This window comes from Phyllobates terribilis, unplaced genomic scaffold, assembly GCF_046119375.1.
Source record: "Phyllobates terribilis strain yellow unplaced genomic scaffold, ASM4611937v1 Scaffold_5__5_contigs__length_657084704, whole genome shotgun sequence".
Classification (NCBI taxonomy): Eukaryota; Metazoa; Chordata; class Amphibia; order Anura; family Dendrobatidae; genus Phyllobates; species Phyllobates terribilis.
The window spans coordinates 651,389,172-651,461,260 of NW_027362765.1; the positions used below are offsets into that span (position 1 = coordinate 651,389,172).

Sequence of the window (72,089 nt, forward strand, 5' to 3'; positions counted from 1 at the left end):
ATTGACTTTCATTGAAACACAGCAAATCCGCAGGTATAGATATCATACCTGCGGGTTTGCTGCGATTCATGCAAGTCAATGGGCGCGAATTCGCAGCGGAAACGCCCAAACAATGGTAATACTGCGGTTTTTGCCGCAATGATAATCCGGAGCGGAAATGTCCACATCATTTGCTCAGCACATCCGGATTATCATTACTATGCATGGCAGACGTATTAACAAGCGGTTTTAATGCGTTTCCACGGCGGAAAACCCATTAAAACTGCATCATGTGCACATAGCAGAATAATAGAGCAACATGAAAACACTGGCATGGATTTCAGCAATGTAGAGTCAGTTTAGTTTTTAACTAAAAAATTGGCTTGAATAGGTGTGAGTATGGTCTGCTTAGTGGGCTTTATGACTAGACCAGTCTGCTGTGCAGGTCTTTTTGCAGATATGATATGTTGCACTGTCAGCAGACTGCTGCGTCACCTATGGCTCCAGCCTCAGGGGACTGGGGAGTGAAAGTGAAAGTATAGAGATAGACTCCAGCATGTGGTCTGTATGCTGCCCTGCCAGCAGATTGTTATACCAACTATGACCCCAGCCTCTGAGCGGTGAATGCAAAATATGAGTCCTGTAGCAGACCTCAGCGTGCGGTCTGGTTTACTGCGCTGTCAGCAGACTGCTATAGCAACCGCGCAACGGTTTTGAGCAACGGAGGTGATAGTGAAAGCACTAGTGCAAGTACAATGGCAGGCGCCAGCAAGCGGTCTATAGCGCTGATGGGGGAGCGCGGGGCTCATTTTACAGAGCTCACACCGCGTCTTCCTCCCTGTGTACCTCCGTGAGTCCAGTGCGCCATCCAGCTAGCCGCTCCTGGTGGATTCTAAAGTGCTGTGTCTCCAACTGCTGAAGCAAGCAGCAGAAAATGGCGGCCGTCCGCTGCTGGCTCTGTCTCCTGCCTGGGTTCTCCTGCATCTGATCCGACCGGAGCCGCACCTCCTCAGGAGCAGGAGGTCCCCAGGAGCCCAGCGATCCACAATATCACCGAGGGGAGTCCTTTTAGGATGATATAAATGCCGGATTTGGGTCATGATTATGGGAGCTCTGCCTAGACACGTCCTCTCAGCTCCACTACATCGCTACGCCCCCCATGTATACCCAAACCAAATTGTTGTATGAATCCAGATTTATAAGAAGTGACTGGGCTTATAATGGTTTCATTTCATTTAGTTCAAAATGCACATCCCAGTAGGAGGGATAAACTAGAGATCTGATGGACTCACTAGCTTCCAGCAGGACCGTATTTTATTAAGGCTAGAACTGACTGGCCCCTCCTTAATGTTTGAAAGAATCACAACAGACCCACGATATTTTCTGGAATTCATCCTTCAAGTTCTGTGGTATTGGGCCACACACAGAAGGGTATGACGTTTTGAGGTAGAAAGCAACATATCAAAAATTGTTGAGGCAGCTGGCTTACCAGGCAAAGCCACATGGCCTCATAGTCAATGCATACCTGTCACGCCACAGAAGGGAGATTTGCGGTGTGCGACACAAAGGGAGGGGTAAGGGAGCTGGTAAAGGGGAGCCCTGACAATCGGGAGAGGGAGAAGATGGTGACTCCTCAACACTCACCTTATGCCGACACCTGTGCTCCCTATCGCCCTAGATGGGTCCTCCCTCCCGTGTGCCGTCACGTATCTAAGTCCTGGCTGACCCTGGGTCTTAGCCCTAGATAGTGAGCTAGGCAGCAAGACACTGGTCTTACAACCAGGGCTGGCTTCAGGTTTTTGTAGGCCCTGGGCGAAAGAGTCTCAGTGGGCCCCTTTAACACATACCACGATTCATGATGAACAGATACAGCAGAGAAAGATATATATAGTACAATGCCGAAGATTTCACTTCTTACATTACATGAGCGATATCTATTGTAAATTTCACAATAGCTCAGAAACTGGCGAACTGCTCCATACAGAATACTGGCCCCCATAAAATGCTCCATACAGGATACTGTCCCCAATATAATGCTCCGTACAGGATGTCACTCCCCCCCTATATAATGCCTCATGCAGGATGTCACCCCCCCTTTATAATGCCCCATGCAGAATGTCACCCCCCCTTATAATGCCCCATGCAGGATGTCACCTCCCCCATATAATGCCCCATGCAGAATGTCACTCCCCCCTATAATGCCCCATGCAGAATGTCACTTCACCCCATATAATGCCCCATGCAGGATGTCACCCCCCCTATGATGTCCCATGCAGGCTGTCACCCCCCTCCCTTATATTGCCCCATGCCTCCATACATTTAAAAAAAAAAAAAAAATCAAATACCTCACTTCTCACCTGCTGCCGCTGCTCATCTCTGGACTCCAGCGTCTTCCCGCTCTGCGCTGTGACTGCTCAGGAGAGGGCGCAGTAGAAAGACGTCATCTCGCCCTCTGCGCTGAGACGTTACAATGCAGCAGCCGCGGAAGACACCGGACCTGCTGCAGAGGCACGGGGAGAGGTAAGTATTGTGCCAGCTGCCGGGGCCCTGACCAAGCGGCTGGCACCGCTCTCTTCTGCTCACGGGTCCCAAAGCGCGGTGGGGTGCCCGATGGCGAGTGCGCCCCCCCGCCTGCTCAGGGCCCCCGGGCCTGCTTGCAACTATAAGATAGGGATCTGTGAAAAGCTAATCTCTCTGACCTTGTGATACCAGGTGCAGCAGGATGCGGTACACTCGTGACAATACCACATAAGGTCATACCCGGCCGAAGACCACATCAAGCCATGCCATAAGGCACAGAGGCAGGAGGGAAAAAAAAAGACCTAAGGAGGCATATCAAATCACCAAACTTGAGGCTGCAGGACAAGCATCCAAACAGAAGGCTGCAGGTTCTGGAGGCATTAAATCTAGATTTCTCCAAGCTGAAGCTAACATTAGTGCCCAACTTGGTCAATGTATTCACTGCAATTCTTACTGGAGGCTGCAATAGAACACCCTACAGGTGTTATATGATTCACCTCTGCTCCAGCCATGTGCTCAAGGCTCCTCAAAGGACAGGAAACCACATTAGAGGAGGAAGTGGGAGTTGCTTTTCTATTTTCTGCTCTTTGCTTACGCATGATAGGATGGATCCCTCTCTCAGGGGCTGTCATGGGTGATGGGGGGGGGGGGGTTTCAAAAAATACAAAAAAAATAGCAAAGGTTCGAATCACGTTTTCACTGCATTACAAATAGGCTGTGTGCCCACGATGCGTTTTTTAAGCGTTTCCGCAGCAGCAAAAAACGCTGCAGAAACGCTTCAAAAACGCATGGTAGAAGGCCTGCCATGTTCCCCAATGATAATCCGCATGTGCTGTGCACATGATGCAGAAATGTCCGCTGCGGATTATCATTGCGGAAAAAAACGCAGCACTACCAATTATTTTGCGGAAGCGCGGCAATTTCGCCACCATTGACTTGCATTGGAACATATGGATTCCGCATCACTGGATCTGTAGATGCTCATTCCACGCGTTCCAATGTGCGGATGGTACCTGGGTGTGGAGGACAGGAGACTCTCCTCTAGACCTGGGTACCATAGAACCTGTAAAAAAAAGAATAAAATAAAAAATAAATATTATATTTACCTTCTGATGGCCCCGCTGCGCTTGTCCTCACTTGCCGGCAGCTTGCGGTGGACTGAAGGACCTGCGCTGATGTCATAGTCATGTGACGGCAAGTCCTTCAGTGTAGTGTACCGCGAGCTGCCGGCAGCCAGGACGGAGCGAAGCAAGACACCGGGGGCCATCAGAAGGTAAGTATAGATTTATTTTTTTACCATTCTTTAAGGTCACAGTATATAAATCCATGCCGTTTACATGGGTTTATATAGTGTGACCAAGTTGTCAAGCACTTTCCAAGTGATGCTAAAATCGCCTGGAAAGCGCTTGACACCCGCATGCGGAAATGCAAGTGAAGAATGCTTCACATCCGCTTGTCCCTGGCAGGAAAACGCATGTACAATCCGCGTGTACAATCCACATGTACAATCCGCGTGTACAATCCGCATGCGTTTTTTCTGCCAGGGAGATGCAGAAACGCTCAGGAAAAAATCCTGAGCATTTCTGCATCGAGGGACATAGCCATAAAGTAAAAATATTGTCTCGTCCTGCAGAAAATAAGCCCTGATATAGCTCCGTCTCCCGAAAAATGAAAACGTTACGGGACTTGGAAAATGGCACACAATCAAAACTGGATAAGTTTGGTATTGCTGTAATCACACTGACCAGGAGAACCTCGCTGCCAGGTCATTTTTACCACACAATGTACAACGTAAAAAAAAATGTCAAAATTGCATTATTTTTCGAAATTTCCCTGCTCTACATTTTTTTCCCCCAATTTTCCAGTTCACCATGTGGTAAAATGAATGGTGTCATTCAACAGTACAACTCAAAAAACAAGCCCTCATATGGTTTTATCGATGGAAAAATAAAAAAGTTTTGGATCTTGGAAGAAGGGGAGGTAAAAACGGAAACGCAAAAACAGAAAATTGGCCATGTCGGGAAGGGGTTAAATGGAGCCCGTACCGGTGCTCAGTTGTATCGGCTCCCGTCAGCCACCGCGATGTGATCGTGGGGCATAGATGAGTAATCATGGCCATTGGGGTCTGCTGAATGCCCCCATCACTGTCATCTTACTGCTCCTATGAAGCTCAGGTACAGGCAGAGCTCCAGAAAAAACAAAGATGTTCACTATATACTGCAATTGTGTGCTAATTCAGTACATAGTACAATTCATTCAACAATCACAGGATTTAGTCTCCTGACGGAAATATAACAAAGTGGAAAAAAAAAAGAGTTAAAACTTATAAAATTTTTTAATAACCCCTCTTTTTCCCTCATGAAAAACCCCCCAAAAATCATAACAAGGAAAAAGCAACATTAATATACTGATGAAAGCGTCATTTGTACCCCAAATTGGTATAAATTAAAAAACTACTTCAGCTCGCTAGGCAAGAAACAAGCTGTCGCACAGGTCAACTGGTCAAAAATAAAACATCAGGAGTACAAAGACAATGGCAACTTTTATTTTTTATAAACAAATTTAAAATCTAATTAATGGGGTTGTCCACTACTCTGACATCTCTCCTATGTTTCCCCCTTGTAAAATAATAACACCTATACTCAGCTGTGATGCTGGCGCCGTTCCAGCGATGTCATGCGATCCCTGTGGCGCATTAGCACTGGCTTCACTCTCCCCACCTTTGGATGAATCACATCCATCAAGAGGAAGTTAGAGAGCAGCAGCTCTATGGTTTTACGCATACAGTAGGGAAAATAAGTATTTGATACACTGATGATTTTGCACATTTTCCCACCTACAAAGAATGGAGAGGTCTGTAATTTTTATCATAGGTACACTTCAACTGTGAGAGACAGAATCTAAAAAAAAATCCAGAAAAATCACATTGTATGATTTTTCATAATTGATTTTCATTTTATTGCATGAAATAAGTATTTAATGCAGTAGAAAAATAGAACTTAATATTAGGTACATAAATCTTTGTCTGCAATTACAGAGGTCAGACGTTTCCTGCAGTTCTTGACCAAGTTTGCACACACTGCAGCAGGGATTTTGGCCCACTCCTCCAGAGCTGTGGAGCCAGTAAGTCAATCCTCCGAACCCTCAATCTCCATGCCACCGACTCCAACTCCAACTCCCTCATATATGGCTCATGTTTAAGTGATACATTTACTACAGAACAGATTAATCTCAGCTAAAAGTCTAGACCCTTAGATCAGGAATAGGACAGACATTTATAGGACATTTCATAACTTTCCCATATTCTTATGAAAAAATATTCCCCACAAACTGCATTGATCTACTGTACCCCATTTATTATATATTTTAGGAGTCGGTCCGCTTTATACAGACTCCGACTTCATCAAAATGGGCGCCGACTCAGACTCCACAGTCCTGCTCTCCTCCATACAGATCTTCTGGAGATCTTTCAGGTTTCGGGGTTGTCGCTGGGCAACACTGAGCTCCCTCCAAAATGTTCTATTGGGCTCTGGTCTGGAGACTGGCTAGACCACTCCAGGACCTTGAAATGCTTCTTAAGGAGCCACTCTTTAATTGCCCTGGCTGTGTGTTTTGGGTCATTATCATGCTGGAAGACCCACCCATGACACATCTTCAAAGCTCTTACTGAGGGAAGGAGGTTGTTGGCCAAAATCTCGGTGGTTAGTACTGCAGCCTTGCAGCGCTGGGGTCCTGGGTTCAAATCCCACCAAGGATGACATCCACAAGGAGTTTGTATGTTCTCCCTGTGTTTGCGTGAATTTCCTCCCACACTCCAAAGACATACTGATAGGGAATGTAGCTTGTGAGCCCCAATGGGGACAGCGCCCATAATGTCTGTAAATTGTCTGAATTGTAAAGTGCTGCGGAATATGTTGGCGCTATATAAATAAAAAGATTATTATTATTATTATTGGGACAGTGTTCTTGGGGTTGTATTCATCCTTCCTCCAAACATGGGAAGTGGAGTTGATACCAAAAATTTCTATTTCGGTCTCATCCAGATGGTCATTGACGAACCTCAAACGGGCCAGAACATGTGTTGGAGTGAGCAGGGGGACCTTGCGTGCCCTGCAGGATTTTAATTCATGACGGCATAGTGTATTACTAACGGTAATGTTTGAGACTGTGGTCCCAGCTCTTGCATGGAGCCCCAGACCGAGGAAGAATTATTTTCTAATAATTGTGCCAACAGTTGTTGCCTTCTCACCAAGCTGCTTGCCTGTCCTGTAGCCCATCCCAGCCTTGTGCAGGTCTACAATTTTGTCCCTGGTGTCCTTAGACAGCTCTTTGGTCTTGGCCATGGTGGAGAGGTTGGAGTGTGATTGAACTTGTGACCTGTATAAAAGTTACCTGTGCACACACTCATCAAACAGGTGCAATTAATACAGGTAATGAGTGCAGAGTAGGAGGGCTTCTTAAAGAAAAAATAATAGTTCTGTGAGAGCCAGAATTCTTGCTGGTTGGTAGGTGATCAAATACTTTTTTCATGCAATAAAATGGAATTGAATTATTTAAAAATCATACAATGTTATTTTCTGTTTTTTTATTTTTAGATTTTGTCTCTTGCAGTTGAAGTGTAGCTGTGATAAAAATTTCAGACCTCACCATTCCTTGTAGGTGGGAATACTTGCAAATCGGCAGTGTATCAAATATTTTTTTCCCAAATAGCCTACAGTGGGGAAAATAAGTGACACTGCAGTCTTTTGAGCCAAAGCCAGGATTAAAAGAAAAAAAAAAAAAACAAAAAACCTGGGAAATCTGAAGAAAGGACTCAAACTTCTTTTGGCTGCATCAATTTCTAGCATTTGATAAAAAACTATAGTAGCATTTTGCCAAAATCCTCACTTAATACTGTATAATTTCTACAGATACAAAATGCTCCTCAATAAATATTTTAAATATATGTCCCATCATTTTATTTTTCAAATATAAACAGAAAAAAGAAGGCTCCTGCTATCATAAGTGATTGCGACTTCTCTGATGGATTACCAAATTTGATTTCTTTGTAAAACACTTTCCACACAGTGAACATGAAAATGGTTTTTCACCCGTATGGATTCTAAGATGTTCGAGTAGTCTGGACTTGTTTGTAAAACCTTTCCCACACTCCGAACAAGGATACGGCTTCTCCCCGGTATGAGTTCTCCGATGCTCCACCAGGTGAGATTTATTCTTGAAACATTTTCCACATTCAGAACATGGGAATGGCTTCTCCCCTGTGTGAACTCGAAGATGTCCAAGGAGATTGGATTTCTGGGCAAAACTCTTGCCACAATGAGGACATACAAATGGCTTCTCCCCCGTGTGAACTCGCTGATGTTCTAGAAGATTTGACTTCTTGGCAAATCCTTTTCCACACTGGGAGCATAGAAATGGCTTCTCCCCTGTGTGTGTCTTGAGATGATTGACAAGGTTAGATCTTTGTCCAAAACACCGACCACATTCAAGGCATATATGATCATGTTTTCCCAGCAAAAGGTCATTATAAGAATCTAAACCTGTATATATCGTATTATCAATGTGAGCTGGACTCTGTGCAGCCATGTGATCCGAATTAGTGGAAAAATGTCTATGTGTAGTGGGGTCATATGAATGATCTAGGCCATGAAGGGCTGGGTGTATATTCGAAGTAATGGGACTTTGCTTTGGGATGTTCTCATCTTCAACTTGTAGATATTGACCAAGACGACTGTCCCAGGTATTGATCTTGAGTTCATCTAGAGGAAATAAAATGAAAGACAATTCAGAATAAACTGTATCTACATTCTGCATATATAAATGTAGAAATACATGGCAGCCATACAGATGTAGGAGCTCTCCATTTTGGCACAGACGAAAGGTCACAAGCAAAAGATGAGACAATTCCTTAAAAAGGGAATCTGTCACCCCCCTGGGACTTATCAGATCTCTAATCTGGGCATACAGGTGATAGAAATGTGAATCTATACTTACCTGTATGGCCATAGTAGAGGTCTGATGGGAATCTGTCCCCCCTGGGAGATATCTGACCTCTACTATGGGCATACAGGTGATAGAAATGTAACTCTATACTACCTGTATGGCCATAGTAGAGGTCTGATGGGAGTCTGTCCCCCCTGGGAGATATCTGACCTCTACTATGGGCATACAGGTGATAGAAATGTAACTCTATACTACCTGTATTGCCATAGTAGAGGTCTGATGGGAGTCTGTCCCCCCTGGGAGATATCTGACCACTACTATGGGCATACAGGTGATAGAAATGTAACTCTATACTACCTGTATGGCCCATAGTAGAGGTCTGATGGGAATCTGTCCCCCCTGGGAGATATCAGACCTCTACTATGGACATACAGGTGATAGAAAAGTAACTCTATACTACCTGTATGGCCATAGTAGAGGTCTGATGGGAGTCTGTCCCCCCTGGGAGATATCAGACCTCTACTATGGGCATACAGATGATAGAAATGTAACTCTATACTACCTGTATGGCCCATAGTAGAGGTCTGATGGGAATCTGTCCCCCCTGGGAGATATCAGACCTCTACTATGGGCATACAGGTGATAGAAAAGTAACTCTATACTACCTGTATAGCCATAGTAGAGGTCTGATGGGAATCTGTCCCCCCTGGGAGATATCTGACCTCTACTATGGGCATACAGGTAATAGAAAAGTAACTCTATACTACCTGTATGGCCCATAGTAGAGGTCTGATGGAAATCTGTCCCCCCTGGGAGATATCTGACCTCTACTATGGGCATACAGGTAATAGAAAAGTAACTCTATACTACCTGTATGGCCCATAGTAGAGGTCTGATGGGAATCTGTCCCCCCTGGGAGATATCAGACCTCTACTATGGGCATACAGGTGATAGAAATGTAACTCTATACCTACCTGTATGGCCATAGTAGAGGTCTGATGGGAATCTGTCACCCCCCCCCCGGTGATATCAGACCTCTACTATGGACATACAGGTGATAGAAATGTAACTCTATACCTACCTGTATGGCCATAGTAGAGGTCTGATGGGAATCTGTCCCCCCTGGGAGATATCTGACCTCTACTATGGGCATACAGGTGATAGAAATGTAACTCTATACTACCTGTATTGCCATAGTAGAGGTCTGATGGGAGTCTGTCCCCCCTGGGAGATATCTGACCACTACTATGGGCATACAGGTGATAGAAATGTAACTCTATACTACCTGTATGGCCCATAGTAGAGGTCTGATGGGAATCTGTCCCCCCTGGGAGATATCAGACCTCTACTATGGACATACAGGTGATAGAAAAGTAACTCTATACTACCTGTATGGCCATAGTAGAGGTCTGATGGGAGTCTGTCCCCCCTGGGAGATATCAGACCTCTACTATGGGCATACAGATGATAGAAATGTAACTCTATACTACCTGTATGGCCCATAGTAGAGGTCTGATGGGAATCTGTCCCCCCTGGGAGATATCAGACCTCTACTATGGGCATACAGGTGATAGAAAAGTAACTCTATACTACCTGTATAGCCATAGTAGAGGTCTGATGGGAATCTGTCCCCCCTGGGAGATATCTGACCTCTACTATGGGCATACAGGTAATAGAAAAGTAACTCTATACTACCTGTATGGCCCATAGTAGAGGTCTGATGGAAATCTGTCCCCCCTGGGAGATATCTGACCTCTACTATGGGCATACAGGTAATAGAAAAGTAACTCTATACTACCTGTATGGCCCATAGTAGAGGTCTGATGGGAATCTGTCCCCCCTGGGAGATATCAGACCTCTACTATGGGCATACAGGTGATAGAAATGTAACTCTATACCTACCTGTATGGCCATAGTAGAGGTCTGATGGGAATCTGTCACCCCCCCCGGTGATATCAGACCTCTACTATGGACATACAGGTGATAGAAATGTAACTCTATACCTACCTGTATGGCCATAGTAGAGGTCTGATGGGAATCTGTGCCCCCTGGGGGATATCTGACCTCTACTATGGGCATACAGGTGATAGAAATGTAACTCTATACCTACCTGTATGGCCATAGTAGAGGTCTGATGGGAATCTATCCCCCCTGGGAGATATCTGACCTCTACTATGGGCATACAGGTGATAGAAATGTAACTCTATACCTACCTGTATGGCCATAGTAGAGGTCTGATGGGAATCTGTCACCCCCTGGGAGATATCTGACCTCTACTATGGGCATACAGGTGATAGAAATGTAACTCTATACCTACCTGTATGGCCATAGTAGAGGTCTGATGGGAATCTGTCACCCCCTGGGAGATATCTGACCTCTACTATGGGCATACAGGTAATAGAAAAGTAACTCTATACTACCTGTATGGCCCATAGTAGAGGTCTGATGGAAATCTGTCCCCCCTGGGAGATATCTGACCTCTACTATGGGCATACAGGTAATAGAAAAGTAACTCTATACTACCTGTATGGCCCATAGTAGAGGTCTGATGGGAATCTGTCCCCCCTGGGAGATATCAGACCTCTACTATGGGCATACAGGTGATAGAAATGTAACTCTATACCTACCTGTATGGCCATAGTAGAGGTCTGATGGGAATCTGTCACCCCCCCCGGTGATATCAGACCTCTACTATGGACATACAGGTGATAGAAATGTAACTCTATACCTACCTGTATGGCCATAGTAGAGGTCTGATGGGAATCTGTGCCCCCTGGGGGATATCTGACCTCTACTATGGGCATACAGGTGATAGAAATGTAACTCTATACCTACCTGTATGGCCATAGTAGAGGTCTGATGGGAATCTATCCCCCCTGGGAGATATCTGACCTCTACTATGGGCATACAGGTGATAGAAATGTAACTCTATACCTACCTGTATGGCCATAGTAGAGGTCTGATGGGAATCTGTCACCCCCTGGGAGATATCTGACCTCTACTATGGGCATACAGGTGATAGAAATGTAACTCTATACCTACCTGTATGGCCATAGTAGAGGTCTGATGGGAATCTGTCACCCCCTGGGAGATATCTGACCTCTACTATGGGCATACAGGTGATAGAAATATAACTCTATACCTACCTGTATGGCCCATAGTAGAGGTCTGATTGCTTTGAAAATGCTTTTTATAAAATCATTTTACCTATGCTTGACGTCCAGGGGATGCCAAGAAATCCCCACCTACTTAATTAATTTCAATATTATTTCAATATTCCTCCCTCCCCTGCACGTCACAGGGCCTTGTGACGTGCAGTACCCATGCCGAGTCCCGCGCCTGCACAATCTACCTGGTACGCAAAGCGCGGTAATTCCAGTAGTCTGTGCATCCTTGCGGAGCAGGGATTGTCTGAGCACGCGCCAGCGAGCCACTCTGCCTTCCCGACGCATAAAATGATTTTATAAAATGATTTTATTAACAGCATTTTCAAAGCAATCAGATCTCTAATATGGGACATACAGTGCATTGTTAAAGTATTTGCCCCCCTTGAACTTTTCTACCTTTTGCCACATTTCTGGCTTCAAACATAAAGATATAAAATTCTAATTTTTTTGGGAAGAATCAACAACAATCGTGAAGTGGAACGAAATTTATTGGATATTTTAAACTTTTTTAACAAACTAAAAACTGAAAAGTGGGGCGTGCAATATTATTCGGCCCCTTTACTTTCAGTGCAGAAGTTCAGTGCGGATCTCTGAATGATCCAGTGTTGTCCTAAATGACTGGTAATGATGAATAGAATCCACCTGTGTGTAATCAAGCCTCCGTATAAATGCACCTGCTCTGTGATCGTCTCAGGGTTTTGTTCAAGTGCAGAGAGCATCATGAAGACCAAGGAACACACCAGGCAGGTCCGAGATACTGTTGTGGCGAAGTTTAAAGCCGGATTTGGAAACAAAAAGATTTCCCAAGTTTTAAACATCTCAAGGAGCACTGTGCAAGCGATCATATTGAAATGGAAGGAGTATGAGACCACTGCAAATCTACCAAGACCCGGTTCATCTCGAACAAGGAGAAGACTGATCAGAGATGCAGCCAAAAGGCCCATGATCACTCTGGATGAACTGCAGAGATCTACAGCTGAGGTGGGAGAGTCTGTCCATAGGACAACAATCAGTCGTACACTGCACAAATTTGGCCTTTATGGAAGAGTGGCAAGAAGAAAGCCATTTCTTAAAGATATCCATAAAAAGTCTCGTTTGAAGTTTGCCACAAGCCACCTGGGAGACACAACAAACATGTGGAATAAGGTTCTCTGGTCAGATGAAACCAAAATCGAACTTTTTGGCCACAATGCAAAACGATATGTTTGGCGTAAAAGCAACACAGCTCATCACTCTCAAAACACCATCCCCACTGTCAAACATGGTGGTGGCAGCATCATGGTTTGGGCCTGCTTTTCTTCAGCAGGCACAGGGAAGATGGTTAAAATTGATGGGAAGATGGACGGAGCCAAATACAGGACCATTCTGGAAGAAAACCTGTTGTAGTCTGCAAAAGACCTGAGACTGGGACGGAGATTTATCTTCCAACAAGACAATGATCCCAAACATAAAGCAAAATCTACAATGAAATGGTTAAAAAATAAACGTATCCAGGTGTTAGAATAGAATGGCCAAGTCAAAGTCCAGACCTGAATCCAATCGAGAATCTGTGGAAAGGGATGAAAACTGCTGTTCACAAACGCCCTCCATCCAACCTCAATGAGCTCGAGCTGTTTTGCAAGGAAAAATGGGCAAAAATTTCAGCCTCTCGATGTGCAAAACTGATAGAGACATACCCCAAGTGACATGCAGCTGTAATCGCAGCAAAAGGTGGCGCTACAAAGTATTAACTCAAGGGGGCCGAATAATATTGCACGCCCCACTTTTAATTTTTGATTTTGTTAAAAAAGTTTAAAATATCCAAGAAATTTTGTTCCACTTCACGATTGTGTCCCACTTGTTGTTGATTCTTCCCCCAAAAATTAGAATTTTATATTTTTATGTCTGAAGCCAGAAATGTGGCAAAAGGTAGAAAAGTTCAAGGGGGGCAAATACTTTCACAATGCACTGTACAGGTAAGTATAGATTCACATTTCTATCACCTGTATGCCCATATTAGAGGACTGATATGTCCTGGGTAGGGGGGGGGGGTGTGTGACAGATTTCCTTTAAGCTTAGATTGTTGTTTGGCATACACTTTATTTAATAAATCAATAGTACACAAGAAAATAAGCAACTTTATAATATATTTTATCAGAGAAAGCTTATTTCTCTGTCTGGACTGATCTTTTATTTTCAAAATTCTCATTTCCTGGGTAAAGATTTTTACATTACCGAGATAGGAGATATCAGATGCTACTGATAACATTCTATGTAAACGTCAGGTGCAGGAGGAGCTCTGCCTCTAGCTTCTCCTCCTTCTATAGAACCTTAAAGCGCACCTGTCCGCAGGATTGTGCTCAGTAAACCACATACACTCTCAGGTGGGTGACATTACACTGATTAATATGATACCTTGGTTGATGAAATCCGTCCTGTGGTTGTTGTGTAATCTTTACTTTCAGTTTGGAGATAATGATATGCGTATTCTCCTAGGCGGCCTGTAGGGGGCGCTCTATCTGGTGCTCTGCTTACATATTCACCTGTATGCTCTTATGACAGCTCACTGTGCCTTCACTGACCGGCCTGCTATTTTACATAATGCATCTAGTAGAATACCTCCCAACTTTCAGAAAAGAAAGGACACATAAAAATTTGGCCACACCCCAAACATTATCTTTCTCCGGCAGGAGGAGTTGTCAGAGGGGCAGTGGTAAAGAGGGACATTCAGCAGACTCCTGAGACTGCAGGGCACAGACCCAAATCCAGGACTGTCTGTTGTATCCAGGACGGTTGGGACTAGAGATGAGCGGACGGATTCCGGGGACTGCAGTCCAGTGTCCAGGTCAGTGCTACCTGGCAGCTGGATGGGAGACTATGAATCTCTAACCTTCCGGTGTCCCCGGCGGCTTCTGATCACCCAGGGCAGCGCAATGTCATCTGTGCGTCCTGCTCATCTCTAGTTGGGACCTGAGGATTATTTCTTGTTCCTCATTCACAGTCGGAGCCGCCAGAACTTTCTCATCCTTATGTAGTTTGACTATACGACATACGGCTTTTTGTGTCTGTAAGGCCGTGTTCACACGTTGCAGAAATACTCTGTTCTTTGTTTTCTGCAGGATCCGCACCAAACTCCACAATAACAATCTCTTCCCCCTTATTTGATGTGTTTCTGGTGCAGATATGAAGGGGGAAGGAAAAATATGGTTTATTAAGGAAAATGGGAAAAAAGGAAAAATTAAAAATTAACGGGATAGAAGGGAAATTAAAAAGATTGGTATGTACACGATAGGCAAAGGAAAGGGGGTACAATACACATAAAATATACCTTATATATAAAACATTTAACAGGAAGGAGGGGGAGAAAAGGAATGGGAAAGGCAAGGGAAGAAAAGGGAAAGGAAGAACACCTGTAAAAACAGCTGGAGAGACAAGAATATAGATAAATACTAACTTCTAAATAATGTAAAATACTGTTTATTGAATTATAATAGCGGGTGCAGTTTTCATGAAATCACATCCACTTTACTTTGACAATTAAACACAGCAGAATTTTTGTGCAAAAAAAAGCGTTACGTTATATGTGAACAGGGTCTAAATTTTGAAGCAAAGTGGACGTGATTCTATGAATTCTCCGCTCTCTGTGGTCTGAAGACGCTGCTGAACTCTGCCGTTTTGATACATTTTCTCTCTAGGCTTCTTCTGAAGAAAACGCATGAAGAAAAAAACCCGCCGCTGCATTTTTAAGTGTAAAATCAAAGCTTTTCTGTAGTATCTGCCCCAAAATCGCATCAAATAAGCGGGAAAACGCATAAAATATTATAAAAATGATTAAATTATTCTAAAAGAAACGCAGCAAACACACCATAATCAGAGAAGATTGTTACTGCATAGTGTGGTGCGGACACCTGCAGAAAGAACGCAGCATTTACACTACGTGTGAACACGGCCTCAGCGTTACAGTTTTATTACATTTTTCATGGGTTTAATAGAGAAAAAATATCAATCACGCCATTTACCGATCCCCATAACTGTGTTCTGTGGGTCGTTAAGATTACAGGGACACCAAATATGTAAATTGTATTGGAGAGACGAGTGCCAGCTCACCTGTACTTGCAGCACGGAAACAGTCCTTACCCAGACGTCAACTTGTAGGAAAAAATCGTAGATTTTCCAGCTCCAGATAAAAACATTTAAAGTTATTCAATACAATTGAATACATTTAAATGTTTTTATCGGGAGCTGGAAAATCTATAATTTTTTTCTTACACCAAATATGTCCTTGTTATTTGCTGATTTGTGATGTTCATTATTTTTTACAAAATGCATTAAAAATGACAATATCTTTTTTTCAATATCAAGTGTTTTTCATTTTTATTTTTTAGCAATTTTATAGGCTAAAAAAAAATCTCTTATTCTCCCTGTAGAATACGAATACATATATTGTACACAGCAGAGTATTTCTATGAGTACAATAAGCCTATAGTCAGAGGCTGCAGTACAGATCAAGTATATTGTACACAGCAGAGTATTTCTATGAGTACAATAAGCCTATAGTCAGAGGCTGCAGTACAGATCAAGTAGACAGAATTCTCCTAGTGACATCACTAGAGCTTGCGGCTCAGCACTTTAAGTATCTGTGTCAATAATGTTTTTATGTTGTGGGTTCAAGACCAGGGACTCACAGAAAAAAAATACAATTTTGGAATTGCTCATAAAATTTACTACATTTGTAGGACCAAAAAAAACATTTTCTTCAGCTCAGTATACAGGCACCATAAAAATACATTGTTATACACAATGTATTTCTATGGACTTGTAGGAGCTGCTTCTGGATTCATTGCCTGAAATGTAGAGTCAAGATAACCAAATTCTCCTATGCTCATCATTGAGAGCTGTTTCCTCTGGACACCGAGATCCCAGTTGGATGGGAGTTCAAGTCCCAAGGAGATGCGATCACAGAAAGAAGAGATTAATAATATCATTTAATTTATTCACTGACCAGCGAGCGGCCCCACCCCCTGACGAGGAGAAGCTACAGAGCAATGAAAACATTGGAGAGGTGAGTACATATATAGAAGCCAGGAGAACAGCGTCCCATGATGGGACTCGGGACAGTCCTGCCAAATACGGGACGGCTGGGAGCTATGTAGTAGTGCAGGCTAGGTATAATAGGAGGCAGGTCAGTAAAGGCACATTGAGCTGTCATACAGATGAATATGTAAGCAGAGCACCAAATAAAGTCAGCCACGAAGCACAAGCATATCATTATCTCCAAACTGAAAGTCATAAGTTATTACCTGTAACGGGATTTTTCGGAGACCATGACAGCACCACGAGACAGGGGATCCGCCCATCAAGGACAGGAAACCTACAGGCTTAAAAGGGGGCGGCCCTCCCTCTCGCCTCAGTTTGGATTACAGAGCATTGAGAGGACCGCCAGGTTAGTAGACATAGCATCACAATCATAAAAATAATATTTTTATACAACACCAGTAAGTGAGAACAGATTGCAAATAATAGACTAGAAGTGCTCCCATAAAGGTGAAGGGAGGGAATATAAGGGTGCTGTCATGGTCTCCGAAAAATCCCGTTACCGGTAAGTAACTTATGACTTTATCGGTCGACCGTGACAGCAAGACGAGAGAATTGCAGAGATGAAAAAAGTCTAGGGAGGGACCACAGCCTGGAGCACCCTTCTCCCAAATGTGAGGTCAGATGAAACACCCAAATCCAGTCTATAGTGCCTATAGAAGGTAGATGGATAAGACCAGGTAGCTGCCTTATATATGTCCTCCATCGAGACACCAGACTTCTCCGCCCATGAGGTTGTCACCGCCCGGGTAGAGTGAGCCTTCAACCCCTGTGGCGCTTCCTCACCGCTGGAAACATAGGCTAGAGTAATAGCCTCCCTGATCCACCTAGCTATGGTGGATTTAGTAACCTTAAGCCCCTTTCTAACCCCTTGGTAGGAGATAAACAAGGAACTATCTTTCCTGAAAGCCTGGGTGACCGAAAGGTACCTAATCACACACCTCCTTACATCTAAGGTATGGAACTCTGCCTCTTTTTGGTTACTTGGATTCGGACAGAATGAGGGTAGTATTATTTCTTGGGAGTCTATGGAAACGGGAAGCTACTTTAGGGAGGTATGCTGGGTCCGTTCTAAGAATTATCCTATCGTCCAGGATCTGAGTGAAAGGTGGGGCTGAAGACAGAGCCTGAATATTACTAACCCTTCTAGCTGATATTAGGGCTATTAGAAGCGCTGTTTTAAGGGAGATAGATTCAGCATCCCTTAAGTCTATCGGCTCAAAGGGTGAACCAGTTAATGCCTTCAGAACTAAATTTAGATCCCAGGGTACTAAATTGCTTTTGATAACTGGCCTGGATCTAAACACAGCTTTGATGAAGCGAGAAACCCAATAATTTCCTGCCAAGTCACAGTTATATAGGGCACCTAACGCAGAGACTTGGACTTTAAGGGTTCTTGTTGCCAACCCCAACTCGAGGCCCTTCTGTAAAAATTCTAAAATTTTACCAATTGGTGCCCCCTCACCAACTGTAGAACCAGAGAAAGATAAAAATTTCTTCCAAATTCTAGCGTAAATCCTGGTAGTGACCGGTTTTCTACTACGCATTAGTGTAGTCACTAGACCTTGGGAGAATCCTTTGCGTTCTAACAGGGACCTCTCAAATTCCACACCGTCAAGTGGAGGCCGGGAGCTTGAGGATGGACTATTGGACCCTGGCTGAGGAGATCCCGAATTTCGGGTAGGACCCAAGGATAATAGATGGACATGTTCCTCAGGCATGAGAACCAAAAGGGGGCAATCAGGAGGACCCTCGCCTTGTCCTGTCTGATTTTTCTTAGAACCATGGGAAGGAGATTCAATGGTGGGAAGGCGTAGGCCAGACTGAAATTCCAAGTTATTTGGAGAGCGTCTACTGCCAGGGGGTTTTCTCTGTGATTTAGGAAGCAAAAGAGCTTTGTCTTTGGATTTAACCTTGTGGCAAAGAGATCTACCACCGGAAGACCAGAAGTCTGCTTTTACATTTTCTTTTCCTTTGATGTAGAGGGCCGTTAAGGAAAGGAGATGACATTCCGAAATCTGAAAAAGATGATCCGCCACTTTCATTAGTGATCCAGCAGGAGTACCCCCCTGATGGTTCACGTAAGCCACTGCTATCCTATTATCTGAAAGGATTTTAACGTTCTTATTATGAAGGAAAGGCAAGCAGTTCCTTAGTGTTGGAGGAAAGAGTTTTCTCAGCGTCTGACCAGAACCCCTGGGCAACCATATCCCCCAGATGAGCCCCCCATCCATGGAAGCTTGCATCAGTTGTAATTATTTTAGTGACTATAAACACCCAGGGAACTCCTCGAGACAGGTTTGCCATGTTCACCCACCATTGCAAGGACTCAACAGATCGGGGAGACAAGGACATCCGTCCTTCTAAGTGCCCATTTAACACAACCTCATTATGCAGAACATCCCATTGTAAAACCCTGGAGTGGTATTGTGCCCACATAACCCCAGGAAGGCAAGATGACAGGGTACCCAACAAGGACATCGCAGCTCTAAGGGACATGACCGGGTTTGATAATGCTCTACCAGAATTTTAACCTTTTTAATGGACGCCTACACTGCGGTTAATACCGCACTCACATACTGATGCCGGTAACCTTCAGGGTTCCGGTCACATGATCTCCTCGAGGCGCAGTGACGTCATCGGGCCGCGACTAACAGGAAGCCGGAAGTACGCGCCCGCACGAGCCTCGAGAGAGGAAGCATCCTACACTGCCGGCGCTCCCAGGTAAGCCCCGCTCACAGCGATGTCCCGCTACCTCGGAACGGGGCGCAATCCTCCCATGGCCCGCTCCGGGTCGGGGTGGAGGGTCGCAGATACCTCGGACCCGGCGCACCGTCCTCCGCCGGGTGTCGATGAGGACAACAACCCACGCAACCCGCATCTCCAGGGAGATGGTGGGCTTGTCACCCCAGATAGGGGAGCAGTCCCACTGCACTCCGGATCCCAACCAGGGCAGACACTTCCATAGAAGGCGCAACTGGCTGAAGCAGAAAAAGGGGCTGCCATCCCAGACAGGGACGCAGCTCCCCTGCATATTCGGTGCAAAGAAATGCTGTGCCTTTCCCAGATAGGGATGCACTCGCATTGGCAGAGCGCTGGAGCTGCAGATCCCAGATAGGGGAGCTGTTCGACAGAAGTCGCCATCCAGATCTTCCACGAGCCTGCAATAGGTTCCCTCCATCAAGGACAGGAAACCAAACTGAGGCGAGAGGGAGGGCCGCCCCCTTTTAAGCCTGTAGGTTTCCTGTCCTTGGTGGGCAGATCCCCTCTCTCGTGGTGCTGTCATGGTCGACCGATAAAGTAAAGATTACACAATACCCACAAGACGGATTTCATCAACCAAGGTATCAGTGTAATGTCGTCCACCTGAGAGTATGTAGTTTACTGAGCACAATCCTGCTGACAGGTGCGCTTTAACAGTAGTAACTGCCATCTCCTATCTCAATAATGTAAAAATCTGTCTTTGCTGAGTACAGACTTTATCCAGAAATTGAAAATTTTGAAAAGGAAAGATCAGTCCAGGAAGAAGAAGCAGATTTCTCTGACGAGATACAGTTGTGTGAAAAAGCATTTGCATCCTTCCTGATTTCTTATTCTTTTGCATGTTTGTAACACTTACAGTTATATGAAAAAGTTTGGGCACCCCTATTAATCTTAAGCTTAATGTTTTATAAAAATTGGTGTTTTTGCAACAGCTATTTCAGTCTGATATACGTAATAACTGTTGAACACAGTAATGTTTCAAATTTTGTTTGAATGCAGATTGCACATTTTCTGTTAGTACAATAAACCTCATTTCAAGGCAGAAACATTACTGTGTCCAACAGTTATTACATATATCATACTGAAATAGCTGTTGCAAAAACACCAATTTTTATAAAACATTAAGCTTAAGATTAATAGGGGTGCCCAAACTTTTTCATATAACTGTAAATGTTTCAGATCACAAAACAAATTTAAAATATTAGACGAAGATAACACAAGTAAACAAAAAATGCTGTTTTTTTTAAATGAAAGTCTTTATTATTAAGGGAAAAAGAAATTCAAACCTACAGGGCCCTGTGTAAAAAAGAGATTGCCCCCTAAACCTAATAGCTGATTGGGCCACCATTAGCAGCAACAACTGCAATCAAGAGTTTCCGCTAACTGGAAAAGAGTCTTTTACAACGCACTAGAGTAATTTTGGCCCACTCATCTTTGAAAAATTCTTGTAATTCAGCCACATTGGAGGGCTTCCAAGCATGAACCGCCTTTTTCTTAAGCCATTGAGAAGTGGACTTGCTAATGTGTTTTGGATCATTGTCCTGCTGCATAACCCAAGTTCGCTTCAGCTTGATGTCAGGATTTTTTGGTAAACAGCAGAATTCATGGTTCCATTTACTACAGCAAGTCTTACAGGTGCTGAAGCAGCAAAACAGCCCCAGACCATCACACTACCACCACCATATTTTACTGTTGGTATGAGGTTCCTTTTTTGAAATGCTGTGTTACTTCTACCACAAATGTAATGGGACATACACCTTCCAAAAAGTTCAACTTTTGTCTTGTCAGTCTACAGAGTATTCTCCCAAAAGTCTTGGCGATCATCAAGATGTTTTCTGGCAAAACTGCGACAAACCTTTATGTTCTTTTTGCTCAGCAGTGGTTTTCATCTTGGAACTCTGCCATGCATGCTATTTTTGCCCAGTCTCTTTCTTATGATGGAGTCATGAACGCTGACCTTAACTGAGGCAAGTGAGGCCTGCAGTTCTTTGGATGTTGTTGTGGAGTATTTTGTGACATCTTGGATGAGTCGTCGCTGCACTCTTGGGGTAATTTTGGTCGGCTGGGCACCCCTGGGAAGGTTCACCACTGTTCCATGTTTTCGCCATTTGTGGATAATGGTTCTCATTGTGGTTTGCTGGAGTCCCAAAGCTTTAGAAATGGCTTTATAACCTTTTCCAGACTGCTAGATCTCAATTACTTTGTTTCTCATTTGTTCCTGAATTTCTTTGGATCACAGCATGATGCCTAACTTTTGAGGGTCTTTTGGTCTACTTCATTTTGTCAGGCAGGTTCTATTTAAGTGATTTCTTGATAAAGAACAGGTTTGGCAGTAATCAGGCCTGTGTGTGGATGGGGAAATAGAACTCAGCTTCCCAAAAGATGTGATGAATCACAGTTAATTTATGTTTTAAGGGGGAAGGAGGGGGGCAGGACAATCACTTTTCACACAGGGCCTTGTAGGTTTGGATTTTTTTTCCCCTTAATAATAAAGACCCTCATTTAAAAACTGAATTTTGGGTTGTTTTTGTCTAATATTTAAAATTGTTTTGTGATCTGAAACATTTAAGTGTGACAAACATGCAAAAGAATAAGGCTATGTCCACACTAAGGGTTTTTTATGCAAATTTTCAGCTGCGTTTTACAGTACCAGAAAAGTCTATGAGATTTCAGAAGTCTCATGCACACACATTGTTTTTTGTGTCATCAGTATTTTGTGCTTTACACGTTTTTCTGCACAATAGAGCATGTCACTTCTTTCAGAGTTTTTTTTACTATTGAAAGTAATGGGTGGTGAAAACCCGCTGAAAAAACACATAGGAAAACCTGACCATAGTTCACACTGAGTTTTTAGTGAAAAAAGCAAGTAGAGCAGTATGTGAAACTCATTTATTTTTGTGATTTTACCATCTTGTCTTGGTCACTTGAGATGGCAGTTTGAATTAGGGCAGTTTAATTAAATTAGTGATGTGTAGCATATAAACATTGGCTGAGCTAGATGTGAGATTGAACAATACCTGTGGCCCACGGAGGTGTGAAATTGAACAATCTCTGAGCAACTCAATGGCAGAAAATAAATGTCTTACAAACTCAATGCACTGTCAGTGTCTTAGAAAAACTATTCCTGTACAATTCACCTACCCCCACTGTTACATTTGTAATTCTGGTTAATATGGTTTCAAATAGGTCTTGCACTGGTCACCTGTGTTCATGCTTCTGTGGTGGAAGCAAAGCTGAACTTTGGGATCCTGAAAAATGCACCAAATCCTGAGTTTTTGAGGCAGCTTCTTTCCTGCCAAGAGATCAGGTTTTGATGCAGAAAAAAACACTGAAAAAAAGCCTAGCGTGAAGAAAGGGGAAAACACTTTTTTCATACTACTGTATATATTACAGAGTTGCTTATTTTCAAGTGTATTACTGATTCATGAAATAAAGGTTAAAAAGATAATTACTGTTTGCATGGATTTACACTTACAGCAATGGGGGAGGGGGTATATGGTCTGTGAAAATATCAAAAGTTAATCAATACTTTCTTTAAAAGAGAACCTGTCAGAAAGATTTTGTAATGCAACGTAAAGACATGGCTGTAATGGGCACTTTAATACTGATTACATTAGATATCTTTGGTGAAGAAATACGTATTTTTGCTCTTCTTTAATTAGCACTTGAAGTTTTGAAGTTCGAAACGCATTGACAAATAAACCACATTTCTGAATACCGTTTATCTTCAATCCTTGGTCTACTGGCAGGACAGAATTAACCCTTTTAATTCCATTTAGTTTATATCTTTAGTTGGTCTGCAGCAGCTTTAAGCTTATTGGTGGTTGTGGTCACACAACCATACCAGGTGAGTACCATTGCCTTTGGTCTCCCCACTGTCACTTGGTTAAAACCTTATCGCTCTTATTGTTATTTCTGTTTTTTAACTTCGAAAGTGACTAAACATATCAGCCAAACAAGGGACTCATCTGCAGACACTGGTTTTTGTGTTTGCTCCTTGTCGATACCAGTGTGGGATTTTGGTTCTCTATTACGAGACGAGAAGCAAAACCTCATATACAATGCTTGTAAGGTGGCTGCCGGACAGGTCGTGGACGGGAGGTATGTGTCCCCGAAGTGCCAAGCTTCGGTGATGTAGGACCCGGAGAAGCAGGCTCCAGCACACATAGTGCTGAGAGGAATTTAATGGGCCCGGATTACAGGGCCGGGTTTTACGAGCAGCTGAAAGAGCTGGGGGGGGCAGCTGCTTACTTACCTCCAGTCCAGGTCTCGGAAGGCTGAATTAAGACAGCTGCGCCTGTCTCAGTCTGTCTGTGTGTGTTGGGCAAGACCTTGCATGTGCTGCTCAGACTCTGCTGGAGGCAGAGAAAAAGCACTTTGTTTAAAATGCTGACGCCGTGCTGCATGGACTTGTTATTTTGAGCTTTGTTGTTATTCCTTTTTTGTGCCAGGAAAAGGCCGTTACTTTTGTTTCCTCACTGGTGTATGGACACTAAATAAAGCACCAGTTTGTTTGAACCCGTGGACTGCATTACTTTGTGAACCCGCGCCTACCTCCAATGCGGATCAGTGAGTACAAATCCCTACAATTGGTGCTAGAAGCACGGGCAGAGATCCCAAGCGGCAGTGTGACTGCTACATGAAGACGTATATGTCCTGGGTGAAGTCGGCCATAAGCCAGCAAGTGTCGCCGGACAAAATGGAAGACCTGCTTAAACATCTGTTGCAGGCACAGCAGGCGCAACAAGCGCAGCACCAGCAGCAACTTCAGCAGCAGCACGCACAGTTCCAGCAGAAGTACCTGCAGAGCAAGCAGAGCATGCAGCAGCAACATCGGGAGCAGCTGCAGCAGCAACGGGAGCAGCAGCAGGAAACAAATAAACTTCTGATGCAGCAGATCCAACAGCAGCAAAGACAAATGGAAATCTTGGCAGAGCAGATCCGTGGGAGGACGACCGCCACATCCTTAGATCCAGGTGATGACTCACACGTCAGGAAGACGGTAAGAAGAGCATTACAAAAGATGTCCCCGGGTGATGACTGTTGAGGCATTCCTGACGGTCTTTGAGAGGGTGGCAGAGAGGGAGAAATTGCCTCCAGAGCAGTGGGCGGAGGTACTGGTGCCATATTTGACAGGCGAGCTGCAGAAGGCCTATTATGATTTGGCCTTGCAGGACGCGAAAGAGTACGCTAAGTTGAAAACTGAGATTTTGGAATGCTTGGGAGTGACTCTGACTGTCAGGGCGCAACGGGTACACCACTGGGCCTATTGCAGTGACAAACCTCCCCGGTCCCAGATGTTCGACCTCCTACACCTGGTGCAAAAGTGGTTGCAACCTGAATCTTCCTCCCCAGAACAGATGGTGGAGAAGGTCGTTATAGACAGGTTTATACACTCTCTCCCGAAGTCGGTGAAATCCTGGGTTGCCCAGGGAGATCCCCATAATGCCAATGACTTGGTGGGATTGGTGGAAAGATACCAGGCAGTTGATAGTCTGTTGGGAAAACAAGTGGTCGTAGCCTCTCAATACTGGGGTTCCAAAAAGGCGGTAGACACCCAAAAGAAGGGAAATAGAGCCACACCTGAGGGACGTCCTAGAGTTCAGGAGGTCTCTGAGTTGCTGCCCAAGGTCCCACCCCATAATATAGTGTGTTGGAGATGTCATACCCCTGGCTATATTGCCGCTCGGTGTCCCATAAACTCTGAGCCAATGGACTGCAACATGGGCCGGCGTTGCTCCTATTTTGCCTACCCCGCCTGCAGCACGGTTCCTCAACATGGCGAGGGCCCTCAGGCATGCTCAGTGTCAGTAAAAGGGGTACAAGTCTCTGGACTATTGGACTCAGGAAGTTTGGTGACCCTGATAAGGGCCACACTCCCTCATCGACTGGTTCCTGGGAAGGTGGTGGGTGTCCGGTGTATCTATGGGGACACTAAGAACTATCCTGTGGCCCAGGTGGATGTAAACACGGACTGTGGCACCACATCTCATGAAGTGGCGGTCGTTAAGGACCTATTGCATCCCATAATAGTTGGACGTGACTTTGCATTATTCTGGGAAATGTGGGGGAAAGCGAGGACACCTAATTGCTCGGACGACAGCCAGATCGCCCCTAAGGAAACTTACCCGCAGAACATGGTAGATGAGTTTTCCATGTGTGTGCTGGTGGGCGATGAGGATGAAGTAGCACCCCCTGAGGCCAATATCCCTGAGCTGGAGGTGTCCGAGGGAAACTTTGGAACTGTCCAACTCAGGGATTTAACTCTGAAAGGGGCCTTTGAAAATGTTACTGTGTTAAATGGGATGCCTCAGGAACCGGGGGCTGACACTTGGTTCCCTCATTTTGCTGTGAATTGGGATTTGCTGTACAGAGTAACCAAGCCAAGGGGTGAGGTAATAGAAGAGTTGCTGGTGCCAGGGCCCTAGAGACGCAGGGTGTTAGACATGGCTCATTCTCATGTGTTGGGTGGTCACCTGGGTGCAGACAAGACTCAGGAACAGATCCTCCAGAGATTCTACTGGCCAGGTTGCTATAGAGAAATAAAGAGTTATTGTCGTTCCTGCCCCACATGCCAGATAACCTCCCCAGTGGCCCACTTCCGCAGTCCCCTAGTGCCCCTACCAGTCATCGAGGTTCCATTCGAACGCATAGCAATGGGTCTAGTGGGGCCTCTGGTCAAGTCCGCCCGAGGGCATCAGTATATCCTGGTGGTATTAGATTATGCTACACGGTATCCGGAGGCATAACCACTAAGAAACTCCTCGGCCAGGTGTATAGCCCGGGAGTTAGCCCACATGTTTTCAAGAACGGGGTTGCCTAAAGAGATCCTAACAGACCAAGGAACTACATTTATGTCGAAGGTCATGAGGGAATTGTGCAAGACATTGCAGATTGCACAACTGAGAACCTCCGTGTACAATCCCCAGATGGACGGACTGGTCGAGAGGTTTAACAAAACCTTGAAAGCAATGTTGAGGAAAGCAGTGGAAAAGGATGGACGAGACTGGGACTGTCTGCTTCCCTATCTGTTGTTTGCCATCAGGCAAGTTCCCCAAGCTTCCACAGGTTTCTCCCCGTTTGAACTACTCTATGGACAACACCCTCTAGGACTCCTGGATGTGGCGAAAGAGTCCTGGGAAGCTGAGACCACTCCCTATAGGAGCGTGGTGGAGCACGTTGCCCAAGAGAGGATTGCCCACGTGATGCCCATTGTGAGGGAGCACCTCCTCAAGGCACAAGAGGCATAGTCCAGGGTGTATAATAGGTCGGCCAGGGTGAGATCGTTCAACCCAGGAGATCGAGTGCTTGTGCTAGTGCCCACAGTGGAGAGCAAGTTCATTGCCAAGTGGCAGGGCCCCTATGAGGTGGTAGAGAAAGTGGGGGAAGTCAACTATAAAATCCACCACCCGGAGAAGAGGAAGCCCTACCAAATTTACCATGTTAACTTGATTAAGCCATGGCAAGGTAGAGAGCCCGTGGAAGCTCCCAGTTTAGTGGCTGGGGCTGAGGCTGATGTGAAAGAGGTCAAGGTGGCAGAGTCACTGTCACGTGCCCAAAAGCAACAGTGCAAAGAGTTGCTACAGCGAAATAAAGACCTGTTTTCGGGGGTTGCCAGGACTCACTCAGGTCATAGAGCATGAGGTTCTCACAGAGCCTCATGTTGGCGTCAATCTAAAACCATACCGGATCCCCGAGGACCGCAGAGAGGTGATCTCAAAAGAAGTGAGGCGGATGCTTAACCTGGGAGTCATTGAAGAGTTCAAAAGTGGATGTTCCAGTCCTATAGTCTTAGTGCCGAAACCAGATGGGGAATGGCGGTTTTGCAACGACTATAGGAAGCTGAAAGAGGTCTCGAAGTTTGACGCCTACCCAATGCCTAGGGTAGATGAGCTTATCGAAAGGCTAGGACCCGCTCGGTACATCACCACTCTGGACTTCACCAAAGGATATTGGCAAATTTCCCTGTCCAAAGAGGCCAAGGAGAAGACAGCCTTCTCGACGCCAGACGGATGTTAAAAATACGTCAGGATGCCGTTTGGGTTACAGGGAGCTCCGGCCACCTTCCAGAGAGCCATGGACCGGATCTTAGCACCCCACAAAAAGTATGCAGCGGCCCACCTAGATGACATTGCCATATTCAGCCAGGACTGGGAAAGTCATCTGGACAAAGCCATACTTGATGCCCTAAGGAAGGCGGGCTTTACTATCAACCCGAAGAAAGGTGCCATGGGGATGGAGGAAGCCAAGTACCTAGGGTACGTGGTTGGTAGAGGGGAAATAAAACCACAAATAAATATGGTTGAGGCGATCTTCAACTGGCCACAGACCCTCTCAAAGAAGCAGGTTGGGGTGTTTCTAAGCATTGTGGGCTACTATCAAAGATTTGTCCCTAACTTTGCCCTGATAGCAGCCCCGCTAATGGATCTTCTGAAAGGGACGAAGTCTGCTATGGCCAAGTGGTCCCTGGAAGCAGAAGAGGCCTTCCTGGAATTGAAACTGGTCCTCTGTAAACAGCCAGTCTTGGTAGCGCCCAACTTCTCCAAGGAGTTTGTGGTCCAGACGGATGCATCAGAGGTCGGGCTGGGAGCAGTCTTGCCCCAGGAGATTAACGGAGAAGAACACCCTGTAATATACCTCAGTCGGAAGTTCTGAACTACTCCATTATAGAAAAAGAATGTTTGCCCACTAAGTGGGCGTTAGACACTCTGAGGTATTACCAGTTAGGTAGAAGGTTCAGGTTAGTGTCAGACCATGCCCCACTGAGGTGGATGCGAGAAAAGAAGGGGAACAATACCAGTGACTAGGTGGTTCCTGGCTCTACAAGATTTTAGTTTCCGGGTAGAGCATAGGTCTGGGAAACAACATGGGAATGCTGATGCCTTGTCAAGGGTTTATTGTATGGTGACACAAGGTGCCAAGCCCCCCGGCTTTGGGCGTGGTGTATGTAAGGTGGCTGCCGGACAGGTCGTGGACGGTAGGTATGTGTCCCCGAAGTGCCAAGCTTCTGTGATGTAGGACCCGGAGAAGCAGGCTCCAGCACACATAGTGCTGAGAGGAATTTAATGGGCCCGGATTACAGGGGCAGGTTTTACGAGCAGCTGAAAGAGCTAGGGGGGGGGGGGGGTCTTGGAAGGCTGATTTAAGACAGCTGCGCCTGTCTCAGTCGGTCTGTGTGTGTTGGGCAAGGTGAGCAGATCTTGTATGTGATTCTTAGACTCTGCAGGAGGCAGAGAAAAGCCCTTTGTTTAAACGGCTGAGGCCGTGCTGCATGGACTTGTTATTTTGAGCTTTGTTGTTATTCCTTTTTGTGCCAGGAAAAGGCTGTTACTTTTGTTTCCTCACTGGTGTATGGACACTAAATAAACCACCAGTTTGTTTGAACCCGTGGACTGCATTACTGTGTGAACCTGTGCCTACCTCCAATGCGGCTCAGTGAGTACAAATCGCTACATGCTACATAAAGGTGCATCTGATTTGGCTTATATTAGAGAAGATTCACCTGCATTTATATCTGTACAAACTGTGTCATTATACTGCTGATCATTTATCTCCTCCTCTTCATCTATATCTTCGACCTTAATCTTGATGAAGTCTTCATCCTAAAAAGACATGTAATCTATTAGCCTTACTTCCTTAAGGGATATACACAAAAAAGCAAAGCCACACTAAAAATAATTAAAATTCCCCCAAAATTGAAGAAAAAACACAGCAAAAAAGGGCAGCAGAGTTTACCTGCCCAGATCTTCAGAACTAAAATGCACTACCAGGATACAGCAAACCCACATAAAGATGGCGGCTACACAGGTGCAAAGTACTGATGAGACCACCACTCACAACCTACCATTTCATGGAGGGGGTGACTGCTTAGTATTTGAATTGCACACAAAAAGGCTTGTATAGGGCGCTGTTTTTTTATTCCCGCCTAATTTAATATCATGAGCGTAACTAATAGGCTGTAAGCCGGATACTGTGCACTACCCATGTGTGAACAGCACCCTATACAAGCCTTTTTTGTGTGCAATTCAAATACTAAGCAGTCACCCCCTCCATGAAATGGTAGGTTGTGAGTGGTGGTCTCATCAGTACTTTGCACCTGTGTAGCCGCCATCTTTATGTGGGTTTGCTGTATCCTGGTAGTGCATTTTAGTTCTGAAGATCTGGGCAGGTAAACTCTGCTGCCCTTTTTTGCTGTGTTTTTTCTTAAGGGATATACCCATCTTATGACATTTACGGCCTATCTAGAGTGTGAGGTGGTCTGTTACATACATGACTGGGCGTGCCCTGTGTTGGTTTGTGCCCCCCAAATACAGCCAGCATGTGGTTGAATGACCCCATGACATGCTAAGGCAATTTATATATTTAGGGGCCAATGGAAGGGGACCTGGCACCTAATTGTTTATACTGTAGAAGGTGTTGTGCGTGCCTCTCCAGCTAGGTGAGGGGCTGGGATGGAATGATCCTGATGAATTCACCACCCACCACCCACATTGAAGCACTGTTCCTTAGTAATTTTCATGAGTATGTAGTCATTGTCATGGGACAAGAACTCAGTCACCATCCAAGGACAAGCATAAATGTCTAATAGAGGTGAGTCCCAACCAGAGACTCCCATCCCTCCTGGTGAATAGCATATGCATGACTCTCTTCACTCACTTTCTATAGGAAAAGAAGCTGAGCACTTTTATTTGGTTATTTTTGAACTTCCACAAAACTGAACAGCGAGAGCAATGCATGTTCGGCCACCATTCCATTCACAGTTGGCACATCATAGGACCGGATAGGACACAGATTGGAGGACCTTAGTTCTAGAGAATGTTCCAAGATGTGACCTGTACCTATCAGACATTCATAGCATATAATGCTTATATGTCAACACTGCCTACATCGGGAAAACTCCTTTAACATCCAATGCAATGTGTAATAATGCTTGGTATTTGGAAGTGCCAATTACCTGCGGTTTCTCTGGGATATTGTGATTTTCATTTGGACAATCCTGGAAATGAATAGGACTTGAACATTTTTTTAGTAGATTTCTCTTACTGGTTCTATCTGAAGGAAACATATACAGTTTATTCAGTCACTATGTGTAAATGATGATCAGATGATGGGTGTATCTGTGACCTCGAAAAGTGCGCTCTTCTTTTACCCTCTGACGTAAGAGACCAGTCCTTCTCCATCATGACATCCTTGTAGTGATCCTTGTGTCCTTCTAAATACTCCCACTCCTCCATGGAGAAATAGACAGTGACATCCTGACATCTAATAGGAACCTGATGTACAATAATATAGTCATCATTCACATACATTATCCCATGGTGTTAAAGTATAATGTCCCAGCAGCGCTCACCTCTCCAGTCAGCAGCTCAATGATCTTACTGGTGAGTTCTAGGATCTTCTGCTCATTGTTTCCTTCATTTATCAGTAGGCAGGGTGAAGGCACCATAAGGGTACTTTGCGGCTTGCTCCATCTGCTGGAAACGTGTGGCTGCCACCGCTTACCCAATTTCTTTACAGGTTCATAATTCTAAATTAGAAAATAAACTATTGTACAAAAAAAATGTCTTCCATGCTTTGTAACGGACATCCTTCTATGTGAAGAATCTCTCACCTCTCCAGTCAGCAGGTACATTATATCCAGAGTGAGGTCTACTATCATAGCAGTGGTATTCTTTTTTTCACCCATCCTCAGTGAATCAGTCTGTTGACCCATAGAGCATTTAATCTTGACCCCAAAGGCTGTAAGACCAACAAATGAAAAAGGTTGAACCACAAGGTTGACCGCGAGAAGTTTCTATCCACATCTCAACAGAAGAGTATGTCACCCCTGAAACCAAGGCGTAGTGGTGGGAACGTGGATTTCTGCTCTAAGAACTTGGTCGCACCATTTAAAATTGGGACATTAGTAACCTTCACAGCGAGGTAGGTGGATTTTTGTTCAACCATTTAAGGATCGTATGTTTTTTCATTTTTGCACTCATTTTTTCCTTGCCTTCTTTCAAGAATTATAACTTATTGCCCCCCCCCTTCTCATCAATATAGCCGTATGAGAGCTTGTTTTTTTATGACATTTTAATCACTTTTTATAGCATTCTTTTAAGGAGGTGTGGTGACTCGAAAATCACATTTCTAGCATTTTCATTATTGTGGAGGAATGAACAATTGAAAAAAATCCCTATGCTTGTTAGGTGGAAATGTGCAGATTATGGAAGAAAGACCACATCCCATATATACAGGTGTATATTGTATTCCCTGCGCTTGTTCTATAGTGACTGTACATGGAATATGTGAAGGTTAGAGAGGAATGAGCACATATCCCATATATATATGTGTATATTGTATTCTATGTGCTTGTTATATGGGAATGTACATGGAATACAAGTGCTTCTCACAAAATTAGAATATCATCAAAAAGTGAATTTATTTCAGCTCTTCAATACAAAAAGTGAAACTCATTATATAGAGTCATTACAGACAGAGTGATCTATTTCAAGTGTTTATTTCTGATAATGTTGATGATTATGGCTTACAGCCAATGAAAACACAAAAGTTATTATCTCAGTAAATTAGAATAATTAACAAAAAACACTTGCAAAGGCTTCCTAAGCGTTTAAAAAGGTCCCTTAGTCTGTTTCAGTAGGCTCCACAATCATGGGGAAGACTGCTGACTTGACAAGATATCCAGCAGGCAGTCATTGACACACTCCACAAGGAGGGTAAGCCACAAAAGGTCATTGATAAAGAAGCTGGCTGTTCTCAGAGTGCTGTATCCAAGCATATTAATAGAAAGTTGAGTGGAAGGAAAAACTGTGATAGAAAAAGGTGCACAAGCAACCGGGATAACCGCAACCTTGAAAGGATTGTTAAGAAAAGGCCATTCAAAAAATTGGGGTAGATTCACAAGAAGTCAACTGCTGCTGGAGCCATTACTTCAGGAGCCACCACACACACAGACGTATCCAGGACATGGGCTACAAGTGTCGCATTTCTTGTGTCAAGCCACTCATGACCAATAGACAACGCTAGAAGCGATGTACCTGGGCCAAAGAGAAAAAGACCTGGACTGATGCTCAGTGGTCCAAGGTGCTGTTTTCAGATGAAAGTAAATTTTGCATTTCATTTGGAAATCAAGGTCCCCGAGTCTGGAGGAAAAGTGGAGAGGCCACAATCCAAGCTGCTTGAGGTCTAGTGTGAAGTTTCCACAATCAGTGATGGTTTGGGGAGCCATGTCATCTGCTGGTATAGGTCCACTGTGTTTTATCAAGGCCAAAGTCAGCGCAGCCGTCTACCAGGACATTTTAGAGCACTTCATGCTTCTCTCTGCCGACAAGCTTTTTGGAGATGGAAATTTCATTCTCCAGCAGGACTTGGCACCTGTCCACACTGCCAAAAGTACCAATACCTGGTTTAAAAACAACAGTATCACTGTGCTTGATTGGCCAGAAAACTCACCTGACCTTATCCCCATAGAGAATCTATGGGGTATTGTCAAGAGGAAGACGAGAGACCCCAGACCCAACAATGCAGACGATCTGAAGGCTGCTATCAAAGCCACCTGGGCTTCCATAACACCTCAGCAGTGCCACAGGCTGATCGCCTCCATGCCACATTGCCGCATTGATGCAGTAAGTGATGCAAAAGGAGCTCCGACCAAGTATTGAGGGCATTTACTGAACATACATTTCAGTAGGACATTTCAGATTTTAAAAACATTTTTCAAGCTGTTGTTATAAAGTATTCTAATTTACTGAGATAATGACTGTGTTTTCTTTGGCTGTAAGCCATAATCATCAACATTAACAGAAATAAACACTTGAAATAGATCACTCTGTGTGTAATGACTCGATATAATATATGAGTTTCACTTATTGTATTGAAGAACTGAAATAAATTAACCTTTTGATGATATTCTTATTTTATGAGAAGCACCTGTATATGCAGATTATAGTGGAATGAGAACATATCCCAAATAAAGAGATGTACATTGAATTCCCTGCACTTGTTCTATAATGACTGTACATGGAATATGCGCAGATTATAGAGGAATGAGAACATACCCCATATACAGTTGAAACCAGAAGTTTACATACACTATATGAAAAGACACACATGATTGTTTTTCTCAATATCTGACATGAAATTAGAATAAACCTTTCCCGTTTTAGGTCAATTAGGATTACCATATTTTTTTTATATTTGCCAAATACCAGAATAATGAGAGAGGGTGTTTTAAGGCTTTTTTATTACTTACTGCAAAGTCAAAAGTTTGCCTACATTTCATTAGTATTTTTTACCATTGCCCTTAAACTGAATGACTTGGTCAAACGTTTGGGATATCCTTCCACAAGCTTCTCACAATAGTTGGTCGGAATTTGGGCCCATTCCTCCTGACAAAACTGCTGTAACTGATCCAGGTTTGTAGGTCGCCTTGCTCACACCCGCCTTTTCAGCTTTGCCCATAAATTTTCAATAGGATTGAGATCAGGGCTTTGTGATGGTCGCTCCAAAACATTGACTTTGTTATCCTTAAGCCACTTTGCTACCATTTTGGCAGTATGCTTCGGGTCATTGTCCTTTTGGAAGATCCATTTCCACCCAAGCTTTAACTTCCTGGCTGATGCCTTGAGATGTTGCTTCAGTATTGCCACATAATCTTCTTTTTTCATGATGCCATCTATTTTGTGAAGTACACCAGTCCCTCCTGCAGCAAAACAACCCCCCAACATGATGCTGCCACCCCCGTGTTTCACAGTTGGGATGGTGTTCTTAGGCTTCCAAGCTTTTACCTTTTTCCTCCAAATGTAATGATGGTCATTATGCCCAAAAGTTAAATTTTAGTTTCATCAGACCACAGGTCATGTTTCCAAAAAATTAAGGTCTGTGTTCCTGTGTGCATTTGCAAACATTAATCTGGCTTTTTTTTGCTCCTTTTGGAGTAATGGATTCTTCCTGGCAGTGGCCTTTCAGCCCATGTTGATATAGTACTCGTTGCACTATGGATATTGACGCAATCTTTCCAGCTTCCGCCATCATCTTCACAAGGTGTTTTGCTTTTGTCCTTGGGTTGATATGCACATGTCGGACCAAAGCACGTTCATCTCTGGGACACAGAACCCGTCTCCTTCCTAAGCGGTATGGTGGCTGGACATTCCCATCTTGTTTGTACTTGCGTATCATTGTTTGTACAGATGAACGAGGCACCTTCAGGTATCTTGAAATTGTAGCCAAGAATGATCCAGACTTGTGCAAGTCCACAATTCTCTTCCTGATATCTTGGCTGATTTCTTTAGACTTTCCCATGACACTACACAAAGAAGCAGTGTGTTTCAGGTGTGCATTAAAATACATTCACAGGTGTGTCTCTAATTAACTCAGATATTGCCAAAAAAACTATCAGAAGCTTCCAAACACATGACATCATCATATGGGCAGTCCAGAATTGTTTAAAGGCATAGTAATCTTTGTGTATATAAACTTTTGACTTTCCAGTAAGTAATAAAAAAGCCTTAAAACATTCTCTCTCATTATTCTGGTATTTGGCAAATATAAAAAATTATGGTAATCCTAATTGACCTAAAAAAGGTAAAGGTTTATTTTGATTTCATGTCAGATTTTGAGAAAAACATGCATATGTGTCTTTTTGTATAGTGTATGTAAACTTCTGGTTTTAACTGTACACAGGTGTATATCGTATTCTCTGTGTTTATTATATGGGAATGTACATGGAATATGTGCAGATTATAGAGGAATAATCACATATCCCATATATACAGATGTATACTGTGTTCTCTGTGCTTGTTATTGTCATGCAAGGTGTGGGAAAGACTTAGTGCAACACAAAGGGAAGAGGGAAAGGGAGCCTAGACTCTAGGGAAAGAGGGGGGGGGACACCTCCTAGGTTGATCTAGCGTCACCCTGTCTCCCCTAACCAATCTCTGCACGCGTACCTTGCCCTGTCTTTCCCTGGCGTTAGGCTCAAGCTAGGGAAAGGAGGAGATGAGCACTAGTCGATCTCCGCTAAACACTATAGACAACAAGGGAGTACAAACAGGGGAAAATAGCTTAGTTTTAGACGACTCCAGACAAATGTGCAGATGTCCTCAAGCTCCAGAGTGGACAAGGTACTGCTCTTGCTAAAGCCTTCACAAGTAGTAATGAATATCACTGGCACCTCCTTCTAGAACACACCAGGTATTTATACACCCAGGCCAGGGAGTGAATTAGCCAGAGGGAGGTAGCCGCTAGGTCCTAGAGACAGACTCTAAGATGTCTGTAATGCCAAATGAAGAGCTCTCTAGCAATCAACTGCGACGGTCTGTCACTTCTGACACACCCGTGACAGTTACAGTATATGGGAAAATACATGGAATATGGGCAGATTATAGAGACATAAGCACATATCCCATATATACAGGTGTAGATTGTATTCCATGTGCTTGTTATATGGGAACAGATATGGAATATGTACAGATTATGGAGCAAAGACCACATATCCCATATAAACAGATGTACATTGTATTCCATGTGCTTGTTATATGGGAATGTACATGGAATATATGCAGATTATAGAGGAATGAGCACATATCCCATATATACAAGAGTATATTGTATTCCCTATGCTTATTATTTGGGAATGTATAAGGAATATGTGCAGATTAGACAGGAATAAGCGCATATCCCATATATACAGGTGTATATTGTATACCCTATGCTTGTTATATGGGAATGTATATGGAATATGTGCAGATTATAGAGGAAAGACCACATATTCCATATATGCAGGTGTAGACTGTATTCTCTGCGTCACTGGCCCCACTGAGGAAGCCCATGCGAAACACTAGTTGGGGCTGCTGATGTGTACTAAAACACTTAACTACATGGGTAAGCACTTACAGCAGTACTTTAATTTACATTACAGTGGTCAGCATACTTTGATTACTTTACCTTGATTCAATACTGTGATGGGAGCACTATGTGAACACTGTTCTTTAATCTAGTGCCGTCTTGTGGCCATACAACATTAATACCCATCATTGTTCCGAGATTAGGGTTTTGTCTTACATTCTCATTAATGACCATGTTTATGGATATACCCTCATACCTATTGATTATATACATCATTGCCCTTGTTCATTGTCCTCACCACTGACATACCAGTTCTATTATATATCTGGATATACTGTCCATCTATTGTTATGTACATTTTTTGATATTTGTAATAAAAAATTATATTTTTATCTTTACAGTGGATAGTGTCTAACTGTTGTTTCATTTTGAGGGCTATTACTCCATTACATTGTAGGATTCATATATTTGAAAGTTACCCTTTTTTTTTTTTTTTTTTTTAGGGAAAATGGTCTCTCTATATACCCATGGTTTCGGAGATTTTCAGTTATTATATAAAAACACAGTTATACTCACCTTCAAGCCTAATCCACTGAAGCCAATGCCCCCGGTAAAAAAACAAGAAAAATAAAACAACCACATCCCTCATCTGTGCTTGCGGTGAGATCGTAGCAGCTTATTGTCTCCTGGTTTTCAGCTTGAACGGTCGCACCATGCCACTGTTCATTTTGAAAACCAAATGTCACACAGATGGATAAAGGCGTGGGACAGTATGGATTATTTTCCCTTCAAAAAGGTGAATGATTTTGTTGTTGAGGAGGTGTTTATTTATATATTTATTTTTTACAGGGGACATTGGCTTCAATGGATTAGGCGTAAAGGAGAGTATAACTTTTTTTTTACTTTTAAATAAATGTGTAAAACAGGGTGTTGAGTTTTATTTTAAATAAAGGATTTTATTCTTGGAGTGTGTTTATTTCAAAACTTACTATGGGGTTAGTAATGGGGGCGTCTACAGCAACAGACACAAGTACCAGAGTCTGGAGCCCCTGTACTACAGCAACAGACACACGTACCAGAGTCTGGAGCCCCCGTATTACAGCAACAGACACACGTACCAGAGTCTGCAGCCCCTGTACTACAGCAACAGACACACGTACCAGAGTCTGGAGCCCCCGTAATACAGCAACAGACACACGTACCAGAGTCTGGAGCCCCCGTATTACAGCAACAGACACACGTACCAGAGTCTGGAGCCCCCGTGTTACAGCAACAGACACACGTACCAGAGTCTGCAGCCCCCGTATTACAGCAACAGACACACGTACCAGAGTCTGGAGCCCCCGTATTACAGCAACAGACACACGTACCATAGTCTGCAGCCCCTGTATTACAGCAACAGACACACGTACCAGAGTCTGGAGCCCCTGTATTACAGCAACAGACACACATACCAGAGTCTGGAGCCCCCGTATTACAGCAACAGACACACGTACCAGAGTCTGGAGCCCCTGTATTACAGCAACAGACACACATACCAGAGTCTGGAGCCCCCGTATTACAGCAACAGACACACGTACCAGAGTCTGGAGCCCCTGTATTACAGCAACAGACACACATACCAGAGTCTGCAGCCCCCGTATTACAGCAACAGACACACATACCAGAGTCTGGAGCCCCCGTATTACAGCAACAGACACACGTACCAGAGTCTGGAGCCCCCGTATTACAGCAACAGACACACGTACCAGAGTCTGGAGCCCCCGTATTACAGCAACAGACACACATACCAGAGTCTGGAGCCCCCGTATTACAGCAACAGACACACGTACCAGAGTCTGGAGCCCCCGTATTACAGCAACAGACACACGTACCAGAGTCTGGAGCCCCTGTATTACAGCAACAGACACACATACCAGAGTCTGCAGCCCCTGTACTACAGCAACAGACACACGTACCAGAGTCTGCAGCCCCTATATTAGACCTCATTCATGTGAGTCATGTACAGTGGGTACAGAAAGTATTCAGACCCCTATAAATTTTTCACTCTTTGTTTCAGTAGGGAGATGGGAGCCCTCACTGCAGCCCTCTACCAGTCAGGCCTGTATGGCAGAGTGGCCAGACGGAAGCCTCTCCTCAGTGCAAGACATATGAAAGCCCTCATAGAGTTTGCTCAAAAACACATGAAGGACTCCCAGACTATGAGAAATTAGATTCTCTGGTCTGATGAGACGAATATAGAACTTTTTGGTGATAATTCTAAGAGGTATGTGTGGAGAAAACCAGGCACTGCTCATCACCTGCCCAATACAATCCCAACAGTGAAACATGGTGGTGGCAGCATCATGCTATGGGGGTGTTTTTCAGCTGCAGTGACAGGATGACTGGTTGCAATTGAAGGAAACATGAATGCGGCCAAGTACAGAGATATCCTGGATGAAAACCTCTTCCAGAGTGCTCAGGACCTTAGACATGGCCGAAGGTTCACCTTCCAACAAGACAATGATCCTAAGCACACAGATAAAATAACAAAGGAGTGGCTTCAGAACAACTCTGTGGCCATTCTTGACTGGCCCTGCCAGAGCCCTGACCTAAACCCAATTTAGCATCTCTGGAGAGACCTGAAAATGGCTGTCCACCAACGTTCACCATCCAACCTGACTGAACTGGAGAGGATCTGCAAGGAAGAATGGCAGCGGATCCCCAAATCCAGGTGTGAAAACTGTTGCATCATTCCCAAGAAGACTCATGGCCGTACTAGCTCAAAAGGGGGCTTCTACTTAATACTGAGCTTGGTGACAGTTCTTTCTTACTTTTTGAAAATCACTGATGAGACAGTGATGGAAATCAGATCCAAATCAATGCTGACCGTTATTTTGCATACATGAAAAGAACCCAGAGTTTGCAGGCCACCCTCCCATATTACAGCAATACAAGCAGCAGAGCCTGCAGCCCCCCCTATATCACAGCGGCACAAGCAGCAGAGCCTGCAGCCCCCCCATATTGCAGCGGCACAACCAGCAGTGCCTGCAGCCCCCCCCCATATCACAGTGGCACAAGCAGCAGAGCCTGCAGCCCCCCCATATTACAGCGGCTCAAGCAGCAGAGCCTGCAGCCACCCCCATATCACTGGGGCACAAGCAGCAGAGCCTGCAGCCCCCCCCCACCATATCACAGCGGCAAAAGCAGCAGAGCCTGCAGCCCCCCCATATCACAGTGCCACAAGCAGCAGAGCCTGCAGCCCCCCCTATATCACAGCGGCACAAGCAGCAGAGCCTGCAGCCCCCCCATATTACAGCGGCACAACCAGCAGTGCCTGCAGCCCCCCCCCATATCACAGTGGCACAAGCAGCAGAGCCTGCAGCCCCCCCATATTACAGCGGCTCAAGCAGCAGAGCCTGCAGCCACCCCCATATCACTGGGGCACAAGCAGCAGAGCCTGCAGCCCCCCCATATCACTGGGGCACAAGCAGCAGAGCCTGCAGCCCCCCCCCATATCACAGCGGCACAAGCAGCAGAGCCTGCAGCCCCCCCATATCACAGCGGCACAAGCAGCAGAGCCTGCAGCCCCCCCCCCCATATCACAGCGGCACAAGCAGCGGAGCCTGCAGCCCCCCCCCCCCCATATCACAGCGGCACAAGCAGCGGAGCCTGCAGCCCCCCCACCCCCCCATATCACAGCGGCACAAGCAGCAGAGCCTGCAGCCCCCCCCCATATTACAGCGACACAAGCAGCAGAGCCTGCAGCCCCCCCCCCATATTACAGCGACACAAGCAGCGGAGCCTGCAGCCCCCCCATATTACAGCGACACAAGCAGCGGAGCCTGCAGCCCCCCCATATTACAGCGACACAAGCAGCGGAGCCTGCAGCCCCCCCATATTACAGCGACACAAGCAGCGGAGCCTGCAGCCCCCCCATATTACAGCGACACAAGCATCGGAGCCTGCAGACCCCCCATATTACAGCGACACAAGCAGCGGAGCCTGCAGCCCCCCTATATTACAGCGACACAAGAAGCGGAGCCTGCAGCCCCCCTCCCCCTATTACAGTGACACAAGCAGCAGAGCCCGCAGCCCCCCCCCCCCCCATATTACAGCGACAAGCAGCGGAGCCTGCAGCCCCCCCATATTACAGAGACACAAGCAGTGGAGCCTGCAACCCCCACATATTACAGCAACACAAGCGCGGAGCCTGCAGCCCCCACATATTATAGCGACACAAGAAGCGGAGCCTGCAGCCCCCCCCCTATTACAGTGACACAAGCAGCAGAGCCCGCAGCCCCCCCCCCCCATATTAGTGACACAAGCAGCAGAGCCCGCAGCCCCCCATATTACAGTGACAAGCAGCAGAGCCCGCAGCCCCCCATATTACAGTGACAAGCAGCAGAGCCTGCAGCCCCCCATATTAGTGACAAGCAGCAGTGCCTGCAGCCCCCCATATTACAGTGACAAGCAGCAGAGCCCGCAGCCCCCCATATTACAGTGACAAGCAGCAGAGCCCGCAGCCCCCCATATTACAGTGACAAGCAGCAGAGCCCGCAGCCCCCCATATTACAGTGACAAGCAGCAGAAACAGGAGACCCCCATATTAGTGACAAGCAGCAGATCCTGCAGCCCCTCATATTACAGTGACAAGCAGCAGAGCCTGTAGCCCCCCATACTACCGTGACACAAGCATACAGAGACTGCAGCCCCCCATACTACAGTGGCCCCATCAACAGAGCCTGCAGCCCCCCACATACTACAGTGGCCTCATCAGCAGAGCATGCAGCCCCCCACATACTACAGTGGCTCCAACAGCAGAGACTGCAGCCCCCCACATACTACAGTGGCTCCATCAGCAGAGCCTGCAGCCCCCCACATACTACAGTGGCCTCATCAGCAGAGCCTGCAGCCCCCCACATACTACAGTGGCTCCATCAGCAGAGACTGCAGCCCCCCACATACTACAGTGGTCCCATCAGCAGAGCCTGCAGCCCCCACATACTACAGTGGTCCCATCAGCAGAGCCTGCAGCCCCCCACATACTACAGTGGCCCCATCAGCAGAGCCTGCAGCCTTCTACATAATACAGTGGCCCCATCAGCAGAGCCTGCAGCCCCCCCCCCCCACATACTACAGTGGCACCATCAGCAGAGCCTGCAGCCTCCTACATACAACAGTGGCCCCATCAGCAGAGCCTGCAGCCCCCCACATACTACAGTGGCCTCATCAGCAGAGCATGCAGCCCCCCACATACTACAGTGGTCCCATCAGCAGAGCCTGCAGCCCCCCACATACTACAGTGGCCCCATCAGCAGAGCCTGCAACCCCCCACATACTACAGTGGCCTCATCAGCAGAGCATGCAGCCCCCCACATACTACAGTGGTCCCATCAGCAGAGCCTTCAGCTCCCACATACTACAGTGGCCCCATCAGCAGAGCCTGCAACCCCCCACATACTACAGTGACCTCATCAGCAGAGCATGCAGCCCCCCACATACTACAGTGGTCCCATCAGCAGAGCCTGCAGCCCCCCACATACTACAGTGGCCCCATCAGCAGAGCCTGCAGCCTCCCACATACTATAGTGGCCTCATCAGCAGAGCCTGCAGCCCCCCACATACTACAGTGGTCCCATCAGCAGAGCCTGCAGCCCCCCACATACTACAGTGGTCCCATCAGCAGAGCCTGCAGCCCCCCACATACTACAGTGGTTCCATCAGCAGAGCCTGCAGCCCCCCACATACTACAGTGGCCCCATCAGTAGAGCCTGCAGCCCCCACATACTACAGTGGCTCCATCAGCAGAGCCTGCAGCCCCCCACATACTACAGTGGCTCCATCAGCAGAGCCTGCAGCCCCCCACATACTACAGTGGCTCCATCAGCAGAGACTGCAGCCCCCCACATACTACAGTGGCTCCATCAGCAGAGCCTGCAGCCCCCCCACATACTACAGTGGCTCCATCAGCAGAGCCTGCAGCCCCCCCACATACTACAGTGGCTCCATCAGCAGAGCCTGCAGCCCCCCACATACTACAGTGGCCCCATCAGTAGAGCCTGCAGCCCCCACATACTACAGTGGCTCCATCAGCAGAGCCTGCAGCCCCCCACATACTACAGTGGCTCCATCAGCAGAGCCTGCAGCCCCCCACATACTACAGTGGCTCCATCAGCAGAGACTGCAGCCCCCCACATACTACAGTGGCTCCATCAGCAGAGCCTGCAGCCCCCCACAAACTACAGTGGTTCCATCAGCAGAGCATGCAGCCCCCCACATACTACAGTGGTCCCATCAGCAGAGCCTGCAACCCCCCACATACTACAGTGGTCCCATCAGCAGAACCTGCAGCCCCCCACATACTACAGTGGTTCCATCAGCAGAGCCTGCAGCCCCCCACATACTACAGTGGCTCCATCAGCAGAGCCTGCAGCCCCCACATGCTACAGTGGTCCCATCAGCAGAGCCTTCAGCTCCCACATACTACAGTGGCCCCATCAGCAGAGCCTGCAACCCCCCACATACTACAGTGACCTCATCAGCAGAGCATGCAGCCCCCCACATACTACAGTGGTCCCATCAGCAGAGCCTGCAGCCCCCCACATACTACAGTGGCCCCATCAGCAGAGCCTGCAGCCCCCCACATACTACAGTGGTCCCATCAGCAGAGCCTGCAGCCCCCCACATACTACAGTGGTTCCATCAGCAGAGCCTGCAGCCCCCCACATACTACAGTGGCCCCATCAGTAGAGCCTGCAGCCCCCACATACTACAGTGGCTCCATCAGCAGAGCCTGCAGCCCCCCCACATACTACAGTGGCTCCATCAGCAGAGCCTGCAGCCCCCCCCACATACTACAGTGGCTCCATCAGCAGAGACTGCAGCCCCCCACATACTACAGTGGCTCCATCAGCAGAGCCTGCAGCCCCCCACAAACTACAGTGGTTCCATCAGCAGAGCATGCAGCCCCCCACAAACTACAGTGGTTCCATCAGCAGAGCCTGCAGCCCCCCACATACTACAGTGGCTCCATCAGCAGAGCCTGCAGCCCCCCACATACTACAGTGGCTCCATCAGCAGAGCCTGCAGCCCCCCACATACTACAGTGGCTCCATCAGCAGAGACTGCAGCCCCCCCACATACTACAGTGGCTCTATCAGCAGAGACTGCAGCCCCCCACATACTACAGTGGCTCCATCAGCAGAGCCTGCAGCCCCCCACAAACTACAGTGGTTCCATCAGCAGAGCCTGCAGCCCCCCACATACTACAGTGGCCCCATCAGCAGAGCCTGCAGCCCCCCACATACTACAGTGGCCCCATCAGCAGAGCATGCAGCCCCCCACATACTACAGTGGTCCCATCAGCAGAGCCTGCAGCCCCCCACATACTACAGTGGTTCCATCAGCAGAGCCTGCAGCCCCCCACATACTACAGTGGTTCCATCAGCAGAGCCTGCAGCCCCCCACATACTACAGTGGCCCCATCAGCAGAGCCTGCAGCCCCCCACATACTACAGTGGCTCCATCAGCAGAGCCTGCAGCCCCCCACATACTACAGTGGCCCCATCAGTAGAGCCTGCAGCCCCCCACATACTACAGTGGCCCCATCAGCAAAGCCTGCAGCCTCCTACATACAACAGTGACCCCATCAGCAGAGCCTGCAGCCCCCCACATACAACAGTGACCCCATCAGCAGAGCCTGCAGCCCCCCACATAATACAGTGGCTCCATCAGCAGAGCCTGCAGCCCCCCCATATACTACAGTGGCTCCATCAGCAGAGCCTGCAGCCCCCCCACATACTACAGTGGCTCCATCAGCAGAGCCTGCAGCCCCCCACATACTACAGCGGCACCATCAGCAGAGCCTGCAGCCTCCTACATACTACAGTGGCCTCATCAGCAGAGCCTGCAGCCCCCCACATACTACAGTGGCCTCATCAGCAGAGCCTGCAGCCCCCCACATACTACAGTGGCCTCATCAGCAGAGCCTGCAGGCCCCCCACATACTACAGTGGCTCCATCAGCAGAGCCTGCAGCTCCCCCCACATACTAAAGTGGTCCCATCAGTAGAGCCTGCAGCCCCCCACATACTACAGTGGTCCCATCAGCAGAGCCTGCAGCCCCCCACATACTACAGTGGCTCCATCAGCAGAGCCTGCAGCCCCCCACATACTACAGTGGTTCCATCAGCAGAGCCTGCAGCAACCCACATACTACAGTGGTCCCATCAGCAGAGCCTGCAGCCCCCCACATACTACAATGGTCCCATCAGCAGAGCCTGCAGCCCCCCACATACTACAGTGGTTCCATCAGCAGAGCCTGCAGCCTCCCATACTACAGTGGTTCCATCAGCAGAGCCTGCAGCCCCCCACATACTACAGTGGCCCCATCAGCAGAGCCTGCAGCCCCCCACATACTACAGTGGCCCCATCAGCAGAGCCTGCAGCCCCCCACATACTACAGTGGCTCCATCAGCAGAGCCTGCAGCCCCCCACATACTACAGTGGCTCCATCAGCAGAGCCTGCAGCCCCCCACATACTACAGTGGCTCCATCAGCAGAGCCTGCAGCCCCCCACATACTACAGTGGCCCCATCAGCAGAGCCTGCAGCCCCCCACATACTACAGTGGTCCCATCAGCAGCATCTGCAGCCCCCCTCATACTATAATGGTCCCATCAGCAGAGCCTGCAGCCCCCTCACACTATAATGGTCCCATCAGCAGAGCCTGCAGCCCCCTCACAGCACAGGGGCCCCATCAGCAGAGTCTGCAGCCCCCCACATACTGCAGTGGCCCCCATCAGCAGAGCCTGCAGCCCACCACATACTACAGTGGTCCCATCAGCAGAGCCTGCAGCCCCCCACATACTACAGTGGTCCCATCAGCAGAGCCTGCAGCCCCCCCACATACTACAGTGGTCCCATCAGCAGAGCCTGCAGCCCCCCACATACTACAGTGGTCCCATCAGCAGAGCCTGCAGCCCCCCACATACTACAGTGGCCCCATCAGCAGAGCCTGCAGCCCCCCACATACTATAGTGGCCCCATCAGCAGAGCCTGCAGCCCCCACATACTACAGTGGTTCCATCAGCAGAGCCTGCAGCCCCCCACATACTACAGTGGTCCCATCAGCAGAGCCTGCAGCCCCCCCACATACTACAGTGGCTCCATCAGCAGAGCCTGCAGCCCCCCACATACTACAGTGGTCCCCCATCAGCAGAGCCTGCAGCCCCCCACATACTACAGTGGCTCCATCAGCAGAGCCTGCAGCCCCCCACATACTACAGTGGCTCCATCAGCAGAGCCTGCAGCCCCCAACATACTACAGTGGCCTCATCAGCAGAGCCTGCAGCCCCCCACATACTACAGTGGCCTCATCAGCAGAGCCTGCAGCCCCCAACATACTACAGTGGCCTCATCAGCAGAGCCTGCAGCCCCCCACATACTACAATGGTCCCATCAGCAGAGCCTGCAGCCCCCCACATACTACAGTGGTTCCATCAGCAGAGCCTGCAGCCTCCCATACTACAGTGGTTCCATCAGCAGAGCCTGCAGCCCCCCACATACTACAGTGGCCCCATCAGCAGAGCCTGCAGCCCCCCACATACTACAGTGGTTCCATCAGCAGAGCCTGCAGCCCCCCACATACTACAGTGGCCCCATCAGCAGAGCCTGCAGCCCCCCACATACTACAGTGGCCCCATCAGCAGAGCCTGCAGCCCCCCACATACTACAGTGGCCCCATCAGCAGAGCCTGCAGCCCCCCACATACTACAGTGGCCCCATCAGCAGAGCCTGCAGCCCCCCACATACTACAGTGGCCCCATCAGTAGAGCCTGCAGCCTCCCACATACTACAGTGGCTCCCTCAGCAGAGCCTGCAGCCCCCCACATACTACAGTGGACTCATCAGCAGAGTCTGCAGCCCCCCACATACTACAGTGGCCTCATCAGCAGAGCCTGCAGCCCCCCACATACTACAGTGGCCTCATCAGCAGAGCCTGCAGCCCCCCACATACTACAGTGGTCTCATTAGCAGAGCCTGCAGCCCCCCCACATACTACAGTGACCCCATCAGCAGAGCCTGCAGCTCCCCACATACTACAGTGGCCTCATCAGCAGAGCCTGCAGCCCCCCACATACTACAATGGTCCCATCAGCAGAGCCTGCAGCCCCCCACATACTACAGTGGTTCCATCAGCAGAGCCTGCAGCCTCCCATACTACAGTGGTTCCATCAGCAGAGCCTGCAGCCCCCCACATACTACAGTGGCCCCATCAGCAGAGCCTGCAGCCCCCCACATACTACAGTGGCCCCATCAGCAGAGCCTGCAGCCCCCCACATACTACAGTGGCTCCATCAGCAGAGCCTGCAGCCCCCACATACTACAGTGGTTCCATCAGCAGAGCCTGCAGCCCCCCACATACTACAGTGGTCCCATCAGCAGAGCCTGCAGCCCCCCCACATACTACAGTGGTCCCATCAGCAGAGCCTGCAGCCCCCCCACATACTACAGTGGTCCCATCAGCAGAGCCTGCAGCCCCCCAAATACTACAGTGGTCCCATCAGCAGAGCCTGCAGCCCCCCACATACTACAGTGGCCCCATCAGCAGAGCCTGCAGCCCCCCACATACTACAGTGGCCCCATCAGCAGAGCCTGCAGCCTCCTACATACTACAGTGGCTCCATCAGCAGAGCCTGCAGCCCCCCACATACTACAGTGGCTCCATCAGCAGAGCCTGCAGCCCCCACATACTACAGTGGCTCCATCAGCAGAGCCTGCAGCCCCCCACATACTACAGTGGCCCCATCAGCAGAGCCTGCAGCCCCCCACATACTACAGTGGCCCCATCAGCAGAGCCTGCAGCCCCCCACATACTACAGTGGCCCCATCAGCAGAGCCTGCAGCCCCCCACATACTACAGTGGCCCCATCAGCAGAGCCTGCAGCCCCCCACATACTACAGTGGCTCCATCAGCAGAGCCTGCAGCTCCCCCCACATACTAAAGTGGTCCCATCAGTAGAGCCTGCAGCCCCCCACATACTACAGTGGTCCCATCAGCAGAGCCTGCAGCCCCCCACATACTACAGTGGCTCCATCAGCAGAGCCTGCAGCCCCCCACATACTACAGTGGTTCCATCAGCAGAGCCTGCAGCAACCCACATACTACAGTGGTCCCATCAGCAGAGCCTGCAGCCCCCCACATACTACAATGGTCCCATCAGCAGAGCCTGCAGCCCCCCACATACTACAGTGGTTCCATCAGCAGAGCCTGCAGCCTCCCATACTACAGTGGTTCCATCAGCAGAGCCTGCAGCCCCCCACATACTACAGTGGCCCCATCAGCAGAGCCTGCAGCCCCCCACATACTACAGTGGCCCCATCAGCAGAGCCTGCAGCCCCCCACATACTACAGTGGCTCCATCAGCAGAGCCTGCAGCCCCCCACATACTACAGTGGCTCCATCAGCAGAGCCTGCAGCCCCCCACATACTACAGTGGCTCCATCAGCAGAGCCTGCAGCCCCCCACATACTACAGTGGCCCCATCAGCAGAGCCTGCAGCCCCCCACATACTACAGTGGTCCCATCAGCAGCATCTGCAGCCCCCCTCATACTATAATGGTCCCATCAGCAGAGCCTGCAGCCCCCTCACACTATAATGGTCCCATCAGCAGAGCCTGCAGCCCCCTCACAGCACAGGGGCCCCATCAGCAGAGTCTGCAGCCCCCCACATACTGCAGTGGCCCCCATCAGCAGAGCCTGCAGCCCACCACATACTACAGTGGTCCCATCAGCAGAGCCTGCAGCCCCCCACATACTACAGTGGTCCCATCAGCAGAGCCTGCAGCCCCCCCACATACTACAGTGGTCCCATCAGCAGAGCCTGCAGCCCCCCACATACTACAGTGGTCCCATCAGCAGAGCCTGCAGCCCCCCACATACTACAGTGGCCCCATCAGCAGAGCCTGCAGCCCCCCACATACTATAGTGGCCCCATCAGCAGAGCCTGCAGCCCCCACATACTACAGTGGTTCCATCAGCAGAGCCTGCAGCCCCCCACATACTACAGTGGTCCCATCAGCAGAGCCTGCAGCCCCCCCACATACTACAGTGGCTCCATCAGCAGAGCCTGCAGCCCCCCACATACTACAGTGGTCCCCCATCAGCAGAGCCTGCAGCCCCCCACATACTACAGTGGCTCCATCAGCAGAGCCTGCAGCCCCCCACATACTACAGTGGCTCCATCAGCAGAGCCTGCAGCCCCCAACATACTACAGTGGCCTCATCAGCAGAGCCTGCAGCCCCCCACATACTACAGTGGCCTCATCAGCAGAGCCTGCAGCCCCCAACATACTACAGTGGCCTCATCAGCAGAGCCTGCAGCCCCCCACATACTACAATGGTCCCATCAGCAGAGCCTGCAGCCCCCCACATACTACAGTGGTTCCATCAGCAGAGCCTGCAGCCTCCCATACTACAGTGGTTCCATCAGCAGAGCCTGCAGCCCCCCACATACTACAGTGGCCCCATCAGCAGAGCCTGCAGCCCCCCACATACTACAGTGGTTCCATCAGCAGAGCCTGCAGCCCCCCACATACTACAGTGGCCCCATCAGCAGAGCCTGCAGCCCCCCACATACTACAGTGGCCCCATCAGCAGAGCCTGCAGCCCCCCACATACTACAGTGGCCCCATCAGCAGAGCCTGCAGCCCCCCACATACTACAGTGGCCCCATCAGCAGAGCCTGCAGCCCCCCACATACTACAGTGGCCCCATCAGTAGAGCCTGCAGCCTCCCACATACTACAGTGGCTCCCTCAGCAGAGCCTGCAGCCCCCCACATACTACAGTGGACTCATCAGCAGAGTCTGCAGCCCCCCACATACTACAGTGGCCTCATCAGCAGAGCCTGCAGCCCCCCACATACTACAGTGGCCTCATCAGCAGAGCCTGCAGCCCCCCACATACTACAGTGGTCTCATTAGCAGAGCCTGCAGCCCCCCCACATACTACAGTGACCCCATCAGCAGAGCCTGCAGCTCCCCACATACTACAGTGGCCTCATCAGCAGAGCCTGCAGCCCCCCACATACTACAATGGTCCCATCAGCAGAGCCTGCAGCCCCCCACATACTACAGTGGTTCCATCAGCAGAGCCTGCAGCCTCCCATACTACAGTGGTTCCATCAGCAGAGCCTGCAGCCCCCCACATACTACAGTGGCCCCATCAGCAGAGCCTGCAGCCCCCCACATACTACAGTGGCCCCATCAGCAGAGCCTGCAGCCCCCCACATACTACAGTGGCTCCATCAGCAGAGCCTGCAGCCCCCACATACTACAGTGGTTCCATCAGCAGAGCCTGCAGCCCCCCACATACTACAGTGGTCCCATCAGCAGAGCCTGCAGCCCCCCCACATACTACAGTGGTCCCATCAGCAGAGCCTGCAGCCCCCCCACATACTACAGTGGTCCCATCAGCAGAGCCTGCAGCCCCCCAAATACTACAGTGGTCCCATCAGCAGAGCCTGCAGCCCCCCACATACTACAGTGGCCCCATCAGCAGAGCCTGCAGCCCCCCACATACTACAGTGGCCCCATCAGCAGAGCCTGCAGCCTCCTACATACTACAGTGGCTCCATCAGCAGAGCCTGCAGCCCCCCACATACTACAGTGGCTCCATCAGCAGAGCCTGCAGCCCCCACATACTACAGTGGCTCCATCAGCAGAGCCTGCAGCCCCCCACATACTACAGTGGCCCCATCAGCAGAGCCTGCAGCCCCCCACATACTACAGTGGCCCCATCAGCAGAGCCTGCAGCCCCCCACATACTACAGTGGCCCCATCAGCAGAGCCTGCAGCCCCCCACATACTACAGTGGCCCCATCAGCAGAGCCTGCAGCCCCCCACATACTACAGTGGTCCCATCAGCAGAGCCTGCAGCCCCCCACATACTACAGTGGCCTGATCAGCAGAGCCTGCAGCCCCCCACATACTACAGTGGCCCCATCAGTAGAGCCTGCAGACTCCCACATACTACAGTGGCTCCCTCAGCAGAGCCTGCAGCCCCCCACATACTACAGTGGCCTCATCAGCAGAGCCTGCAGCCCCCCACATACTACAGTGGCCTCATCAGCAGAGCCTGCAGCCCCCCACATACTACAGTGGCCTCATTAGCAGAGCCTGCAGCCCCCCCACATACTACAGTGACCCCATCAGCAGAGCCTGCAGCTCCCCACATACTACAGTGGCCTCATCAGCAGAGCCTGCAGCCCCCCACATACTACAATGGTCCCATCAGCAGAGCCTGCAGCCCCCCACATACTACAGTGGTTCCATCAGCAGAGCCTGCAGCCTCCCATACTACAGTGGTTCCATCAGCAGAGCCTGCAGCCCCCCACATACTACAGTGGCCCCATCAGCAGAGCCTGCAGCCCCCCACATACTACAGTGGCCCCATCAGCAGAGCCTGCAGCCCCCCACATACTACAGTGGCCCCATCAGCAGAGCCTGCAGCCCCCCACATACTACAGTGGCTCCATCAGCAGAGCCTGCAGCCCCCCACATACTACAGTGGCTCCATCAGCAGAGCCTGCAGCCCCCCACATACTACAGTGGCCCCATCAGCAGAGCCTGCAGCCCCCCACATACTACAGTGGTCCCATCAGCAGCACCTGCAGCCCCCCTCATACTATAATGGTCCCATCAGCAGAGCCTGCAGCCCCCTCACAGCACAGGGGCCCCATCAGCAGAGTCTGCAGCCCCCCACATACTGCAGTGGCCCCCATCAGCAGAGCCTGCAGCCCACCACATACTACAGTGGTCCCATCAGCAGAGCCTGCAGCCCCCCACATACTACAGTGGCTCCATCAGCAGAGCCTGCAGCACCGTACATACTACAGTGGCCTCATCAGCAGAGCCTGCAGCCCCCCACATACTACAGTGGCCTCATCAGCAGAGTCTGCAGCCCCCCACATACTACAGTGGCCCCATCAGCAGAGCCTGCAGCCTCCCACATACTACAGTGGCTCCATCAGCAGAGCCTGCAGCCCCCCACATACTACAGTGGCCCCATCAGCAGAGCCTGCAGCCCCCCACATACTACAGTGGTCCCATCAGCAGAGCCTGCAGCCCCCCACATACTACAGTGGTCCCATCAGCAGAGCATGCAGCCCCCCACATACTACAGTGGCCCCATCAGCAGAGCATGCAGCCCCCCACATACTACAGTGGCCCCATCAGCAGAGCCTGCAGCCCCCCACAAACTACAGTGGCCCCATCAGCAGAGTCTGCAGCCCCCCACATACTACAGTGGCTCCATCAGCAGGGCCTGCAGCCCCCTCACATACTACTGTGGCCTCATCAGAAGAGCCTGCAGCCCCCCACATACTACAGTGGCCCCATCAGCAGAGCCTGCAGCCCCCCACATACTACAGTGGCCCCATCAGCAGAGCCTGCAGCCCCCCACATACTACAGTGGTCCCATCAGCAGAGCCTGCAGCCCCCCCACATACTACAGTGGTCCCATCAGCAGAGCCTGCAGCCCCCCACATACTACAGTGGTCCCATCAGCAGAGCCTGCAGCCCCCCACATACTACAGTGGCCCCATCAGCAGAGCCTGCAGCCTCCTACATACTACAGTGGCCTCATCAGCAGAGCCTGCAGCCCCCCACATACTACAGTGGCTCCATCAGCAGAGCCTGCAGCCCCCACAGACTACAGTGGCTCCATCAGCAGAGCCTGCAGCCCCCACATACTACAGTGGCCCCATCAGCAGAGCCTGCAGCCCCCCACATACTACAGTGGCCCCATCAGCAGAGCCTGCAGCCCCCCACATACTACAGTGGCCCCATCAGCAGAGCCTGCAGTCCCCCACATACTACAGTGGCCCCATCAGCAGAGCCTGCAGCCCCCCACATACTACAGTGGCCCCATCAGCAGAGCCTGCAGCCCCCCACATACTACAGTGGCTCCATCAGCAGAGCCTGCAGCCCCCCACATACTACAGTGGCCCCATCAGCAGAGCCTGCAGCCCCCCACATACTACAGTGGCCCCATCAGCAGAGCCTGCAGCCCCCCACATACTACAGTGGTTCTCATCAGCAGAGCCTGCAGCCCCCCACATACTACAGTGGCTCCATCAGCAGAGCCTGCAGCCCCCCACATACTACAGTGGCCCCATCAGCAGAGCCTGCAGCCCCCCACATACTACAGCGGTCCCATCAGCAGAGCCTGCAGCCCCCCACATACTACAGTGGCCCCATCAGCAGAGCCTGCAGCCCCCCCAAATACTACAGTGGCTCCATCAGCAGAGCCTGCAGCCCCCCCACATACTACAGTGGCTCCATCAGCAGAGCCTGCAGCCCCCCACATACTACAGTGGCCCCATCAGCAGAGCCTGCAGCCCCCCACATACTACAGTGGCCTCATCAGCAGAGCCTGCAGCCCCCCACATACTACAGTGGTCCCCCATCAGCAGAGCCTGCAGCCCCCCACATACTACAGTGGTCCCCCATCAGCAGAGCCTGCAGCCCCCCACATACTACAGTGGCTCCATCAGCAGAGCCTGCAGCCCCCCACATACTACAGTGGTCCCCCATCAGCAGAGCCTGCAGCCCCCCACATACTACAGTGGCTCCATCAGCAGAGCCTGCAGCCCCCCCACATACTACAGTGGCTCCATCAGCAGAGCCTGCAGCCCCCAACATACTACAGTGGCCTCATCAGCAGAGCCTGCAGCCCCCCACATACTACAGTGGCCTCATCAGCAGAGCCTGCAGCCCCCAACATACTACAGTGGCCTCATCAGCAGAGCCTGCAGCCCCCCACATACTACAGTGGCTCCATCAGCAGAGCCTGCAGCCCCCCCACATACTACAGTGGCTCCATCAGCAGAGCCTGCAGCCCCCAACATACTACAGTGGCCTCATCAGCAGAGCATGCAGCCCCCCACATACTACAGTGGCCCCATCAGCAGAGCCTGCAGCCCCCCACATACTACAGTGGCCTCATCAGCAGAGCCTGCAGCCCCCCACATACTACAGTGGTCCCCCATCAGCAGAGCCTGCAGCCCCCCACATACTACAGTGGCTCCATCAGCAGAGCCTGCAGCCCCCCACATACTACAGTGGCTCCATCAGCAGAGCCTGCAGCCCCCCACATACTACAGTGGTCCCCCATCAGCAGAGCCTGCAGCCCCCCACATACTACAGTGGCTCCATCAGCAGAGCCTGCAGCCCCCACATACTACAGTGGCTCCATCAGCAGAGCCTGCAGCCCCCAACATACTACAGTGGCCTCATCAGCAGAGCCTGCAGCCCCCCACATACTACAGTGGCCTCATCAGCAGAGCCTGCAGCCCCCAACATACTACAGTGGCCTCATCAGCAGAGCCTGCAGCCCCCAACATACTACAGTGGCCTCATCAGCAGAGCCTGCAGCCCCCCACATACTACAGTGGCTCCATCAGCAGAGCCTGCAGCCCCCCCACATACTACAGTGGCTCCATCAGCAGAGCCTGCAGCCCCCCACATACTACAGTGGCCCCATCAGCAGAGCATGCAGCCCCCCACATACTACAGTGGCCTCATCAGCAGAGCCTGCAGCCCCCCACATACTACAGTGGCCTCATCAGCAGAGCCTGCAGCCCCCCACATACTACAGCGGTCCCCCATCAGCAGAGCCTGCAGCCCCCCACATACTACAGTGGTCCCCCATCAGCAGAGCCTGCAGCCCCCCACATACTACAGCGGTCCCCCATCAGCAGAGCCTGCAGCCCCCCACATACTACAGTGGTCCCCCATCAGCAGAGCCTGCAGCCCCCCACATACTACAGTGGTCCCCCATCAGCAGAGCCTCCTCCTTCAGCATAACTATAAACAAAGGCTACAGGAGCGGCTCTAGCCGTGTTACAGTACAGGCTGCTCCGTCTGCCTATGACAAGTAAGACTAATACGTTACCCGCCGTCAGTCTCATCTGAGGTAAAGGTAGCGTCTAGATTGGAGTTGATTTCTGGAGGGGGAGGAGTGATTTCATTCTATCATGACGTCACCGGAAGGGGCGGGGCCTTATTAGTCCAGTGGATACTATTCCACCTGTAGGTGCACATTGTGCCGGGACCGGAGGATGGTGATGAGGAGTTCGTGTTCAGCGTTGTGCTGTGAGGACTGAGGTGGGGAGAACTGACCATGTGAATAAATGCTGTGGAGGCATAAAGGGGGCTGCGTGGCTGGTGTGAGGGGCATGGGGTATGTGAAGGGGCATTCGAGGGGCTGTGTGGCTGGTGTGAGGGGCATGGGGTATGTAGAGGGGCATCCAGGGGCCCGTGTGGCTGGTGTGGGGGGGCATGGGGTATGTAGAGGGGCATCCAGGGGCCCGTGTGGCTGGTGTGGGGGGGCATGGGGTATGTAGAGGGGCATCCAGGGGCCCGCGTGGCTGGTGTGGGGGGGCATGGGGTATGTAGAGGGGCATCCAGGGGCCCGCGTGGCTGGTGTGGGGGGGCATGGGGTATGTAGAGGGGCATCCAGGGGCCCGTGTGGCTGGTGTGGGGGGGCATGGGGTATGTAGAGGGGCATCCAGGGGCCCGCGTGGCTGGTGTGGGGGGGCATGGGGTATGTAGAGGGGCATCCAGGGGCCCGCGTGGCTGGTGTGGGGGGGCATGGGGTATGTAGAGGGGCATCCAGGGGCCCGCGTGGCTGGTGTGGGGGGGCATGGGGTATGTAGAGGGGCATCCAGGGGCCCGCGTGGCTGGTGTGGGGGGGCATGGGGTATGTAGAGGGGCATCCAGGGGCCCGCGTGGCTGGTGTGGGGGGGCATGGGGTATGTAGAGGGGCATCCAGGGGCCCGCGTGGCTGGTGTGGGGGGGCATGGGGTATGTAGAGGGGCATCCAGGGGCCCGTGTGGCTGGTGTGGGGGGGCATGGGGTATGTAGAGGGGCATCCAGGGGCCCGCGTGGCTGGTGTGGGGGGGCATGGGGTATGTAGAGGGGCATCCAGGGGCCCGCGTGGCTGGTGTGGGGGGGCATGGGGTATGTAGAGGGGCATCCAGGGGCCCGCGTGGCTGGTGTGGGGGGGCATGGGGTATGTAGAGGGGCATTGGGTATGTAGAGGGGCATCCAGGGGGCCGGTGTGGGGGGGCATGGGGTATGAGGACGGTGGCCGACACAACCTCCTCATAGACGATAGCACGCAATTTTAAAATCTGTCAAGGGAGAAATCCTAACACATTCATGGTACGTGGTATCGATGTCATCCATAGTGGCATTAGGGGTGGAAATGTAAAAAAAAACTTCTGGCTCAAATGGAAAACTGAATAGATAGTGGAACTGGGAACAATGACGCCAAATGGCCTTAATGAGGCTCTGAGGTTCACCCCATTTCTTTAATATAATCTTTGTGGTATTTTTATACAATTGTATGTGTTGATTTTAATTTGTTTTCTTTGTCATTTGTAACGTTCTCCCTCCATAGTCTATATGTACCGTCTATATGGATCACCTACATATGGTTAATCAATATGAGGATACTACGAGCAACAATTAAATTGGACCAAGAAAATTGATTTTCTTATTGACAGAATCGTGTTGCAATTATAGGAAAATGATACTGCTTACTCTGAAACATTTTTGCATTATTAAGTAGTTGCGTTACTATACTTGTCTAAATGCGTTGCTGTGTTGTTCTCTTTGGCGAGCGCGTGGGTGCTGTGCATCCCCTTGCCTCTGCGTCATGCACGGCATCTGCATGTTGGGGGGCCATGGCAACGTGTCCTGGTTCCCTGTCATGCGTGGTTCACCTTGATGGCCGTGCGTGACGCATCTGGCTCGGGCGGTTTAGCTCGCATGCTCTGATGATCCAGGAGATGATTGGTCCGTTCCGGTCACTTGACCGCAGGCCCTAAAGTATATTTAAACAGACATGGATGCAAAACGCTTTGAGGTCCTTGTTTATTCTGGGTGCTGACACCTCATCTAATATGGGTAAGAGTGCAATATAATTATTTAGCAATTTTTCATAGGGCACTATAGGCCATATGTGACATGGTACATATCCATAGTGATTAAATACGACATAATTTTGTACCAGTGCATAAATGACTTGAATACGAGCACTTCTTGCACTTTGTCCCAATAGATATTTAACCCCTTTCCGACCAGGTCAGTAATAGTATGCACCTGGTCGGAAAGGCCGGTTCAGCGGGGGCTCTGACGCTGAACCGGGCACATGTCAGCTGATTCTTACAGCTGACATGTGCCCACAACAGCCGCGGGTGGAATCTGACAGCGGCATTTAACTCGCGCTTCCGGGAAGCGCGTCCTAAGCCCCGTCCATCGGTGACCCCGTCAAGTGATCGCGGGTCATCGATGGGTGGACATGACAACCCAGTGCCTGCAGCAGACGCCTGTGGTTGTCATGTCTCAATTGCTATGTCCGCCACCTAGTGGTCGGCGCTCATAGCACATGAGCATTTCTGCTGCATACAAGCGATCTGCTCATCGCTTGTATGCAGTAGAAGCAATCAGACAACTGCTGCTTCTAGTCTCCTCTGGAGACTATTGAAGCAAGCAGTAAGTGTAAAAAAAAAAAAAAAAAAAATGTTTTTAAAAAAATATAATCTAATGACCGGGCCAATTTTTACAATTCTGACCACTGTCACTTTATGAGGTAATTACTCTGGAACGCTTCAACGGATCCCCCTGATTCTGAGAGTGTTTTTTCGTGACATATTGTCCTTCATGATAGTGGTAAAATTTCTTCGATATCACTTGCGTTTATTTGTGAAGAAAAAACGGAAATTTGGCGAAAATTTAGCAATTTTCAAAATTTTTATTTTTATGCCCTTAAATCAGAGAGATATGTCACACAAAATAGTTAATAAATAACATTTCCCACATGGCTACTTTACATCAGCACAATTTTGGAGCCAATATTTTTTTTTAGGGTGCTATAGGGGTTAAAAGTTGACCGGCGATTTCTCATTTTTCCAACAAAATTTACAAAAACATTTTTTTAGGGACCACATCACATTTGAAGTCACTTTGAGAGGTCTTTATGACAGAAAATACCCAAAGGTGACACCATTCTAAAAACTGCACCCCTCAAGGTGCTCAAAACCACATTCAAGAAGTTTATTAACCCTTCAGGTGCTTCACAGGAATTTTTGGAATGTGGAAGAAAAAAATGAACATTTAACTTTTTTCACAAAAATGTTACTTTAGACCCATTTTTTTTTTTATTTTCTCAGGGGTAACAGGAAAAAATGGACCCCAAAATTTGTTGTGCAATTTCCCCTGGGCACGCAGATACCCCATATGTGTGGAAAAAACACTGTTTGGGCGCACAGCAGGGCTCGGAAGGGAAGGAGCGCCATTTGACTTTATGATTGTAAAATTTGCTTGAATAATTAGCGGACGCCATGTTGTGTTTGGAGAGCCCCTGATGTGCCTAAACAGTGGAAACCCCCCACAAGTGACCCCATTTTGGAAACTAGACCCCCCTGGGAACTTGTCTAGATGGATGGTGAGCATTTTGAACCCCCAGGTGCTTCACAAATTAATCCGTAAAAATGAAAAAGTGTTTTTTTTTCACTTTTTCATTTTTACGAATCAATTTGTGATGCACCTGGGGGTTCCAAGTGCTCACTATGCATCTAGATAGGTGCCTTGGGGGGTCTAGTTTCCAAAATGGGGTCACTTGTGGGGGAGCTCCAATGTTTAGGCACACAGAGGCTCTCCAAACGCAACATGGTGTCCGCTAACAAATTGAATGGAAAATCCGCTCAAATTGTTAGCGGACACCATGTTGCATTTGGAGAGCCCCTGTGACTGACAGCTGTCACACACTAAAAGACGCATTTTTTTGTAAAATCTAGTTTTTGCATAGCCATATTTTGAGAGCTATAATTTTTCCAGATTTTGGCAGACAGTCATGTGATGGCTTGTTTTTTGCGGGATGAGTTGATGTTTTTATTGGTGCCATTTTCAGGCACGTGACATTTTTTGATCGCTTTTTATTCCGATTTTTGGGAGGCAGAATAAACAAAAAACAACAATTCAGGAACTGTTTTTTTAAAAAAAATTTTATTCTGTTCCGCGTGAGGTAAAATTGATAAGGTAGCTTTATTCTTTGGGTCAGTACGTTTACAGCGGTACCACATTTATATCGTTTTTCTATGTTTTGGCGCTTTTACACAATAAAAGCTATTTTATAGAAAAAATTATTTTTAGCATCGCTTTATTCTGAGAGCTATAACTTTTTTTATTTTTCGGCTGATGGAGCTGTATTGCGGCTTGTTTTTTGCGGGACGAGATGACGTTTTCAACGGAAGTATTTTTATTTATATTTGTCTTTTTGATCGCTTGTTATTCCATTTTTTGTTTGGCAGTATGGTGATAAAGCATTGTTTTTTTGCTTAGTTTTTTATTTTTTACCGTGTTCACTGAAGGGGTTAACTAGTGGGACAGTTTTATAGGTCAGGTCGTTCCGGACGCGGCGATACCAAATATGTGTACTTTTATTGTTTTTTTTTTTATAATAATATTTATTGATGGGTGCATTATATTTTTATTTTTGGTGGATTATTTTTTAAAAAATATTTTTATAATTTATTTATTTATTTTTTTTTCACTTTCTGACAGTTTTCTAACTTGTTTATTTTGTCCCACTCTGGGACTTTAACTTTTTTTTCTCTGATCGCCTGCATGGCACAGGAATGGAGCACCATCCCTGTGCCGTGCAGGCTGTCAGCGCTGGACAGGGAGAAGATAATTTGGAAATGCACTGCTCATGTCCAAAAAATCTTCCTGCTGTCTGGTGACCCGGATGTTGTCATGACGACATCGGGTCGTCGTGGCAACATCCTGGAAGCCACGACAGACAGTGCTGGAGGCCGGAAGAGGAGGTGAGTATACCGATCACCTCCCCTTAGCCACCGCAATGCTGCGATCGACTTCGATCGCAGCATTGCGGGGGTTAATGTGCCGGGAGCGGTGCGGGACCGCTCCCTGCACATAGCAGCGGGTATCAGCTGTGACAATCAGCTGACACCCGTCGGCGATCGTGCCCGCACAGCCTGTGTGCGGGTGCGATCGCGATGACGTACTAATATGGCACAGGTTTTTAAAGCCCAGTGCACAAACGCGTATTAGTACGTCATAGGTTGTAAAGGGGTTAAATCACCCCCCTTTCGCCCCATTCAAAATAAAATAATTAAAAAAACAACACACACTTGGTATCGCCGCGTTCAGAATTGCCCGATCTATCAATATAAAAAAGAATTATTCCGATCGGTAAACAGCGTAATGAGAAAAAAATTCTAAACGCCAGAATTACGGTTTTTGGTCACTGCAACATTGCAATAAAATGCAGTAACGGGCGATCAAAACATCGGATCTACCCCAGAATAGTATTATTATTATTATTATTTATTATTATAGCGCCATTTATTCCATGGCGCTTTACATGTGATAGGGATATACATAACAGAAGCATTTACATAATCTTAACAAAACGAGTCAGCGACTGGTACAGGAGGAGCGAGGACCCTGCCCGCGAGGGCTCAGTCTACAAGGGATGGGTGAGGATACAGTAGGTGAGGGTAGAGCTGGTCGTGCAGTGGTGTTTACTGCAGGTTGTAGGCTTGTCGGAAGAGGTGGGTCTTCAGGTTCCTTTTGAAGGTTTCCACGGTCGGCGAGAGTCTGATATGTTGGGGTAGAGAGTTCCAGAGTAGGGGGGAAGCACGGGAGAAATCTTGTATACGATTGTGGGAGGAGCAGATAAGAGGGGAGTAGAGCAGGAGATCTTGTGAGGATCGGAGGTTGCGTGCAGGTAAGTACCGGGAGACTAGGTCACAGATGTATGGGGGAGACAGGTTGTGGATGGCTTTGTATGCCATGGTTAGAGTTTTGAACTGAATTCTCTGGGCAATGGGGAGCCAGTGAAGGGATTGACAGAGAGGAGAGGCCGGGGAATAGCGGGGGGACAGGTGGATTAGTCGAGCAGCAGAGTTTAGGATAGATTGGAAAGGTGCAAGAGTGTTGGAAGGGATGCCACGGAGCAGGAGGTTGCAGTAGTCGAGGCGGGATATGATGAGGGCATGCACTAGTGTTTTTGCAGAGTCTTTGCTGAGGAATGCACGGATCCGGGAGATGTTTTTGAGTTGGAGTCGGCAGGAGGTGGAAAGGGCTTGGATTTGTGGCTTGAAGGAGAGATCAGAGTCCAGGGTTACCCCAAGGCAGCGAGCTTGTGGGACTGGGGAGAGTGAACAGCCATTGACGTTGATGGATAGGTCGGATGGGGGATGTGAATGAGAGGGTGGAAAGATGATGAACTCTGTTTTATCCATGTTGAGTTTTAGAAACCTGTCGGAGAAGAAGGATGAGATGGCGGACAGACATTGTGGGATTCTGGTTAGTAGGGAGGAGATATCGGGTCCAGAGAGGTAGATCTGTGTGTCGTCAGCATAGAGGTGATACTGAAAGCCGTGAGACTCTATGAGCTGTCCCAGGCCGAAGTTGTAGATGGAGAAGAGCAGACGTCCTAGAACTGAACCTTGGGGGACACCAACAGATAGGGGGCGAGATGAGGAGGTGGTGCGTGAGTGGGAGACGCTGAATGTCCTGTCTGTTAAGTATGAGGAGATCCCAGATAGAGCCAAGTCCGTGATGCCAAGAGATGAGAGAATCTGGAGTAAGAGGGAATGGTCCACTGTGTCAAAGGCAGATGACAGGTCCAGAAGGAGGAGGATGGAGTAGTGTTGCTTGGATTTGGCATTTAGTAGGTCATTGGTGACTTTGGTCAGGGCAGTTTCAGTCGAGTGATGCGGTCGGAAGCCAGATTGTAGACGGTCGAAGAGGGAGCAGGAGGAGAGGTGGGAGGACAGTTCAAGGTGGACATGTTGTTCTAGAAGTTTTGAGGCAAAGGGGAGGAGTGATATGGGGCGGTAGCTGGTCAGAGAGGAAGGGTCAAGGGAGGGCTTTTTGAGGATGGGTGTGATTGCGGCATGTTTGAAACATGAGGGGAAGACTCCGGTTGTTAGTGATAGATTGAAGAGGTGGGTTAGGGTTGGGATGAAGACTGTGGTGAGGTTAGTGATGAGGTGGGATGGGATTGGGTCAAGTTCGCAGGTGGTGAGGTGTGATTTGGAGAGTAAAGAGGAGACTTGACCTTCTGTAATGGTGGAGAAGTGGGGTTTGGAGGAGGAGGGTTTAGTAGATATGAGGAGGGGTTGTGTGGACTTTAGGCCAAAGTTTTGTCTGATGGTGTCAATCTTCTGTTTGAAGAATGAGGCAAAGTCGTCGGCTGAGATGAGAGAAGAGGGAGGAGGTGCTGGGGGACGAAGGAGAGAGTTGAAAGTGTTAAATATCTGTTTAGGGTTGTGAGATAGGGAGGATATGAGAGATGAGAAGTAGGTTTGTTTTGCTGTAGTGAGTGCGGACTTGAAATTAGTGAGGGATTGCTTCAATGCGATGAAGTGCTCGATGGAGTGAGACCTTTTCCATCTCCGCTCCGCAACCCTGGAGGCCCGGCGCAGTTCTTTGGTAAGTTTAGTGTGCCAGGGTTGCCTGTTGAATCTGCGAGGTGTGGTGTGTGTGAGAGGGGCGATCGAGTCTAGAGCTGAAGCTATTGTGGTGTTATATGAAGCAGCAGCACCGTCTGCATCGTGCAAGGAATTTATGTCTGTGAGAGGAAGGAGGGATTCAGAGAGAGAGTGTAGGTCAAGGTGTTTGAGATTTCTGCGAGGGTGTGTGAGTTTGTGGAGTGGGGATTGTGCACCCAGAGAGGAGAGGGTAGAGAATGTGAGGAGGTTATGGTCAGAGAGAGAGTGGTGAGTTAGAGAGGTTAGATAGGGAACAGAGGCGGGTGAAGATGAGGTCCAGTGTGTGGCCATCTTTGTGGGTGGGTGTGGAAGACCATTGAGTGAGTCCAAAGGAGGAAGTGAGGGATAGGAGCTTAGAGACAGACGAGTGGGGAGTGTCAATGGGGATGTTGAAGTCACCCATTATGATAGTGGGGATGTCAGTGGAAAGGAAGTGAAGCAGCCAGGTAGTGAAATGGTCTAAGAAGGTGGTGGCTTGCCCTGGGGGTCGGTAAACGACGGCCAGTTGGAGGTTGGAGGGGGAATAGATGCGCACACAGTGCACCTCAAAAGAGGGGAGTGTAACGGAGGGTGGCAGTGGGATTTTGGTGAAAGGGCAGAGTTCTGATAGGAGGAAACCTACGCCTCCACCATGTTTGCCATTGGGGCGGGGGGTGTGGGAAAGGTGGAATCCGCCATATGAAAGGGCAGCTGGGGAGGCTGTGTCAGAGGGGGTGAGCCAGGTTTCGGTGATGGCGAGGAAGGAGAGTTTGTTTGTAATGAAAAGATTGTGGATGAAGGAAAGTTTGTTGCAGACAGAGCGAGCGTTCCAGAGAGCTCCTGTTAGTATAGCTGAGGAGGTGGGTATTAGTTGGATGGGTATGAGGTTAGAAGGGTTGCGACAGTTTGAGGAAGGTCGTGGATAGGAGGTAGAAGTGACTGTGGGGATATGGCGAGGAGGACCAGGATTTGGAGAGATATCTCCAGCAGTGAGGAGGAGCAGAGAAAGTGTTAGCAGGTGGGAGCAAGAGAGAGCATGAGGTGGCTGTCTGTGTTTGGAGATCCAGGATTGAATGTTGAGGAATAATTTGGAGGAGGAGGTGAGATGATTGGGGAGGATAGAGGGAGAGATGAAGAGTTTCTTACTTGGTGTAGGGATTTGAGGGGTTATTAGAAAGTGGAGGACTATAGAGGAAAAAGTGAGAGCTAACAGAAACATAGTTAAAAGAGAGTGAGTGGTCAAAGTGTTTGTTACCTGACTCCTGCCCTGACTAACTGCCTCTGAAATAACTGCCACTTCTCTCCGAAGCCACTTTGCACAAGAAGACGCGTGCACACCCCAGTACGCGTGCACCCCATACAGAGAGTCTAAATATATAGGCCACATTAAACTATATCAGGTGTAGGGCATTGTGGGAATGGCTTGTGGATAAATTAACAGCTGGTCATTTCAACAGGAGATGGCTGGGTGATCAAAGACAGAGCCTGGACGCAAGTCTCTGCAGTTTAGCACCTCTAAAAATCAGATAAGGTATATAGTGAGGAAAGAACAAACATATGTGAATATTGATTGGAGTGGGACAGATGAAGCAGGGGAATTATGCAGAGCATGTACCAGAGAGAAGGGTCAGCAGAGCATTAGATGACAGCATACATAGGAGCAGGGGAATTATGCAGAGCATGTACCTGTGGAAAGAGAAGAAGAAGACGAATGTTAGTCCATGGCCTCTGAAATAAACGTCAGCCCGGCGCGCAAAAAATAAGCCCTCATCCGGCCCCAGATCCCGAAAAATGGAGACGCTACGGGTCTTGGAAAATGGCGTCTTTTTTTTTTTTTTTTTTTAGCAAACTTTAGATTTTTTTTTCACCACTTAAATAAAAAAGAACCTGTTCATGTTTGGTGTCTACGAACTCGTAATGACCTGGAATGATGGCAGGTCAATTTTAGCATTCAGTGAACGTGGTAAAAAAAGGACCCTAAAAACTGTGGAATTGCATTTTTTTGCAATTTCACCGCACTTGGAATTTTTTTCCCGTTTTCCAGCACACGATATGGTAAAACCAGTGATGGCGTTTAAAAGTACAACTCGTCCCGCAAAAATAAGCCCTCACATGGCCATATTGACTGAAAAATAAAAAAGTTCTGGCTCTGGGAAGAACGGGAGCAAAAAATGAAAACCCAAAAACAGACCCATGGTCGTTAAGGGGTTAACATCTATTATGTTGTATATGTATCACCCCTTTTGGTTGTCTGTGTCGTCCTTTTTAATCATGTATGTCTTTTCTGTATATTTTTTACAATAAAGTTTTTTGATTCTTTGCCATATACTTTGTATTTGGTTCGTTTTTGCTATATAACAGCAGAAACAAGTCCGGGGGCGCCTCCCGCCAGAGAAAATATAGAAATAGTCCTTGGATGAGTTCAATGGATCCAGCAGATGAGGGACACAACACAATCCAACGTGGCAGCTTCTATCAATCCACACACGCCACGAGGACCTGGCCGCAGCCTGAGACCCTCCAGCATCGGGGGGCACCACGCAACTGACTGGGCCAAACATGAGTGTATTGTTCTGTCTACTGGGATCAGCCCTTGGATGGGGGAAGGGTTCACACCCTCTAGATGCAACAAGAGATGTTGACCTAGGCCAGATTACATTACAGTCCATGAACACAGGCCGGGGGAGGGACACGCTGTTAGGCTGTGTGGCCACAGTGCGTTTCCGCAGCGGCAGAAAAGCTTAAAAAACGCTTGGTAGAAGGTCTGCCATGTTCCCCAATGATAATACGTGCTGTGCACATCCTGCGGAAATTTCCGCTGCGGATTATCATTGCGGAAAAATCCGCAGCATGTCCATTAATTTTGCGGACACGCAGCGTAATTGCCGCCATTGACTTGCATTGAAACGCATATTATCCGTGTCGGCACATTTGCACACACAGATATTATGCGTTTCTATGTGCGGATGGTACCCGGGTGTGGAGGACAGGAGACTCTCATCCAGACCCGGATACCATAGAACCTGTAAAAAAAAAAAAAAAAAAGAATAAAAAAATATATATATTTACCTTCTGATGGCCTGCGGTGTCCTTGTCTTCACTTGCCTGTAGCGCGCTGTGGACTGAAGGACCTGCGCTGCCGTCATAGTCATGTGCTGGCAGGTCCTTCAGTGTAGTGTACCGCGAGCTGCTGGCAGGTCCTTCAGTGTAGTGTACCGCGAGCTGCCGGCAGCCAGGACGGAGAGAAGCAAGACACCGGGGGCCATCAGAAGGTAAGTATAGATTTATTTTTTTACCATTCTTTAAGGTCACACTATATAAATCCATGCCGTTTGCTTGGATTTATATAGGATGACCAAGTTGACAAGCACTTTCCAAGTGATGCTAAAATCGCTTGGAAAGCGCTTGTCAACCCGCATGCGGAAATGCATGTGAAAAACGCTTCACTTCCGCATGTCCCTGGCAGGAAAAACACATGTACAATCCGCATGCGTTTTTTTTCTGCCAGGGAGATGCAGAAAAGCTCAAAAAAAAAATCCGGAGCATTTCTGCATCGTGGGCACATAGCCTTACACCCCTTACCCTAAAGCAGGTTACATTACATAGAGTACATGAACACAGGCGGGGGAGGGACACACTGTTACTGTCATATTGGATAAAACATAAGTTGCTGAGGTTAGGACCACCAGGGCCCCCAATGTTACTTAGGAAAGACTATGTCCATGTTTAATAAAATAATTTTCACGTATACCTAGCACAGGTCTGTCCGTCCATTCATGGATTCTGTATGGGACTTATAAAAATATGCCATCACAGCACTCGGCTATGTCATTTATGTACATAAATGCATACAAAATATTAACTACTCAAACTAAATTGCTGCATTGTCACCTTAAAGAACTATGCACCTGATTAATGTCTTGATGAGGGGACAGGGGTGAAGGACGCAGCTCCTGATTCATTAAGAGATATATTCATCAGAAGCGTCTGATGACTGGACAGCGCCTCCATTCTATGCCACTGACTGGAGTAGGACTTGTAGCGACCACCGCTGCTCATGATGAAGTTGCCAAACAGCAGTCATCACAACCCTGCCCACTTATCGATAAAAATGGCATTAGAAAGCAAAAAGTTGCAACATTTTTACATGGTCTTCAGTTGCATCCAAATTATACCATTGAGCATTTTATAACAGAATTCTTGAGTAACAACTATGATGAATCGGGTCCTATGGGTTTGTTCTGTTTAAGCTGAGTTGATGCAGGTCTGTGCTATGACGTCAATTCAAGTAAAGAAACCCTTTTATCTACAGGTACATCTCACTAAATTAGAATATCATCAAAAAGTTACTTTGTCAGTTCTTCAATACAAAAAGTGAAACTGATATATAGAGTCATTACGGACAGAGTAATCTATTTCAAGTGTTTATTTCTGTTAATGTTGATGATTATGGCTTACAGCCAATGAAAACACAAAAGTCATTATCTCAGTAAATTAGAATACTTTATAATAACAGCTTGAAAATGATTTTAAAATCCGAAATGTTGGCCTACTGAAATGTATGTTCAGTGAATGCCCTCAATACTTGCTCGGGCTCCTTGTGCATCAATTACTGCAGCAATGTGGCATGGAGACGATCAGCCTGTAGCACTGCTGAGGTGTTATGGAAGCCCAGGTTGCTTTGATAGCAGCCTTCAGCTCGTCTGCATTGTTGGCTCTGGTGTCTCATCTTCCTGGTAGACGTCTGTGCTGACTTTGGTCTTGATAAAACACAGTGGACCTACACCAGAAGATGACATGGCTCCCCAAACCATCACTGACTGTGGAAACTTCACACTAGACCTCAAGCAGCTTGGATTGTGGCCTCTCCACTCTTCCTCAAGACTCTGAGACCTTGTGGAGTATGTCAGTGACTGCCTTCTGGACATCTGTCAAGTAAGCAGTCTTCCCCATGATTGTGGAGCCTACTGAAACAGACTAAGGGACCTTTTTAAACGCTTAGGAAGCCTTTGCAAGTGTTTTTTGTTAATTATTCTAATTTACTGAGATAATAACTTTTGTGTTTTCATTGGCTGTAAACCATAATCGTCAACATTAACAGAAATAAACACATGAAATAGATCACTCTGTCTGTAATGACTCTATATAATGAGTTTCACTTTTTGTATTGAAGAACTGAAATAAATTAACTTTTTGATGATATTCTAATTTAGTGAGATGCACCTGTATTATTAGAATTATCACACCAGTACACCTGTTTTCTCATTTGCAAGATTTAAGTAAACCTTGTATGATATCTTATTCATTTGTGAATATCCTTATACTTTCAAGCAGAACCTAGACACCCCACAATGCAATAACCCATCGATCACTATAAGCCCTCTGTTTTCCATGGATATCCATATTATGGACTGAGTATACCTTTCTTATGCCTGAACTGCGCACCCCTCGGTGAAGACAGTGAGTTTTTTGGGGGCAGCTTATGGTCGTCTCAGGATATGAACACCCCCTGATCTGCTTGAAAATATAACTGAAATAAAATGTTGAGAAAAAATTTCAAATATCACGTTGACCCTTCAAGTCACTGTCTTGTAAATCTTTATCACTTCTCCACAGAATAAGTGATTGGTCTGAAATCACTCAGGGAGTAAAGAGACTGTCATCACAAAATAACTAATCAAACCAATCGCAGCCCCTCAGTATATCATGGCACCCTGTGTTTTGATTGGCAGCTGTAGCTTTATAGACTCGAGTGGGGGTCTCAAACATTTGGCCACAGGGGCAGCTTCATGCAGCCCGCAGGCACCATACACCTTGAGGATTGTGGCACGTCAGCACTTTTTCAGTGGAACATATTGCAGGCGCCGTGCACAGACAAGCTCTTTGCTCAGCTATACCAATGCCAACTGTGGGTCAATCACAGGCCAGCAGCTAATGTCCGCAGGGGACCAGGATGGGAACAGTACTAGAAGATGAGGATCAGGATCCTGACATTACTACAAAAAGGGGACCAGGAAGGGACACATTGCTATGAGATAGGGAGTCGAATGGTGAGATTGCTACAAGAAGGGGACCAGGTTGGAGGATATTTCTACAAGATGGCCATGATGGGGGACAATAAAACAAGATGAGGACCATGATGGGGGACATAAGCACAAGCTAGGGACCATGATGGGGACATTACTACAAGATGTTGGCCAAAATTACTATATGGCGCTAAGAGATCGCATTACAAAAAGGGGCTAAAATGTAAGAGAAAACAAAAAAAAAATTCTAAATATTGGCTTACATTTTTTAGTGCCAATAAAAATGCTTTTTTATAAATAAACTAAAAGCCAAAAAAGTGCACACTTGTTATCGGTCATCTGTAATGACCCAAGCTATAAAATTATTATACCCCATAACAGAAAATAAATAAATCTGCAAAAAATATTATAAACAAGTGATCAAAAGGTGTATACAACCCCTAGCAAAAATTATGGAATCACAGGGCTCGGAGGATGTTCATTCAGTTGTTTAAAGGTGAAAAAAAGCAGATCACAGACATGGCACAAAACTAAAGTCATTTCAAATGGCAACTTTAGGGCTTTAAGAAACACTAAAAGAAATCAAGATTAAAAATGTGGTACTCAGTAAGGGTAATTTTTTTCAGACCAAGCAGAGGGAAAACATTATGGAATCACTCAATTCTGAGGAAAAAATTATGGACGATTATACCCCATCAAGTCTCATCTAAAAATCCACTCCGATATAGACAGCTCACTAGTGAATTAGCTAGAATGCAGTTGTTAAAATGAGGTCCTCTAAAAAGCCACTCCAGTCCAATGTGGTAAATTATGAGGACTCTCTCAGCTGCGCTCTGTTACGTTTCTCCCCGCGAGGCTCTGGCTACTATTCGAAAAACTCGATTCCAGTCACTTCAGCACCAAACTATACAGAGTGGAGGCTACAGGGAGATCCTCAAAAAATCCACTCCGATCTAGACGGCTCAATGGTGAATCAGCTAGAATGGAGTTGCTAAAATGAGATCCTCAAAAAATCCACTCCAATCCATTATTGTAAATTATGAGGATGCTGTCGCAGCGCTCTGTTACGTCTCTCCCCGCGAGGCTCCGCCCACTCTCAAAACACTCAATTCCAGTCACCTCAGCACCAAACTGTACAGATTGGAGGATACAGGGAGATCCTCAAAAATCCACTCCGGTCTAGACGGCTCACTAATGAATCTGCTAGAATGGAGTTGCTAAAATGAGGTCCTCAAAAAATCCACTCCGATCCAATGTTGTAAATTACGAGGACTCTGTCGCTGCACTCTGTTACATTTATCCGCTTGAGGCTCCGCCCACTCTTCGAAAAACTCGATTCTAGTCACCAAAGAATAGAGGCCAGTCTAGACAGTTTATTAGTAAATCAGCTACAATGGAGTTGCTAAAATGAGGACCTCAAAAAATCCACTTCAATCCTATGTTGCAAATTATGAGGACTGTCGGCTGCACTCTGTTATGTTTTTCCCCGTGAGTCTACACCTACTCTTTGAAAAACTCAATTCCAGTCACCTCAGAACCAAACTGTACAGAATGGAAGCTACAGGGAGATTCTCGAAAAATCCACTCCGATCTAGACGGCTCACTAGTGAATCAGCTACACTCCAGTTGCTAAAATGAGGTCCTCAAAAAATCCACTCCGATCCAATGTTGTAAATTATGAGGAGTCTGTTGCTGAGCTCTGTTACGCTTCTCCCCGTGAGGTTCCACTCTCTTTAAAAAAAAGATTGATTTCAGTCACCTCAGCACCAAAGTGTATAGAATGGAGGCTACAGGGAGTTCATCTAAAAATCCCCTCCAATCCAATGTTGTAAATTATGAGGACTCTCTCGGCTGCGCTCTGTTACTTTTCTCCCCGTGAGGCTCCACCCACTCTCTGAAAAACTCGATTCCAGTCTCCTCAGCACGAAACTGTACACAATGGAGTTGCTAAAAGAGGTCCACAAAAAATCCACTCCGATCTATACGGCTCAATGGTGAATCAGCTAGAATAGAGTTGCTAAAATTAGGTCCTCAAAAAATCCACTCCAATCCATTATTGTAAATTATGAGGACTCTGTCGCTGCGCTGTTACGTTTATCCCTGCGAGGCTCTGCCCACTCTCGAAAGACTCAATTCCAGTCACCTCCGCACCAAACTGTACAGAGTGGACGCTACAGGAAGATCCTCAAAATATCCACTCCGATCTAGACGGCTCACTAGTGAATCAGCTAGAATGGAGTTGATTGTTTGAGGACCACAAATAATCAACTCCAAACTAGATGCAACCCTGAGGTAAACGCTAGAATGTATGGGCTCCTTCCAGGTATGACGTCATTTCCGGGGGCGTGTCCTGACTGTGTATTATGGGCGTGTTCTAGTTTAGCAGCATACGCCATAGTCTCATGCAGAGAGTGACAGGGCTGCCGGTGAAGCTGCAGGAGGAGGTCACTGCTGCGGGTTCTGTGGGGATGCTGCGGGCTGGTTGGGGATGCAGCGAGGTTTCTGGGGGCATGCTGTGGGCTGGTTGTGACTCTGGAGGGATGCTGCGCGCTCTGGGGGCATGCTGTGGGTTTGTGGTGGGTCTGGGGGGATGCTGCGGGCTCTGTGGTGGCTCTGTTGGGATGCTGCGGTTTCTGGGAGGATGCTGCGGGCTGGTTGGGGATGCAGCAAAGTTTCTGGGGGCATGCTTCGGGCTGGTTGTGGCTCTGGAGGGATGCTGGGGACATGCTGCTGGTTTGTGGTGGCTCTGGAAGGATGCTACGGGCTCTGTGGTGGCTCTGGGGGGATGCTGCGGGCTCTGTGGGGATGCTGCGGGCTCTGTGGTGTCTCTGCAGGGATGCTGCGGGCTCTGTGGGGGCTCTGGGGGGATGCTGCGGGCTCTGTGGTGGCTCTGGGGGGATGCTGTGGGCTCTGTGGTCGGTCTATGGGGATGCTGCGGGCTCTGGTGGCTCTGTGGGGATGCTGCGGGCTCTGTGGTGGCTCTGGGGATGCTGCAGGCTTTGTGGTGGCTCTGTGGGGATGCTGTGGGCTCTGTGGTCGCTCCCTAGGGATGCTGTGGGCTCTGTGGGGATGCTGCAGGCTCTGTGGTGGCTCTGTGGGGATGCTGCGGGCTCTGTGGTGGCTCTGTGGGGATGCTGCGGGCTCTGTGGTGGCTCTGGGAGGATGCTGTGGGCTCTGTGGTCGCTCTATGGGGATGCTGCGGGCTCTGTGGGGATGCTGCGGGCTCTGTGGTGGCTCTGTGAGGATGCTGCGGGCTCTGTGGTGGCTCTGGGGGGATGCTGTGGGCTCTGTGGTGGCTCTGGGGGGATGCTGCGGGCTCTGGTGGCTCTGGGGGGATGCTGCGGGCTCTGTGGTGGCTCTGGGGATGCTGTGGGCTCTGTGGTGGCTCTGTGGGGATGCTGTGGGCTCTGTGGTCGCTCTCTGGGGATGCTGCGGGCTCTGTGGGGATGCTGCGGGCTCTGTGGTGGCTCTGTGAGGATTCTGCGGGCTCTGGCTCTGGGGGGATGCTGCGGGCTCTGTGGTGGCTCTGGGGGGATGCTGCGGGCTCTGGTGGCTCTGTGGGGATGCTGCGGGCTCTGGGGGGATGCTGCGGGTTTGTTGGGGCTCTGGGGGGATGATGCACGCTTGTGGAGGGGGGCGGATGATGCACGCTTGTGGGATGGGGCGGATGATGCACACTTGTGTGGCGGGGCGGATGATGAACGCTTGTGGGGAGGAGCGGATGATGCACGCTTGTGGGAGAGGGGCGGATGATGCACGCTTGTGGGGGAGGGGGCGGATGATGCACGCTTGTGGGGGAGGGGGCGGATGATGCACGCTTGTGGGGGAGGGGGCGGATGATGCACGCTTGTGGGGGAGGGGGCGGATGATGCACGCTTGGGGGGGAGGGGGCGGATGATGCACGCTTTTGGGGGGGGTGGATGATGCACGCTTTTGGGGGGGGCGGATGATGCACGCTTGTGGGGGAGGGGGCGGATGATGCACGCTTGTGGGGGAGGGGCGGATGATGCACGCTTGTGGGGGGGTGGATGATGCACGCTTGTGGGGGGGCATCCCAGCAGACGGCCCCCTACAAACATTATCCCCCCCCCAGAGGCCCCATAAGGAGAGTGTGTTCCCCTCCTTTCTGCAGCCGCCTATTCAGCCCTGGCAGCCGGCAACATCACCGTCCACTTCCAAAAAGTCCACCAGCCTCACCTTTCAGGGCTCCTGCCTTTTTG

At 48.5% G+C, this 72,089-nt stretch overlaps 1 protein-coding gene across 1 annotated transcript; it reads right to left on the reverse strand.

Annotated features, from left to right (window-relative positions):
• Nucleotides 1–5,359: 5,359 nt before the first annotated feature.
• Nucleotides 5,360–54,337, reverse strand: LOC141273830 (gastrula zinc finger protein XlCGF66.1-like). Its single transcript, XM_073686231.1, has 7 exons — nucleotides 54,229–54,337; nucleotides 31,057–31,184; nucleotides 30,796–30,972; nucleotides 30,595–30,718; nucleotides 30,400–30,497; nucleotides 28,948–29,047; nucleotides 5,360–8,258 (listed from the first exon to the last, which is right to left on the reverse strand). The coding sequence occupies exons 1-7, from the start codon at nucleotides 54,242–54,244 to the stop codon at nucleotides 7,498–7,500; spliced, it is 1,404 nt and encodes a 467-aa protein (XP_073542332.1). The 5' UTR covers nucleotides 54,245–54,337; the 3' UTR covers nucleotides 5,360–7,497.
• Nucleotides 54,338–72,089: the final 17,752 nt, after the last annotated feature.

Bases quoted from the DNA above. Each gene is read 5' to 3' on its own strand.
- LOC141273830 (XM_073686231.1), bottom strand. The intron at 30,498-30,594 runs GTAAAAGAAGAG...TGTTTCCTTCAG, and splicing joins CTGGTCTCTTACGTCAGAGG to ATAGAACCAGTAAGAGAAAT. The intron at 8,259-28,947 runs GTGAATCTTCTC...TATTTCCTCTAG, and splicing joins TTGTACAGATATAAATGCAG to ATGAACTCAAGATCAATACC.